This window comes from Ictidomys tridecemlineatus, chromosome 10 (genome assembly GCF_052094955.1).
Source record: "Ictidomys tridecemlineatus isolate mIctTri1 chromosome 10, mIctTri1.hap1, whole genome shotgun sequence".
Classification (NCBI taxonomy): domain Eukaryota; kingdom Metazoa; phylum Chordata; class Mammalia; order Rodentia; family Sciuridae; genus Ictidomys; species Ictidomys tridecemlineatus.
The window spans coordinates 129,101,376-129,172,905 of NC_135486.1; the positions used below are offsets into that span (position 1 = coordinate 129,101,376).

The window sequence follows — 71,530 nt, forward strand, 5'->3', positions numbered from 1 at the left end:
ACTCATTCACTGAACAAGATGAAAATCTTACTCAAGCTGGCTTAACCAGGGAAAGGGAATTTGTTGGAATTAATTGATATTGACATTCAAGCAGAGAATATTGATATCGATGCCTCTGGCTAGGTTGGCTGCTGTGGGGTTGAAGTCCTTCTGTTTAAAAACATTTTTATGGGTACACTGTGGCCACATTACAGTGGGATTTATGGTTCACGTAGCACAGTTTAGTCGGTTCCTTCCTTCCCTCCCCCCACTCCCCACCTTCTATTCTACCGTCTCCCTTCTATTTTATGGGATCCTCCTTTTCTTTTTCTCTGTAGTGTCCCCCACATATGAGAGAAAATATAGGGTCCTAGCCTTTTCTGGGTCTGGCTTCCTTCACTTAGCATGACGTCCCCTAGTTCCGTCCATTTTCCTGCAAGTGGCATGATGTCCTTCTCCTGCGTGTCTAGTAAAACTCCACTGTGGGCACACACCACACAGTCTTAAGCTCTTCACCTGTTGACGGACACCTAGGCTGGTCCCATAACTTGGCTATGGTGAACTGTGTTGCTGTAAACAATTCGAGAAGCCCTTGGTGTCCCCAACTGCTGGCTCTTTTCTCTGAGCCACCCCCAGGCCCCCCCCCCCAATCCCATCTTTCTGTAGCCAATCACCTGGGGGAGCCCAGACCTGCCTCTCCTGTGTCTGACCTGGCCACGGGTCTCTCCCTGAGCCAATCGTGTGTCTAGAGGAACAGATGCTCCCGTGAGGCCAAGGGTGCAGGGCGGACACAGTACCTGGCATCCAGCGCCCGGTTCACAGGTGACCTTCCTCCTCAAATATCTAATGGGAGACTCGCCTTGAAATGCTGCCGTCTCAGAGGCGCTTCCCGCCTCCTCCCGGCCTGACTTTACAACCCCCGTGTCCAGCTGACCTCTCGCCCACACCCTGTGTCCTGGCCCCGGCCAGCTACTCCCCGTGTCCAAACACACGTGAGCTTCTGTGTCTCTGCTTTTGTGCGTACGTCCTGCTCCTTTTCCTGGAGGGATCTCCTTCCCCTTTACTCCTGTTTTAAGGTCCTAAGTCACGCTCAGGAGACGCTTGGGCGGAGCCGCTCCATCTCTTCTTCTCTGAGGTTCCACCACCTCCCTGTTGTGTCAGGCTGGACAGAGCCGCGTGCCCCTGAGTCCTGGTGAGACATTAAGGCTGAGCCTCTGAAGGCAAGGGCTGTGTCGCGGCCAGCTCCAGGAGCGGGCGTCCTGCAGCAGGCAGTCAGTGTTTGGTGCAGGACTGGGTAGATGCCGTCACCCGCCGCCATTCCCTCGATTCTTTCACTCTGCTCACCACTGGGTCCCCCAGGTTTCCCATTCCGACAGTTAGGACCTGTTTTTCACGTATGTCCCAGGAAACCAAAACTGCCTAAGAGTGCCCACGTCCCAGGGATAGCCTGCAATCAGTGACCGACGCTGCAGGGATACGAAATTCCAGCTCCTGGGGCCTCATGGGACAGTACTAGGGTATGACCCGCCCTTGTCTCCCAAGGCTCCGGTGGAGGGTCGAGCAGTTACCCTCTGTGACCGACACCACTGATGACATTATCCGGGCTTGACCTCCTTCCCTTCCCCACCCCAGTTACCAACCTTTACCAGTCTTCCTCGGGGACCGTGCATCAAGTCCCCTTCGCAGGAATCCTCCGTCTCAGATCCCCAGGCCTGCCTCTGGGGCGCCTGGCCTGGAGGATGAGCAGAAAAAAAGGTCAGAAGTGGACAAACATTTATTGATTGACAACGTCTTCCCAAGGAGACAAGATATGCCTGTTTGGGAAAAAGAACCCGATTACCATAGGAAACGTGGTGGACCGGGGACAAGGTCCAGAGAAGGAGGGATCAGGGTGGGCACGGGGTGGGGGACGTCGGAGGAGGCCAGTCAGAGTTCACAGGTGGGAGTGAGGCTCGATCTGGGAACAACCTGGCGAACCCCATGACCCAGACAATCCAGCAGCATCACTGGAGTCGAATAATGAGGGTTTAGGTCAGGACAGGTGGACGTGGAATCCATCCAAAAAGAAGCTTGAACTTTGTCTCATCAGGCAACGTGGTGTTGGGGGGGAGGGAATCAACATTCACTTATTCACTCAACAAACATTTAACGAGTGCTCTTAACACGTGGCACACCCACGGCCAGGAACAGGGTGTTCTCTAAGAAAGGGAGTTCCTGACACGAACTGCTGCCTGTTCTGGCCGCCAGGATCTTGGCTGCCTTTGTTAGTCGGATCCACCTAACATTCCTGGATAGGTTTTTTTTTTTTTTTTCCCCTGAACAGTTTTATCATGTGTGCATGGTCATTTTCTGATCACAGGCAAAGAGTGGTCAGCCTCCAGATTTAAACATGAAACTGGACGCCAGAGGAGAAGCAATGTCTTCTCTTCAAGTCAGGGGACCGGATGTCTTCTGCCATGGGGACTCTGTTCCCTCCCTGAAAAACTGTTAGGATTTTATTTAGAGACAGGGTCTCGCCGAGTGAGAAAGGAGAAGGTCCCCAGGGTGGGGACTGGGCTTGTTCTCCCCAGGAACAATTATCTGGAGAAGCCTCATTCCGCTTCTGGGCTCTATTTGTTTTGACTCAAGTGTTCCATGAAGTTTGGTCCAAGGGAGGGTTGAGGTTGGATTTCAGCGGGTGTCTGTGGTTGGAAAAGTGAGGGCAACAGGACAGGTGAACCCAGAGGAGCTGCAAAGTCCTGAGCAAGGTGAGGTGGTGGCACTGATGAGCGACACCGTGGCACTGCTGAGCCTTCCCAGGAGAGCAGGGGGCTTCCGGAGACCGCTCTTTCTGCTACGCGGGAAAGCTCTGGATTACGGCCATGGTATTCTGAATGCTGTACAGATGTGTCCTGAGGTAGAGCCTGGGGACATCTGGAGAGCTCTTTGCTGCATGCATTCTATATTTTAATGGAGGGTGTGAGGCATCTTCCATAAAGGTTGTATTTATTTATAGAATCACCAACAAGCCGACCATCTTCTCAAACACTGGCTATTACAAAGGTTTTTATTCATTGCTAATTCAATAAATGAATGTCAACAAAAATCTGCATATTTTAAACTTTTACATTTGCATGTTTTTAATCAGTAGTAAGGTTGAGCGTCTTTTTGGTTCGGTGACAGTAGTGACTGACACCACTGATAACACACCGGGGCTTGACCTCCTTCCCTTCCCCACCCCAGTTACCAATTCTTACCAGTTTTCCTTGGGGACAGTTCCTTTGGAACTGATGGGTCATGACCTTGACAGTTTTATCCTCATCTGTCAGCAGCTGTCTCCTGGATTTAGAAGAGCTGCAGTCTGTGAGCTACGCCACCTGTTTTGCTTGACATATCCTGCAAGTGGCGTTCACCATGGAATGTACTAAAGCAATTATCATGAGGATGATTCTTTCGGTATTTGAAGCAATTACTGCATTTTATTTCTGCAGCCATGGTTATTAAGCGCTCCCTTGCATTCTCTGTAGACTTTGTTCTGTGTTTATTGGGGCACAGCATGCACGACTCTCCCCATCACATTAGCGAGGTGTTTGTTCTTCGCTGAGCTGCATCTTCCAGGTGACTGCATTATGCCCTCAAGTGGATTTTTTTTCCCCCAGCATGAAATATGAAAAATGCTGCAATAACTGATTCCTTCTGTATTCGAGAACATCTTTCTTTTTTCTTTACATATGAACTGGATATAGAATCGAGAAATTTTTGGGGGGGGAGGTACCAGGGTTTGAACTCAGGGGCACTCCACCACCGAACCACATCCCCAGCCCTATTTTGTATTTTATTTAGAGACAGGGTCTCCCTGAGTTTTGTAGCACATCGCCATGGCTGAGGCTGGCTTCCAACTTGCGATCCTCCTGCCTCAGCCTCCTGAGCTGCTGGGATGACAGGCGTGCACCAGCATGCTGGCTAATTGAGAAAAGGATGACGTTGTTCTCGGCATTTCAGGTGAAGGAAAACAAGGGGAATAAGGACTAGAGAGAGTGAATCGTGATTTCCAATGTTGTCACACCAAGAAATGATAAGTGTTTAAGGTGATAGATACACTCATTAACAGATGTGCTGGCTACACAGTGGATACATTTACAGATTGGATTCCATGCTTTCATGAGACACTACATTGTGCCCCATATATATATATATGTGCCATTGATACGTGTCAGTAACATTTTATTTAAATGAAGGGAAGACAGAGTAGGTGACAGCATGGTCAAATGTTGGAGGCCCTTGACAGCAGGATAGAGGGCACCGAAGGCAACTGATCAGAGAGGGGACATGCACACAGCCGGGTGGTAGTCAGATTAGCCTCGTGAAGGTGATGGGGAGAATGAAAGGTGGGAGAGGGACTTGGTTATCAGTTGGTCATGACTTGGCCACAAGTCACAGAAAGCTCTAATAGGAATTCATCTATATTATATAGCAAGAAGTCCAGAATTATCAGGTGCTGGTGTTGGTTTCGTTGCTCATTACTGTCGGAGCTGATGTCTCAGTGTTGCTCTGGGACTTTTCCTCACGATTGCAACATGGCTGCTGCAGCTCCGTATATCCTTGTGGCTTTGAAGCACAAGGCGGAGGGAAGGGGAGCAATAGCCACAACTTACTGATTTTATTAGGGAAGTAGCTACTTCCCAGAGCCCCCCTCCTTCCAGTAGGCTTCTGTTGATATCTCACTTGAATGGCCTCTCTACAAGGAGGCTGGGAAGGCGAGTTGTTTTGCTAGGCATGTTTCAAAGGGGGAAAAAAGATGGGGAATGGACATTTATAGGAAATTTGAAGTGTCTACTAGAACCCCCAAATACCACCACCAACAGAACAAAGCAAACACTACACGATAAATTGGGCTATGTTAAAACTAAGAACTTCTGTCGATTCATCAAGTATCACTGTAAGGAGAGTGAAAAGTGTAACCTGGGGAAAGAGAGGCTGACCAAGGAACTGCATCCAAATACACAAAGATCCACAGTCGATAAAAAAAGATGGACAAGTCAAGGGGAAGAGAACAGGCAAATAAACACACACACACACAATCACTTTACAAAAGAGCATATCCAAATGGTCTCTAAACATCTAAAACTGTCTTCCCTGTCATTAGCCTTCAGGGAAAGACTCATTCCAACCACAGGAGTCTCTGTTATGCACCTATTAGTAATGGCTGAAATGGAAGACAGACGTGACCTTGTGGTGATGGCAATGGGACACAACTGGAGCTCTCACACTCTGCTGATGGGAGGGAAAATCATCGCCGTCTCTTTGGAAAACAGGTCGTCTCTACTAAAGCAGTCTGCTGGATCCTCTGTGCCCTAGCAATCCCCACGTCAGCAGAAATGTTCAGCAAGGGAAAAAAAAATATGCGTGCAAGCACACCTGTGTTTGTGCATTCAGTGGAAGACGTGCACGGAGCAGCCGAACAGCACTGTGTGTAATAATCTAAACCAGAAGCTACCAAATGCCTGTCAGTGGGAGAATATTACCGGGACAATGGCCGGCATCTCATTGTGTGTGTGGGGGGGTTCTTCTTCCTGCCAAGGAGGGTGTAAGCCATCGGGAAACTGAAAGTCTAAATTAATGAGCGAAGAACCAAACAGAAATAGTCAGAAGTACCTTTACATAAAGCAGAGCCCCTGATAGATCGGGTCCCCATGGGCGCTGGACTAGACCAAGGAAGGATGGCTCTGGTGGTTTATTTAAGGCAGGGATCAAAGTTTATTTAAGGCAGGGATCAAAGGTACATCAAAGGCCGGGATAAGGTTTCAAGGGTGGAGTCTTGCTTTCCGATGTCTTGCAGTCAGCAGGTTGATTGGCATCTTGGCAGGTCACACCCATCTCAGGTGCTGTGTGGGATCTTTGGCTTGAGGGAGAGGTTCATCCCTGTAGGTGGGAGGTGTCACCAGAAGTTCCCATGGCCAGTCTTCTCCCCTCACGAGGCTACGATGGGCAGCCCAGTCCACAGCCCACGGAGGGCTCTCCAGAAGAACTGATAAATAAGGGGGATCTATTCATTCATACACGGACTGCTCTACGTCAATGACAATGCACATTCTGTAAGAATAGGCGACAATCTCCATGAATCTTGAACCGAATGTTGAGCAAAAGAAAGGTACAGCCTATCCCGTGTGGTTAACATAGGTGTAAAATACGTGCTGGTGCCTGGCGCTGTGGCCCACGCCTGTAATCCCAGTGGCTCAGGAGGCTGAGGCAGGAGGATTTGTGAATTCGAAATCAGCCTTCAGCAATTTAACAAGGTCCTAAGCAACTCAGTGAAACCCTGTCTCCAATAAAATATAAAAACGACTGGAGATGTGGGTTAGTGGTTAAGCACCCTTGGGTTCAATCCCTGGTACCAAAATAAATGAATAAATAAATAATAAAAATACACGCTGGAGTGCAGGAGAAACTCATACATGCTGTTAAAAAAAAAATGGGATAATCCCGATACTGGTGACCCTTGGTGGGGGATGGTTCTGGGAGGGGTGGAGGTAGTAGTGACTGACAGGAAGCATGAGGCGTCATTCACTGGCGATGTTCTCAGTCTAGGTGTTGGTAATACAGTCATCATCAGTCTGTGACAATTCATTATTCGGCACATTCATAATCAGCACTTTTCTGTTCCTATGTTGAATAAGGAAAATCAGATTCTTCTTTTTTTTTTTTTTCCCCAGTGCTGGGGATTGAACCCAGGGCCTGTGCCTCCTACACCCCCAGAACCCTAGATTTTTAGGAAGTAGCTGCCACAGCAGGTGTGAGATTAGGAAGAGGGGTCCTTGTCATCTTCTTGCCTCATTATGAGCTGCCACTGCGCCTGCCCTCTTCAGAGACCCCCTACTGGCGCAGGGAGGGACGCAGCAGTACCGCCCACCTCTGCCCCCTAGTTCAACTGGAAGAGCAGAAACACGTGGAGGCGACTCGATCCTAATTATTTATCACAAGGGTCCCGCAGTCCGACGTCCCACAGTCCCGCAGGGCTCCATGGTGAGGGGGAGACGCGCAAGGTCACCTCTTCCACCTTTTTAAGGAAGAAGATAACACAGGTGATTCCGCGAAGGACTTCAGACTTGGGCAGTTCTTTCAAATGGACCCGACCAGTCAAAACATGCCTTGGGGCCAGATGTGGCCAACAGGAGACCTGTTTGCAGCCACTGGCCCCCGGGTTGAATGAAGCACCTTCTGCTGCAGCCGGGATCATAAAACAGGAGCCGCTCACTCTACGGGGCCCTGGCTGGGACCCTGTCCCTGGAGGATTTCCTCAGTCCTCAGCTGTCAGCCACACTCTTGGGTAATGAGAGCTTTCCAGGAAAAGAAGAAGAAAAGGAAGAGCCCAGGCTGTCAGGCTGAATGGATCCCTCTATTAAAGGTGCACCTAGATTTCATAATCATAGAACGTCAACCAACAGAACAATGCAAACGTCTGTCTTAGAAATTACTCAGTATGGTACATAGTCTCATTTATTTGCTTTTTTGCTTCACCACTGAGCTACGTTCCCAGCAACACCCCCCACCACCACCACCTTTTTTTTTGAGACAGGGTCTCTAAGTTGCTTAGGACCTTGCTGATTTGCAGAGGCTAGCCTCCAACTCATGATCCTCCTGCCTCAGCCTCTCGAGATGCTGAGATTACAGGCGTGCACCGCTGCACCTGGCACTCAAGTTGTTTTTACAAAAACATTGTGTGGTGCGTTTGTTAGGCCCGATTTAGTGGAGGTTAATGAACCGTCCCAAGTTTACACACCAGCAAGCATATCTGTGACACCCCCCCACACCCATACTCCTAATTGCTGCCAGACAGTGCATCTCAAAGGGTGGCATGAATATCAGTGAGGGCAAATATTTGCAAATTTGAGCAAGTATTACAGCAAGCGAAGCATCTATAACAAATAGACCCAGACATATAATGGCAAAAATGAGATTTAAATGCATTTCCCGTTTATTTAGGAATAAACAGGAAGTTCAGGGACGCGGGCAGCTCTCTTCCATGCCGTTCTTCAGGGCCGTGGGTGACTCTCCCTTTGAACATGTGGCTTCCGACCTGTCACTGGCTCAGTGAGCTCAAAGGGGAAGGAGCGTGGAGGAGGCAGCTGCTGTCCTGAAGCCCTGGCTTATCAATGGCAACCCCTCACATGATATTCAGAATAACTCAGGCCACGCTAAACCACAAAGTGCTGGTGGTGGGGAGGCTAGAAAATGAGGTCCCATCCATGAAATAGCCACCCCCAGCATTACCACGGAAGGCGAGTGGATTTTTCGCGAAAAGCTACTGATCTCTTTCACAAAGTGGCTTTCGGACATGCACCGATGTCAAGTCACCGAGAAATTCTCCATTTGGGGCCAAAAGTTTCTTTAACCCTCCTCGCCTTTGGCTCGCTTATTTTTTGTGTGTGTGTTGTTTACAGGGAGAGCGGATGATGGTGTATCCCAGAGCTTTACTCACCATTTTTTTTTTTATCTTCTTCTAAAATCGGCTTCTCTGTGTTTGGGCAAAGGATGCTGGGCAGGGACCACAGCTTTCCTTTTGCAAATCCACGGGTCGCGGTGGAAAGCAGTCGACATTTCAGCATGCTAAATAATCGTGCAGGGGCACGTGAGCAGGACGAAAATCGGCGAATGGGCCCTGCAGACGGCCGAGCGCTGGTTAAACCGTGCACCGCAGTGGAGGCGCCAGGCAACGAATCTGAAGTTGAGTCAAGCAGCCCAGGCTTGTGGGTGGCAGAGCATGAGCCGGGACTTGCTTGAGGCCAAGACTGGTCCTGGGGTGGCCACGAGGGGAGCCCAAAGCCAGCCGTTCTCACTGGACACCAGCAAGGGCTCGTGGGCCTGCCCGGTGCCTGAAACTGGGGCTGGGAGCGTTTCTTCCCTCCTGATTCCCCTCTGTCCCACTGGGCCATCTTCCAGAGGGTAGAATTCTTGGGCTTTTTTTTTTTTTTTTTTTTTTTTCTCTTATGGAAGGCTCTATACCCTGGCGAAGCTCCCATCTGGCTGGCTGTCACACTTCCTGAGGGTAAGAGAACAATGGAGCCAGCCCCGGTCCTGGAACCGGTGAGTCCAGACCCCAGTCCTGCATCCTTCCAGGAAACGGCGGGCTGACCCAGGCATCTCGAGTTACTCCGTCCGGCCAGCGATGAAGGGCCGCGAATTTGGCCACGGAAGATCCTAGGAAATCCCTTGGGAGTTGAAAGACCCTGGAATGATCTGAAAAGCTTTGCATCCAGGCTTGCTGAGGGCTCTGGATGCCCCGATAATGTGGGGTGACTCACTGGTTCTCAGAGAAATGCAAACTAGATGTTTTCCACTCTTGAGAGTGGTGACAGCTTTGCAGATCTGACTATCTGCCATCAGGAATGTGGGGAAAATCGTCTCAGAGATGGCTAGCGGGATATCTCGGGAGATTTACTTTGGGGAACAAATGGGCACTATCCAGAATGATTTTAGCATGTTGCCTAAAAAAAAAAACTCTCACAATTAAAAATATATATTAATAATAATAATTACAAAAAGCTTTTTACAGCTGGGCAGGGTGGTTCGGGCCTGTGATCCCAGAGACTCGGGAGGCTGAGACAGGAGGATCTCAAGGTTGAGGCCATTCTGGGCAACTTAGTGAGGCCCTGTCTCAAAATGTGGTGTAGCTCAGTGGTTGTGTTTTAACACCTGGGGTTGATCCCCAGTGCCAGAATATAAATAAGCAAATAAAACTGAATAGAAAAAAACCCCAAAACTTCTTACATATGTGCACAAGAAGGGATGTACAAACGTGTTCATTGTAGCTTGGTTTATAATGGCAAACAAAACCAAAACAGAACTGGAGACAACCTAGAAATCTAGCAATGAAGAGATGGAAGGATAAAATGGGTCTGTGCCAATCAACGCTAACAGCCTGCTCTACACAGGTGCATGCAATGGAGCTGTGACCAGAGTTTTGAGGGGAAAAGCAGGATGCGGAATGAGAGGTGCATTCATAATCTATGGTCCTACAAGAAAGTATCCACATAACTTCATGGCTTCCAGCAGTATGGAGATTCCTTAGAAAAATTTAAATGGAACCCCCATTTGACCCAGCTATCCCACTCCTTGGTTTATACCCAAAGGACTTAAAATCAGCATGCTACAGGGACACAGCCACATCAATGTTTATAACAGCTCAATTCACAATGGCAAAGCTATGGAACCAATCTAAGCACCTTTCAACAGATGAATGGATAAATAAAATGTGGTATCTGGGGCTGGGGATGTGGCTCAAGCGGTAGTGCGCTCGCCTGGCATGCGTGCGGCCCGGGTTCGATCCTCAGCACCACATGCCAACAAAGATGTTGTGTCCGCCGAGAACTAAAAAAAAATAAATAAATATTAAAATTCTCTCTCTCTTTAAAAAAATTATTAAAAAATGTGGTATGTATACCCAAAAGAATATCACTTAGCCATAAAAAATGAAATTATGGCATTTGCTGGTAAATGGATGGAGCTGGAGACTCCCATGCTAAGTGAAATAAGCCACTCTGATGAGTGAATGCTGACACACAATAAGGGCAGAGGGGAGAATAGAAGTTCATTGGATTAGACAAAGGAGAGTGAAAGTAAGGGACCAGGGAAGGGAATAAGAAAGACAGTAGGATGAATGGGACATCACCTTCCTGTGTTCCTATATGAATACATGACCAGTGCGTCTCCACGTCATGTACAACCTCAAGAATGGAAGTTAGGCTCCATGGATGTATAATATGTTAAAATGCACTCTACTGTCATGGACAACTAAAAAGAGCAAATTAAAAAAACTTAGTGGCTTCCAGCCACAGCCAATACCTATTACTGTCATAGTTTCTGTGAGTCATGAAATCAGGAGAAGCTTTGCTGGGAAGTGCTGGTTCAGGGCTTCTCAGGAAGTTGCAGTGGAGATGTCAGCCAGAGCTGCAGGCGTTGATGACTTAGTTGGGGTTGGACGATCTGTTCGTCAGAAGTCCTGCTCATCTGACTGTCAAGTTGGTGCGGACTATTTGTGGGAGCCCCACGTGGGCTTCCTCCTGGGAGCTGCTTGAGTGTCCTCACAACATGGCAGCCAACTACCCCCCAGCACTAGCCGTCCAGGTGAGGGCAAAGAGGATGGGGCAGTATCTTAGAACCTGGCCTTGGGAGTCCTACACCGTCATTTGTGTCACATAGGATTCAATGAGTCACTAAGTTTGGTCCACATTTAAGGGAAGAGGAATGAGGTTCCATCTTTGAAAACTTGCATCTATATGGTTTTATGTAGTTAAAAGTGACATCAACACACACACACACACACACACACACACACACACACACGTACATGCACACACACACAGAGGCCTGAACAGTCAGAGACTCCTCCCATCCAGACTTTGGGTATTGCTTCAGAGATGGATTCAACACGTGGCTGCTAGAAATTATTCTTTTGGAGGTTGCTGAGCATCTAAGATATGAGATTTGGGCTGTTGGAGGCCATTTTTTCCTATCAGAGTTAAGAAAGCCTTTCCAAAGGACCGAAAGACTAAGTCTGCCCTACTGAAATCATTGAAGCCCCTGGATCAAGACATTCCTGAACCCAAATCATCTTTCTCTGTTCTTTTCAGTTATATAGTTATATAAAATAATGAATTCCTTTTTTTTTTTTTTTTTTTTAGCTTATGATGGCTTAAATTGGGTTTCTGCACCCTGCTGTCATAGCTCGCTGCATGGAAACATTGGTGTTGGTGTCAGAGTTTCGATCTGTGTTAAGGTCAAGGTTTGGTGTCAGATATTATAGAATTTTGTGATAAAATTGACACTCATTTTGGACTTTGGTAACAAAAGCTCACTCTCACTTGGAAATTTCTCTTGAATGTATCCATTTCTGCTGTCACCAATTTAGTTCAGGCCCTTGTGCGCTCTTGCGTGGATCATTGCAGTAGTCTCCTAACTGATCTCCTGAGACACTCTCTTCCGTCTGCTATCTTCCCTGATGCAAATAAACTATGGTTTGAAAACTAGTATGATCATGTTGCTTCCATGCTCAAAACCCCCCAATGACACCAATGTCTGAAGAATCAAGTCCAAATGCCTCCGTGTGACCTTCAAAGTTGCCCTCTCTCTCTCTCTCTCTCTCTCTCTCACACACACACACACACACACACACACACACACTTCTTTCTCACTTCCATTTAGGAGTAGGGGGATATGTCTAACATTGGTTTTAAAATTAAAGCCAACTTTGGGTCTGTGACAATTAGCCTCCACGATGGTCCCCAATGATTTTCACCTCCTAGCATTTATGTCACTTGAGTATTTCTGCTCTGTTCTCTCATAATGAATAGGGCCAATCTGTGTAACCAATAGGATACTGTGAAAACGACGGAGTATATGTGAGGGTTAATTTTACCTGTCATCTTGATTGGACCACAGGGTGCCCAGATATATGGCTTAACATTATTTCTTGATATATCATATAATTGGTTTCCTCAAAGAACAGAGAAATCAAATTCTCCCTTCCTCCACATTTTTTTTTTCTACTTAGGTCCTCAATGGAGAAGTTGATTTTTTTCTGCCTATTTGAGCTCATGGTCTTCTCTTGTCCTTAGACTGAAACTTGAGGATTGGTATCCCTGGTTCTTAAGCCTTCAGACTTGGGCTGGCACTTAAACTATTAATTCTCCTGAGACTTGGGAAAAAACTATACCCCAGCTTTCCTCCAACTTACAGCAGATCCTGGGCTTCTCAGCCTCTCATCACGTGAGCCAATTCCTAACACTAAATCCCAACACTCCTCTTCTGCTCTCAGGGAACCAATTATATGCACATTTATCCCTCCAATCTCTTCTCCAGTCTGCTTATCTTTTATTTTTCTCCCTCATTCCTTCTCTCTGGGCTTTACAAGAACTTCTTAATCCTTTCTTTGGATCCGCTGACTTGATTTTAATGCAACAATCTTCTAACTCTATCTGCTGCCCTTTTGGACTCAATAGATAACATTTTTATGCTCTGGGATAATTTTCTATTCGACATTGCGTTAGAGACGCAGTAGCTTCAGATCTTGTAATTACCATTAGAAATTCCTCTTACATTTTGTCCCCTGAGCCTTACGGGTGACTTATCCAGAGACTTTTGCTCTCGTTCCTCCTATCAGTATCCTTTGACCCGCTAGATCTTTGCGTAGATCCAGCCATTATTCTCTGTTTGCCCATTTTTTACAGGAGGAGGCCCATGTTTGCTCAATGTTGGGTGTTCAGATGGATTAAAGAGTCTGTTTAAATTTTTTTTTGACTCAGCCAAAGAAAGGAGGGAAAAGTTTATGTTTAATGTACCTTTACTTTGTACTATTAGAGAGTCAGCAACCCATGGAGATAGGGAGGCAGCCTCAACAAGGTGGGGTATTTCTTCTTTGTGCCAAATGTCCTCGGTCACCTTCATGGGGGTGTTGTAGGAATCAGATTTAAATGGGAGGAATTAAAAAATAAAACTTTTTTTTTTTGGTACCAGGGATTGAACCTAGGGGTGCCTTACCACTGAGCCACTTCCCCAGCACTTTTTTAATGTTTTATTTAGAGACAGGGTCTCACTGAGTTGCTTGGGGCCTCGCTAAGTTGCTGAGGCTGGCTTTGAACTCAGAATCCTCCTGCCTCAGCCTCCTGAGCTGCTGGGATGACAGGTGTGTGCCATCATGCTCAGCCCACAAATCACTTTTGACCTGACCCTGTTGTCATGAGGTCTTGCTCTTGGGGTTGTACGCTCTATGGGTTTGGGTAAATGGCCCTTCTTGCTCGGGTGTGACCCTGCTCGACCTCTCACAGCTCCTGGCTTTAAGGCATTGGTGGGTACTCTGGCAGGCCCGAGCTGTGCTTCTCCATAAACCACACACCCCTGGCCTCCTCGGTCCCCCTTGGAGCTGGCAGCGATCCCAGGGCCACTTGGATCCCCTCTGCTGCTTCCTGCCTGAAATGAATCATGGCCTGGTAGTCCCTGCCCTCACCTGGTTTGAGCTCAGTGCACGGTGCAGACATCTGCATTTCTGTTCCTGTCTGCTGGACGTGGCACCTCCTACCCTGCTTTCCGTCCGTCCGTCCGTGGGGTGGAGTGAGTTGTCCTCTGTTAATGAACCTTGCTCATCCTCTGGCCTCATCCTCGGCTTGGCTGATCAGCTCATGCCTTAGGCTCTCGCTCAGACCTGACTTCCTGGGGGGCGGGGGAGTGTTCCAGGAAGATCCCCAAACTAGAACCACTCTGAGGAGCTCTCAGAAATCCCTGCACTCTGCCTGCCCAGGGGCACGTCTCCTGGCACCCCAGCTCTGGCCGCTGAGCTGTCCTCCCCTGTAGTCCACAGAGCCTGGGCAGCACCCATTTCTCCACTCAGAAAGCATTTATGGAGCGCCCGGTGGATGCCAGGCACAGTGCTGGGCCGTTCTCGCCTCTGCACAGCGTCTGCCACAGCTTCAGGGAACCAGGCCTGAGACAGAGAAGGATGAGGAGGACAGGGCTGGAACAGCACAGGGCAGGACGTCACCATGGGCCTAGGGAGAGGCACGAGGGGAAACTGAGCTCTTGTAGCCTGGGCTGGTGCCCTGAGTGTGGCCAGCAGTGGGAAGCGCCTCACAGGGGCAGGGGGTGAGCCAGGGCCGGGCAGTGCCAGGGCCGGGCAGTGCCAGGCTAAGAAATCTCAGACCAAGGAGAGCAGCGTGTGTGTGTGTGTGTGTGTGTGTGTGTGTGTGTGTGTGTGTGTGTGTGTCTGACTTCTCCATGGGCTAGAATTGGCACGGATGAGCTACTAGGCTGGAGTGCAGAGAAGTGTTTGTGTATCCATTTAGCAGTTTATTTATCTATTCAGCCCTAGGACATCTTGGTTGCTTGCAGATTTGGGCAATGATGAATAAAGCTGTTATAAATATCTTTATGTAGGTTTTTTTTTTAAAAGAATTTAACCTTCATTTATTTATTTTAATGTGGGGCTGAGGATTGAACCCAGGTCCTCACCCACCCTAGGCAAGCACTCTCCCACTGAGCCATAACCCTAGCCCTGTATGTAGGGTTTCGTGTGAACCTAAGATCTTATTTCCTTTGGGCAATATATATATATATATATATATATATATATATATATATATATATATATATATATATATATATATATATATATATTTTTTTTTTTTTTTAAACTTACCAAACAGTCAGGGATGGAAACCCTTCATTGTGTGGTGGAGAGGATGTAGGGAAGAAAGGAACGCCAAAATAGGAGATACACGCCCTTGGGCCTATTCATTCCTTTTCTAGGAATCTGTTGGACCGGTGTGCTTGTACACACGCACACACGTTTGCACAGGATATTCATCTCCGCAGGATTTGTTATAGCAAAGGGTTGGAAACAACGGAAATGTCCATCAACAGGGGACCTGCAGAATAAGCTATGGAACATCCTTTTGGTGGATGTGGAACAGTATCTAAGATATCTGAAGTGAAGTAGGTCAGTTCTGGGATAGAATAGGGTAGACGATCATTTAGGTAAGTGAGAGCAGGGGTGTGGCTGTGGAGCCAGACGGCCTTGGCTTAGATCCCGGCTCCACCACTTTCTAGCTAGGTAATCGGGGGACCATTGCTGGTGCCTGGGTTTTCCCAGCTGTCACACTCAAAGGATTACCAAGGATAGGAAGGCGACATACTTTTCCCTTTTGTACCTTTTGAATGTTTTAAAACCATGCAACTGTGTTACCCTGTATATGATATAAACTTGTGATCCTCCTGGTCTCAGAATCTCCAAGTTGCTGGGATTACAAGAATGTGTCACCATGCCTGGCTCCATTTTTACAATGAAATATTTTAAACTAAAAGTTGCAAATTCGGACACGGAAAAGATGCTGAACATCATCGACATGAAGGATATTAAAACACTTTAAAACTCCAATGAGATCCCTGTTAGTCTAGCTAAAATGGTAAAGACTGGCAATACCAAGTGCCAGAACAATATCAAACAGCTGGAAATCTTGCACACCCCCATGGGAATGGAACGCGCTACCGCTGTTTTGGAAAACAAGAGAGCAGCTTCTTCAAAAGCTAGACATCTATCTGTGTGGTGACCCGCAGACCCAGTCTTGGGAATTTACCCAAGAGAAATAAAAACATATGCTTACCAAAAGACTTATACGTGCTGGGCACATCGGCACATGCCTGTCATCCCAGCATACTACGTACTCTGAGGCAGGAGGATCGTGAGTTCAAAGCCAGCCTCAGTCACTTAGTGAGGCCCTAAGCAACTCAGTGAGACCCTGTCTCTAAATAAAATATTTTAAAAGGCTGGGGATGTGGCTCATTGGTTAAGCACCCATTGGTCCAATCCCTGGATTTAAAAATATCTATACATATATACTTGAATGTTTTTAAAAGTTTGTTCAAAATATCCCCCATCTGGAAGCAACCTCCAAGTCTAATCATAACTTGGGAATGGAGAGCAAACTGGTAAATCCACACAATGGAACCAAAAGGAACCAACCACAGTTATCCCCACCTTGCTGAACCGTCAAAACATGAGCTAAGTGAAAGAACATAGAAATTAGAAAAATAAAACAAATACCATAGGATTCCGTTTATTAAAAAAATTCTTAGAAAAGGCAAAATTAAAAACATAAAAAGGAGGTGAGCGGTTGCCAGGGAACAGAGGCGGAGAGGGACTGTCAGCAAAGAGACACAGGGAAACTCTGGGGTCACGGAAAGAGTCTCTAATGTGATCTTGGAGGTAGTTGCGTGACTTGAGGTGTTTGCCAAAACTTCAACTGGACGCGTAAAATGGTAAGTTCTATAAACAAAGCTAGATTTAACAAAAACAGGCTCAGTCTAGCCACGGTAATTTTTTTTTTTTTTTTTTTAAGGATGAGCTGGTCTATAATGTTCAGTGACAGGAAAATTCAACAGGATGAGGACAGAAAGGGCCAGTTGGCCTGGTTAGCAGGTTTTGCTGGGGGTGTCTTGGCAGGGGAGGGACAGAGTGAATCCCAGATGAATTCAGGAGTTGAGAGTCAGTGGGGAGTGACGTAAAGACAACCAACGTCATCTTCCAAGAAATTTGACTGTAACAGACATGGGATACACAGGAACCGACCTTTCTGGTTCCAAACAGAATGCAGATTAAAATGATAATACTGTGGAGATTCATCTGCTAAGTATAGCCTAATAACCTGGGTGCGCCCACAGGTAGGAAATGGTGCCTAATCGTTGCAGAAAGCAACTTGAAAAGCCCCCCTCCCCCACCCCCACCCCCACCCCCACCCTGCCCCACAAAGCATAAACGCTTTGACCTGACCCATAGGAATGTATTCTAAGGAAATAATTAGCTGGGCAAAGGATGTGCCAAAAATAGGGATGTTAAATTAGTGCCATTTATTTTAAAAAAATGGGCACACCCTAAATAGTGAGTAATCAAGGTTTGGCTGAGGAAAATGATTTATTCATCCCAGAATTTGCTTTTTGGCCTCTAACATTTTTTTTTTCAGATCATCAAAGTACTGAAGGAAATAAAAGAATTGAGCATCTAGAAAATAGGGGTGAGAGAGAAATTTTGGCTACATACTCTTTCCTGACTTTTAAATATTGCACCTTGTGAATTTATCACCTGTCAAAAAGTTAAAATAGAGCTGAGCGTTGGTGGCTCAGGCCTGTAATACCGGCGACTAGAGAGGCTGAGACAGGAGGATTGAGAGTTTGAGGCCAGTCTTAGCAACTAAGCAAAGTCCTGAGCAAATGGTGAGATCTTGTCTCAAAAAATAATAGGGGGTTGGGAAATGTGACTCAGTGGTTAAGGTCCCCTGGGATCAATCCTTAGTACCAATAAAAAGTTAAGGTAAAAATTTAAATTACAAAAATATGAGCTATAACTGCTAACATGGAAGACATTATAGTACTTACTGGGAAAATTAGATTGAAAGGCAGAATGAGTGTAATATATGTTACATATATTTTATGTTATATGTATATTTACATATATTAAAAACATGGATATGTCATCATAAGAGAAACAATAAAATTCCAGCTGTAATTTCATCTAGATTATGGGTTTTGATGACTGAATTTTTTTTTCTCTTTTTATAACCATGCTTTTTAATTTTTAAAAGAACCATGAATAGGTATTGTATAACTAAGAACATATACTTTTTGGACATTTAGTGGTGCAACTGAATAAAATCTGGAGTTCGTTGCATGGCGTTTTACCAATGCTAATTTCTTCATTTTGACAGACACACCGTGGTTCTTTGAGACAGTTCAATCGAAGGAAACTGGGTGGGTGAAAGGTGTATGGGAACCCTCCAGATTATTTTTGCCGTTCATCTGTAAATGCTGAACTGAGAATGGAAACATAAGCTGATATATACACATAACAGGACAAAAAGGAAAAAAAAAAAAAAGATCTCTTGATACTCAGCATTGGTGGCTCTTCAAAACATTATGCTAAGTGGAAGAATCCAGAAATTTAAAAAAAAATCAAATTTGGTTTATAAATAATTCCATTTATTAAAAAAAAATTGAGGAGGCTGGGGTTGTGACTCAGCAGTAGAGCGCTCGCCTAGCACGTATGAGGCCCTGGGTTTAATCCTCAGCACCACATAAAAGTCAATAAATAAAATAAAGGTCTTGTGTGTCCAACTATAACTGAAAAAATTAATATTTAAAAAAAATTGAGGAAAGGCAGAATTACAGAGAGAAAAGGCAGATGAGTGGTTGCCTGTTTAATGATACTGAAATCTAAACTTATTTCAGGAGAGAAAAGGCTTTTTTTTTTTTTTACAAAATTTTAAAAAATGTGTCTATAACGTTGTAGGATATATAGAGAGATGCAAACCCCCCCCCCCCAAAAAAAATAAGGTTGGTGAAGGGATGAGAGAGATAAGGTATAAGAAGAGGGAGATTTTAGAACAAGAAGAGTTTGAACAGGCAGAGAAGGGTCCAGGAGGGCGGGAAAGGTGGGTGACAATATAGAAAGGGAGATGTCACTTAGGGGCTGAGAAAGGAGAGTGGGATGGGCCAAGATGGAGGAGGGTCCTCTTTCTCCATGACCAGAGGGAAATGGACACAGGCAGACGTAAGTGGGGCTTACAGGTAGAAGAGTTTGTGCCTGCTCATCCACTTGAGTTTTCTCTGCAAGGTAGAGACCAGTTCATTGCCTGAGAGTTAGGGGATGAGGAAAGGGTAGGACTTGTGGACCACAGAGAAGAACTGGAAGCCAAAGTGAGTCATGCAGACCAAACAGAAGAAGAGAAGAGTGTTTCTCAATCATCCTGAGCGATAAGGGCCATTTGGAACTTGTTAAAATTACGTATCCTCTTGGCATCCAACCTAGATCTTCTGAATCTGAAATTCCATGGAGGATTTCCAACCATCTTTAGGGTTAACAAGTGTCCCTCCCCGCTGGGTCTCGCCTTGAGGATCTCCTGAAGAACACGTGGGTAAAGGAACGGCAAACCCTACGGGTTCCAAGTGGGCAAGGACCCGCAGCTTCGGCCTCACCAGGGAGCTGGTTAGAATTGCGCATCTCCTTCCTGATCTCACAAATCAGAACCTGCATCCCAAATCTGAACCGTAGGTGATTCCCGTGCACGTCAAAGTTTGGAAAGCACGAGGCTAAGTCACCCTCGTTACCATAAGGATGTGACTAAGGTCAGTTGGCACCGTTACATGATTGTCCCCGAAGTGACTGGTGAGCCCACTAGCAGGAAGAGAAAGAAAAACTCCCATTTGGACTGATCCAAGGTGGTGGGGTGGAAAGGTAAGGTGTGAAGAGGAGGGGAGTTGGAGTGTTTGAACCCTGGGTGGAGGAGGGAGAGAAGATAAGGTAGAAAGCTGATAAGTTGGGAGTTTAGGGAAGACTGAGGGGCTCTGGAGATTGAGAATAGGTCAAGAACGAGGGTCAGGAAGCAGAGAGAGAGAGAGAGAGAGAGAGAGAGAGGAAGTGACTGCAGGAAGACGGATCCTTCCAGAACACAGCCCCAGGGACCCACCTCCGCCAGCCATAGAGTCACTTCCAACCCAGTTCATTCAAACTAGGATGGACTGATTAGGTCACAGCTCTCACAATCCAGTCGCTTCACCTCTGAACCTTCCTGCACTAACATGGGGCCCTCACATCCAAACAGTACCATCAAGGGACTGTGAGATCTCCCGATGGAGTGTGTTGTTCAAAGTTCAAGTCCGATTTGCTCCAGACGAGGACCTCTGCTTACTTGTTCAGTCACTAGGCTTTGGGGATCCACGTGACTTGGGTGGAACTCAAGCCACGTGACCTGGACACAACTGGTTAGAGTAGAGCATCTTCTGACTGCTGCGGTTGGTTCCGAGTTGGGCTAGTGACTCAGGCAGGACCCATCCGAATCCCCGGGGGAGTTTGATCCATGGATGCTGCTGAGAAGAAATCTCTCTCTCTCTCTCTCTCTCTCTCTCTCTCTCTCTGGTCATGAATGAGCTAAAAAAAAAAAAAAATAGAGACTGGAGGGAGGGGGATGTCTCCCTCCCCCGTGGAGAGGAGCAGTCTGAGAACAAAGGCAAGATCAGGAAATGGGGCAGGGGACAGGGATGGCACCCATGACTGAGGGACACCTGGGTCCATCAGGCTAGATGCACCTGCAAGTGACACCGAATCGAGTGACAACACCCCCTCCCCGCTCCTCTGCCAACGCCAGGGGGAGCTGGGGTGTCTGCCCCCCTGATAAAGCATGGATTCGTGAGGAGATCAGGGAGTAAGGGAGGAGTCCTCAGGGACCCAGGGTCCTGGATGAGGGTGGGCCTCGAGAGCAAGGCTGGGTGTCTGCTCTGGCAGGACCCTTGGAGGAGGAGGGCTGTACATAGTGGAATGGAGGTGGGGCGGAAGGTCCGGGAGACGGCCCAGCCCACCCCCAGGAGTGCTCATGGGCAAAGAAGCGTCCTGACAGTGAGGCCGGGCCACCGACTCGGCCCTGGACCCTGAGCACAGATGGTCCTGATGCTGCCTGGGCCGGGCCCTATTCTGGACAGACGCTGACACTCGACTCAGGCCCCTGCCAAACTCAGGTCCCGTCCCTGTCAGAGTCAGTATAGAGTCAGAGCTGGTGCTCCCGGGCGACCGCAGTCTCTCCTGATTTCTTAAGCTGCACGCATCGATCGCTCTTGGAAAAGCCTGGGACCAAGATCTCCAGCTACGGCCCAGGAAGGAGGCCAAGTCCGATTTTCCGTCTGGAGAATGAGTACGATTTCCCAAACACTGCTCTCTTTCCCTGGGGATGTCCCCTGATGGGGACACTCTCTTGGCCCCCACTCTCTTGGTCTGTAAGCCCGTGAAATTCCACAATTGTTTGTAGGGGTGGGCTGGCTTTGTTTCTGTGCCACCTCCTAGATCCACAGTGTCGCAGGAGCCCCCCTGACGTCTAGTTGGTGATTTACAAGGTGTCCAGCCTTAAGCTAGGAAGTTTTAGTAACGCCAGACCCCCAGACCACTGCCTTGCCCCAAAGGAGTTGCAAAGCATGAGCTGCCTTTATTATTATTTTTTTTAAAAATTGAATATAAGCTTTTTTAAAATCAGGAAGTCCCCGAGGACATATCTTGGTGGTCCTAAAAGCTCTTACAGTCAGAATCTGCGTCTAGGATAGCAGAGAGAAAAAAAAAAATTGTAGCTGGCAGTACTTGCCCCACATAGCCCACTCAGCTACCTGGACGTGGCCTTCATATGGTGAACATCTAAGGTTGGGAAAACAACGACCAACATTCAAGACTAGAATACTCTGTTGAGAATCTTACCTGAGCCCTGCTCTCCACAAAGCACTTGGGATCTGCCTTAATCTCATTTTTATCCTCCAAACAATCTTATGTAGTAACAACTGAGGCACAGATGGGTTGAGTAACTAGCTCAGAGTCACACAGATAATTAGAGTCAGGACTTGGATTTGAACCAGGTGGTCTAATTTCAGAGCTTGAAAGGTGATTATTGAATCGGTGAGTGGTTGGTTGAATAGATGAATGGATGGATGATGGATGAGCACATTGATGAGCGATAGATGAATGGCTGCAGGTGAAATTTCAAGAAGGCATAAATTAGCTCCGGGGTTGGCAGGGATCTGGGGATTGACTGGCTCGTGAGGTTGACAGGGAACCGTGGATTATCAGCCTTACTAACTCACTAAAGCACTGTTTGCTTTTCTTCTCTTTCTCATGTTTGCACTTGAATCATTTCTTGGGAAATCCCCTGCTGAATTGAATTCTCTAATTATGAAAGATGGCCCAGATGACGTCTTGTGGAATAATGGCAGGTCTTTGTTATTTATGTCTTGCTGAAATTTCCAATATTCTGGAGGACAGCGTATATATATATATTATTTGGGCTAAATACTGATGACATTTGGGCAATTGCTTTGTACCCCACTCTCTTTTTTAATATTTATTTATATTTGTAGTTGGACACAATACCTCTATTTCACTTATTTATTTTTACGTGGTGCTGAGGATCGAACCCAGGGTCTTGCACGTGTGAGGCGGGCGCTCTACCGCTGAGCCACAACCCCAGCCCCTCCACTCTCTTTTGACGTGGCTCTTGAGAAGTGGGCTGCTCCATCAATTCTAAAATAAACACACAACCCAGACCTGACCTATTACCATTTTGTCCCTTTGGTCACAGCAATCGGTTCAAGGAAAGAACCATGGCCTGTGTATGTCAAATGCAAGTTTATTCAATAATTTGGGGTTTGGGAATAATTTTAAGTGAAGCCCTCCCTTTCTTTTGGGATACTAAGGCATAGGATCTGGGACCTCTAGTATCTATTCGACACACTGTAGGGTGAGAGTGTCTGGGGCTGGAGATAACATAAAGGAAAGCACAGGAGAGTAGTGGGTATCAGAGTTCTTGTGAGTCCCTGGATCCCCAAGCTCCCTGCATACCTATAGCTAGAGACCCGTGGATTTCTCAGTCACATGAGCCTGAGTATTTATTTATTTCTTAATCCAAGATGCATTTTTTTTGCTACTTGTAGACAAGATTCCTAATACAATATTTATTATTTTGTGTGTAAATACAATAAAAATGCATTTAATCCTGTTATTAAAAAGAACAAAAGACAGTGGTCAGATTCCCGAAGGCACGCCGTCAGCTAGCAGAGTTGACGGACAACAGCGTGTGTCAAATCAACACCTTGCAGGTCTGGCTGGAGGCAGGAGCAAGGCTGGGAAGATTTCTCCCCGTCTGTTCCTGGAGGAGGCCAGGGAGCGTTTGAACAATTGGGTCTGTCTCACTCCACCTCCTGCTCCCTGCAGCTTCCAGCCGGGCACAATGGCACAATGAGGCTCCTTCAGCCCGCAGCCTGCAGTTAGAGCACGTGTCGCAGGAATCCTGATGATCCAGGTCCTTCTCCACCCTGGGCTGGTCCTGCCTTGGGACAGATGGAGCTGGAACGGCTCCTGAGTTTGCTAGGAGGTGGTGATGACTAAGGGAGGCAGAGCTGGGCCAGGCAGGAGGGGTTCCTGGGCACCCACCCTGGGGGTTGCAGAGCCTGCCCCTTCATGTGGCTGCTTCAGGGGAGGAGGCCGAGGACAGAGCCAGAGAGACAGAGAGATGCACCCCAAGGGTGCCTCCTTGAGGGTCAATTCACTGTGGTATGTCCGGTTGCTTTGAGGGTCCACGTGATGCTTACGTTGCCATCACTTTATTTTTTTTTTAATTCTAATTTGTTATGTGTGACAGCCGAATGCAATTCCATTCACAGTACACATCTAGAGCACAATTTTTCAAGTCTCTGGTTGTACACAAAGAAGAGTCACACCATTGGCCTCTCCATGCATGTACTGAGGGTAATGATGTCCATCTCGTTCCAACGTCTTTCCTACCCCCCCTTCCCCTCCCTCCCCTCTGCCCTGTCTAGAGTTCGTCCATTCCTCCCATGCTCCACCCCCATCCCCACTACAAGTCAGCCTCCTGATATCAGAGAAAACATTCGGCATTTGGTTTTCTGGGATGGGCTGACTTCACTTAGCATTATCTTCTCCAACGCCGTCCATTTACCTGCAAATGCCATGATTTTATTCTCTTTTAATGCTGAGTAATATTCCATTGTGTAGATATGCACCACATTTTCTTTATCCATTCAATCATTTTCTTTCTTTTCCGAGGATTTTTTAAAAATCATGCACAAAAGACATATTTGTGGTCTTAAAAAATAGGGACTCACACACACACCGCCGTCTGTGCCATCGCTCATGAGAAACAGCCCTTTGCCAGTCAGTCTTCCAAATGTCCCGGGTGCCCCTGACCACCACCTCTTTCCCCTGACCATGCCAGTGACCATCTCTTTCCCCTGACCATCCCGTAGCTCCCACGATCCTAACTTCTATGATCGGTGCATCTTGTTTTTCTTTATAGTTTCACCTATTGCTTTTCTTTAAATTGACTCACTCTTCCCATTTAAGTACTGTTTTGGAATGCTTTTCTTTTGGAAATGGAACCTCTCTGTGTGGCCCAGGCTGGTCTTGACATTCTGACTTAAGGAATCCTCCTGCCTCATCCTCCTGGTTGGCTGGGACTGCAGATATGCACCACCAGGCCCAGCTTGGAAACTTTTTTTAACAGAGATACAATTCATACAACGTAAAATTGACCATGTTAGAGTGTAATGTTGAATGGCATTTAGTACATTCACAGTACTATAGGAGCACTATCTGGACCTAGTTCCAAAACACAAACCACCCTCAAATGGAAACCATACCTATCAAGCAATCAACACCTATTTTCCCTGCTTCCAGCCCTAAAAATCTGCGTTCTGTCTCTATAGATTTGCCTATGTTGGGACTTTCAAATGGAATCACACAGTGCATGGCCTTTTTTGTCAGCTGGGTTCTTTCATTTAGCATAATAATGTTTTGGAGGTTCATCTATGTCAGTACTTTGTTCCTTTTGATGGCTGAGTAGTATTCTATCAGAAACTTATTCTGAAAGAAAACATTCTAGCTGGATGCAGCGGCCCTCGCCTGTAATCCTGGACTGGGCCTCTGGTTTTGCACGGTGGAAAACAGAAAGGTTTGCTTATTCTGTCAATGATTTGTAGTACTCCAACTTGCTGGGTAAGGGAAACCTAGAGTAAGACTTATTTTTTTAATTATTTTTAAAAAATATTTATTTTTTCATTGGACACATATCTTTATTTATTTTTATGTGGTGCTGAGGATGGAACCCAGGGCGTCGCACATGCTAGGCGAGTGCTCTACTGCTGAGCCACAACCCCAGCCCTGTAGTAGGGTTTTTATTTATTTATTTTCTCCCTCTAATGCTAAGGATCAAATCCAAGTCTTGGTGCATGCTAGGCAACAGCTTTAGTATGGAGATATCCCCCCAGCCAAGGGAACACTGTATACAGAGATGGCGATGTTTGTACCTGGTCTTGAAGGATAAGTGAGTGAGCGGAGAATGAGTGGAGGGGGAAGAGGCCAGAGTGTGGCATGGCAGTCAAGCTGGTGTGTGACCTAGGATGGCCGTCGTAGGGTGAGTCCATGCACTTAAGGAATACGGTGAGCGCTTTATAGGGAAGACATCAAGCAAGAAGTGTGGCGGTCCAGTCTGTCCTTTGGCAACGTGCTCCTGATGTGGCCTGAAGAGGGGGTGGGAGGAAGGAGGCTGAGAGGCTAAGAGGCTGGGAGATTCCTGAGCAGGGGGCAGCCTCATGTTGCTTGGTCTTTCACCCAGGTGCTTTCTCGTGCTTCAGCTGCTTCTTAAACACTGGGGTCCCGCGGTCTCCATTCTCAACTCTCCTCTTCCGACCTGACTATAATCCGCACCTTGACTTGCACTACCTTCATGCCCTGACCTCTCTCCCGTGTTTTCAACCCCAGGAGAGAGGTTGGCGTCTTTATCCAATATTCCCTGGGGGGGGGGGGGCAGTTCCCAGGGAGCAGGTTGAGTTGGAAATGCCTCTGACTCACCAGGGAGATGGTCTACAGGGGCCTGAAAGGGGGGAAAGTCTGAGGCCATTAGTTCGGATTGTTTGAGAAAACCAGGGCTGTGTAAAGAACCAAAAAAAAAAAAAAAAAAAAAAAAACCCAAACTGGTACCAAAAAAAAAACCCCAAACAAAACCAAACCAAAGCCCAAGCTGTCGAGTTACCTGAGCTGATGTGTGTGGAGTGATACAGTAGAATCCTCAGCAAACAATAAGAACCCAATAAATATGCCCTTTTATTGTTTTTATTAGCTCTACAAACTTTTCCTAGATGCCAACAGTCTGTACCAGTCTGGAGGCAAAGAGATACAACCCCACTCCTGTCCTCCCGGAGCACGTGGTCTCTGAGGAAGACCTCCAAGTGGATACAAATAGTGTATCGGGGGTGAAAATTCTAAATTCACCACCTTTGGAGGGTGAAGAGTGACTCTGCAGAGTGATAACATCTGCCTCTGGCCTGGACGGTCGAGGGGAGGAGAAAGGGCAGGAACGCAGCCGGCTGGAGCCAGGGGGGTGTCCCCACCCCTGTGCTAAGGGACAGCCGAACCAGATGCTGACAGCCCTACCTTGGACACGCCCAGCAGCAAACCCAGCCTTGCTGGAAGCGTTCCCATGGGTGACATCATGCCCAGGCTGGTCAATTCCACGAATCTGAGGGCACAGCTAACCCCTCTGCTGGCCCCGGGGGGTGGAGGAGGAAGCTCCTCTCTGGGTAGCACCCAGGTGAGCATCCACTGCAAGTTCCCTGTCGGCACCGGCTGCGGCCACTCCTGCCCAGCCTGGACAGGAGCCAGCCGGCCGGGAACCCTCTGTCATCTGGTGCTGACCTGCATCAGCCCCTGGCTTCTGAGCCCCCTCCTCTAGGGAGCGCTCTCCAGCCCAGGGTCACCATGACCTGCTCTCTGCTGACCGGCTTGACTCCTGACCACGGGATCTGGTGAACCCTGGCTGGTTGGGTTCCTGGCCAAGGTTACCTCCCTGAGGGCCAGGGGAACACCACATGGAGCAGAGGTTGCTACTGCAGTCACAGGCCTGGGGGTGGCTGGACCAGGAGTCCCCGGGGGCCTCACAGCTGCCCTTCCACAAAGACTCAGGATGCACTAGCAGCCATCCCTGTGTGCTGATCAGTCCTGAAACCAGTCCTCCATTCATGGATGAAGGACCCCCTTCTGTCTGAAGAAATGCTGTAGACTCGGCTGGCTTTGCGGGTTCGCGACGTAACCCCTGAGCTCTGCTGTGGGAACCCACACGCTGGCCATAAGCAACGTGTAAGCGAACAGGTGTGGCTGTGTGCCAATAAAACTTTATTTATGGACACTGAGATTCGAATCTCACATCACTGTCACGAGAAACCCAATCTTCTTCTTTTGATATATATATATATTTTTTTTTTTTCCAGCTCTTTGAAAAGTAAAAACAAGAGCCACGCATTCTCGGTTCATGAGCCAAACCAGGATTTGGCCTTCGGGGTGGAGTTCTGCTGTCCTCTTGGATAATTTATGGAAAGGCTGAGAACAGTGCCCGGCCTCCTGTTCCCGGGCCGACTCTGCAGCTGGAGGGTGGGAATACAAGCCATCCAGTGGCTGGCAAGACATGGGAGGTGGCATTGGTCATTCTGGCCCAGGGTGGTGCTGAGTCAGTCCAAAGCAAGAGCAGCTGAAGAAGGTTCAGGACACCACAGGACAGCAGTGGCCAGCTCTGCCCTTTAACTAGCCCTTCTCTGTCTGGGAAGGGCCCTGGGACCTGCCTTAGCTGCCCAGAGCAAGGCCCCAGCCCGAACCCCAGAGCAGATCATCCTACCACACCCTCCACTGCACCCCTCCCTACACACACTCCCAGGGCGGGGGCCAGCTCTCTGTCCTGGGGCCCAGAGGACACCCTGCCCCAGTGTTGGTGACCGAGGATCATGTATTTGCCAACAGCCCGACTCCAGGACTGGTGCGTCCTCCTGTGTTGGATCATTGGTCGGGAGCCGTCCAGCCTTGCTACCTAAGGTTAGATCCTCAGGCCCCAGCGCAGGACAGGGGAGCAGATGAACCCTGGGCTTGGGGCTTAAAGGTGTCCTTCTCTCTCAAGATCCGGTGAAGAGCTCCCTTCTGGCCTTCCCCTGGGCCAGCACGGTATCCCCTGCCCTGTCTCTTGGTCCGGGCGTGGGATCTAGCCCATCCTGGCTGGTAGTGTTACCGGGCAGAGTCCAGCAGGTCCTCCGGCACCTGCCCCAGCCCTCTCTTATTCTCAGAAGGCTTCCAGTCAGCGTCTCAAAAGCCCAGAGCGGGGGAGCAGGAGGGCCCCCTCTGTGTCTGGGGGACAGGGACTACGTCCTCACACCACCACTAGCTCTTTCTTCCCATCCCCGCCTCAGGGCTCCTCAGGCACCTCGGTGTCTGACAGCTGGTTGGAGAAGGCCCTCTCCCAGCGCAGGGTATTGTATCTGGGGGGTGGTGTGCCAGGCACCTGGGCCCCGGGGGCTGGAGGCAGGCGTAAGGCAGAGGTGAAAGTGGGCAGGTCGTCGTCTACATCCAGGGCCGGGTTGTCCTGGCCCTGCTGCCTAGCCGGAGGAGCCTCGAGACCCGAGGGGGCCTGCTTCTGGGCCCACCATTCCTTGACTTTCTGCCACTGGCGCCGGGCAATGATGGAGAAGGAGTCAATGAAGAACACCTCGATGATCTCGATGACGCAGACGACGGAGCAGCTCATCCACAGGCCCAGCTGGCCACCAAAGTTGGACAGCAGCATCTCGATCTGCAAGGGAGGGCATGCCCCACCATCGAGACGGACCCTCCCCTTAGTTGGCCTCCCGCAGGGATTCTGCTCCGGGACTGGAGCTCCCGCCTGGTCTTTGGCTTCAGGAGGTAGCTGTACGGCCTTGCTTCTCAAGGTCATGTCCCAAGGGCTCTGAACAAGCTTGGGGGGGAGCAGCAGAGAGGCCCCCTGTCCCTTCTCCCTCTGCTGGTTCGGTCCTGCCTTGGGGCCCCTGGCTGGCTTCTCCGGGCCTCAGTCGTTCAGGTGGGATCCCCATAAACTGACTCTACTCCCCAAGGCCAGGAAGACGGGCACCTCTGTAGACCCAGGACAGGTCCCGGAAGGACCCCACTCACACTGTTGGCCGGGCTCTCCATGATGGATCTCTGGTTCAGGTCTTTGTAGAATATCAGGAGTTTGGCCAAATCCGTCCTGCAGAAATTCCAACAGGTAGGGCACACGCAGGTGGGTTGGCCGCCTTGGCATTCTCCCAGATGCCCAGCCCCTCCGGCCCTGGCCCTCAGCTTGGCCCAGGCTCTGAGCCCCCTGGGGATGTCAGAACCTGGTCCGTGGGGCCTTCTGGTATACCCCAGCATGTATCTGCAGCATGGATCTGCTCCCAGACCATTCATTCGCTCAAAAGCTATTTCCCAGTCTCCAGATTAAGTGGGTTCCTCCAGCCACACTCCCGTGGCACCCTGTTCTCCAGTCAGCTTTGACATTGGTAATTGTTTAATTACAATCTCAAATGCATAGAGGAGACGAGCAAGTAATGTAAATGAACGAGGTACTGTGTTGCCAGGCCCTATCGTTAAGAACTTCATGTGAATTAACTCAAATCTCTATGAGGCAGGGAGGTATGTTTTAACCATCCCCCATTTTACAGATGTGGAAACTCAGACACAGATTCACTGACTGGCCCAAGACTGCACAGCTAATCCTGGTCTAAGCCAGTATTCAAACCCACACAGATCTGGCTTCAAGTTCGTTTTTTTGTTTTTGTTTTGTACCAGGGATTGAACCCAGAGGTGCTTATCCACTGAGCCACATCTCCAGCCCTTTTAAAAATATTTTATTTAGAGACAGGATCTCACTGAGTTGCTTAGCACCTCACTAAGTTGCTGAGGCTGGCTTTGAACTCAAAATCCTCCGGCCTCAGCCTCCGGAGTTGCTGGGATGATAGGCATGCACCACGACACCTGTTGGCTTGAATTCATGCCCTTAGCCACTGATCGAAGTTGTCTCTTGATAAGGCTGCTGAACTGGAAGATCCCTGCTCTTTTAAAAGAAGCCGCTATTACTTAGCCACAAGGTGCTATGCAAGAGTGGAGATTCACTGTTGCCAGAATTTTTTTTTTATCTTTCAGGAAAAGCTAGAAATAATGGGGTACTTGTATAGGGCTAGACTTGGCCTAGGGGGCACTGGTGTACGATGCTTTGTTAATGGTTTGGAAATGCTTGTTTAAAAGCCTATCACTAGACTTAGTGGCAGAAACCATGGCTTCGTGGTCTCCAGATTGTTGGGGGCCAAGGGAGCAGACCAGAGCTGGGCACTGGGAGGCAGTGACAACAAGTGTCACAGGGCCTGAGTGACAGAAGTGAGCTGCCTCTCTCCCTTCTTTATCTCCATCTGCTGAGATTTTTCCTAAAGCTCCCTCAGAAATGATGTGTGTGTGTGTGTGTGTGTATGTGTGTGTAAGATTCAAAAAGAATTAGAAGCTACAAGCTTCCAAGGAAATGGTTTTCCAAGTGGGTCGGAATACATTGGTAAGCCACGAAATAAATGCACGGGGCTGTGACCAATACCTTTCACAAACTAAAGACAATGGGAAACATCAGAATGCATTCAAAGGAATATTCAAAATATTTGCCAACTGAGATACATAAGACTTACAGAATCAGATTAGCACACTGTGACCAATTGGGATGGAAATACTCTTGGCCCTCCCTCTGAATCTGTGGGTTCTGAATCTGAGTAGTCCATCAACCACGGGTGGAAATTTTCAGAAAAAAAAAAATTGCATTTGGATTGAAACGTACAGACAATTTTCTGTGGTCATTATTTTTCCAAACAATACGATCGAACAACTATTTACGTAGCATTGACAGTGGATTAGGCACCAGGAGTAGTCCAGAGATGACTTCAGTGTACGGGAGAATGCGGTGGGTCATATGCAACTCCCATGCCATTTTACATAAAGCACTTGAGCATCCCAGGATCTGGGGATCTACGGAGGCAGTGGGGGTCCTGGAGCCAATCCCCGGAGGGTACAGAAAGAGGACTGTACTAATCGGTTCGGCCACACACCACCGTGTATCATCTGAAAACCAGCCCCAAGGCTTCTAGAGCATAAGGAAGCTGTCTTTATTTCAGCGATATGTTCAATGAGCCACAATGCAAAAAAAAAAAAAAAAAAAAAAAGTCTTTCATACCCGGGATCACGGTCCAACAACAGTTTGAGCAGGGCCTGGTTCATGATATGAGCTTAACAAATATTTGTTGAACAAGTGATTGAGTGAATGAAAGGCAGAGGGCTTGGCCAGGAGGAAGGCAGCCAAGAAGCTTGTGCCCTCGGCCGACGGAGGCAGAGGAAACCGGGTGGAGGTCAACTTACTTGTTGAACTTTTTGTTTATTTGTTGGCTTTGGTCCCAGTTGAGGACAGGCAGCAACCATTTCTGTGTTGGAGAAAGAAAGAGAGTGGCTCTTGGGGATGCTTCGCTTGCCCCTTCCCTTCTCAGAAATCCCCCTTTCCCTGGACTCATCGAGACAGCTCCTCCCCCAAGTCACCCCCCAATCCCCCCCTCCCCCGTCCCAGACCACAGCAGTGGACAGCAGGGAGGCTTGGCTGGGAGCTCCCAGGAAAGAGCAGGCAGTGGGATTTACCTCTGAAACTTCTGATGGCCACTGTGCCAGACTGGTGGTCAGGGTCCATTCCTTAAAGCTTAGGGGAGGAAGGGACAGAGTGGGCGTGGGTGACCCGGTCCACTTGCCCATCCCATCCCTCCCGGTAGGTCCACTCACCTGCAGGTTTCTCGACACACCGACTGGCAGCCCAGCTCTTCTTGGACAAAGGCCTGGTACAGCTGGTAGTAACAGTACACTAAGGGACAGGGTAGAAAACGGCATATGAACGTTGGGGGCCACAGGGCCCTTCCCGGGGTCTTTGAGTTGCCCGTGGAGTTCCCACAGTCTCACGTTGATCGTTTGATTATTTCATTTGGTCCTTAATTGGGAAGCATAGTGTAAGTCAAGCTCGACAACAAGAGCTAAAACTTCAGTTCAGACGTGGGCGACTTCCCCCGAGCCCAAGGCAGCGGGGCGGGGAGCGTCTCGGGGCAGGTGGGTGCAGGGCTGGGGTGTGCCAGACTGGGGTGGGTCACACTCACTCCAGTTAGGGTGCTGCTGGTAGTTGCAGTAGCTGGCGGCCGGAGGCAGGGGCTTGCTGTACTGGGCACACCCACATTTCTCCACCATCTTTGTCTGGAAGCAGGAGTAAAGGCAGATCTGGAAGAGGAGACCCAAAGACCCCTGAAACTCCCTGCGTGTTGGACGCCAGGGAGCCCCCTCCTCACCTCATCGCTCATCCTGGAGGACCAGCCTCCCGCACCCGTGACTGACTGTGCCAATGTACCCTCTTGGGCCAACTGGGCCAGGGGTGGATCCCTGAGTCCACAGGGACAGAGCCTGGGACATTGACTGGGAATTTGGAATGAGACCCGGAAACCAGGTTGAGCTAGGGCTCATCCAGGTACCGACCCAGGTAAATGTGGGAACTGGAGCCGTTGCCAAGGAACAGAGAGAAAACAAACACAGACCCAGCAAGTCCCATCCCAGGTCCAACCCCTCTCCACGCTGGATCTTTGGGGATCATAAGTCACCACAACATCCAGGAAGTGTGTGATATAAAGGCTTGACGGCAGGGGCTCGAAACCCAGGCTTTTATTTGAGTTTGGATCCTAGTTTTGCTACCTACCTGCTGTGTGGCCCTAGGCAAGTCACTTGACCTCTCTCTGATACTTTGCTTTCAGGTATACAATAATACCTACCCCATGAGATTAAAATGAAATGAAACAATCAGATAAAGTGCTGGTACACAGTTGCTTATCATTAAATCTTATCCAGGAACATCTTTCCAATGAGCTCACCATTTTTTTGTTGTTGTTGCTGCTATTTGGCCTTAAAGTCCATTGGATTGCGTTTCTGTTTCTTTAGCAGGTGCCAGGGATTGAGCCCAGGGGTGCTTAAACACTTGAGCTACGTCCCCAGCCCAGTTTTAATATTTTAAGACAGAGTCTCACTAAGTTGCTTGGGGGTCTCCCTTAAGTTGCCGAGGCTGGCTTTGAACTTGCAATCCTCCTGCCTCAGCCTCCCGAGCCACTGGGATGACAGGTGTGTGTGTGTGTGCCACCGTGCCCGGCTGACCGGTCCCTCTTTGACCCAGTGTCTCCACCACCTCTCATCTCCGTCCTGACGGGAGCTGTGTGGAGGGGGACCGGTCCTCTAATTCTCCCAGGATGATTTCCAACGGACCTTCTAAGTATCCCAGTAAGAGGCCGGTTGCAGACTCCCTGGATGGGAGATGAGGCCACACACGTCACTGCTGTCACACTCAAGAGTTGGCAACCCTAATGCCTGCAGAGGTCAGTGATGTTCCTCATACCCTAGACGGGGTGAGAGCTGCGGAGCCCGGAGAATGCCTGGCTCCTTTAACAAGGCTCCCCCACTTTCTATGCTGCAGGAATATGGGCTCGATGCTGCCAGATGGCCTCATTTCCAAGGTCAAGGGCACAGCTTGGAGGGCTTGGGAGCTGCCCATCAGGCCCCTCAGTAGGACCCCACCTCCTGCTGTGAGTGAGAGACACAAGTGGGCCTGGAAGCCCAGCTGTTGACTCCTCAGCCCTCGTGACCCCCAAACGCTTCTCCTCCTGTCCCTCACTTGCCACGGCCCCTCTGGGAAGCGGGCCCGACTGGCCCGAACACCGTGTTCCTCCCAAACCTCAGTGAATCAATTAAGCTCCAGTTACGGACGCACCGAAGAGGACTGGAACCAGCCGGCATCATTTGTTCTTGAGGTCTCTGGACCAACCCCAGGTGTCCTCGTCGTACATAGTTCCTGGTCCCAGACACACCCCAACCTCGATTTAACTTTGTCCCTTGGGTCCGGGCCACAATCCAGGGCTGGGCGCCCCCCCCCCCCACCGCCAAGCCCTACCTGGAGGGAGTAGGCTGCGTTGTAGATGTTTCTGACCGGCACGTCACCCCCGTCCTCTGTGCACTGGCTGTAGGGCTCGCTCAGCTTGAAGGACTCGGTCTGCAATCACAGAGACCCAGACGGGGATTGGCCGGCTGCTTCCTGGGGTCCGAATAGCCATCGGGTCGTTCCCAAGATGGAAACGTCCTGAGAGCACCCAGTAGGTGCGTGGGGCCAATGTAGACACCGGGGGACACACAGCCATCGAGAAGACAATTCCCTACCCCACCCAGCTGACGCTCTAGAAGGGTAGACAAGTGGTTAGTAAGCAAATAAATCATGAGCGGGTTTTGCATGTTGATCAACAAAACTGGACAGGGAGACGGCAGAGCGGGAGCAGGGGTAGGGGACACAGTCTTTCCCACAAAGCGATTAGAGAAAGTGTCTCAGAAAGGGACCTTTATGATGTTGTCAGCTCAATGCGGAAATGATGACAAGAAGGAACTGGCCTTGTCAAGAAATGGGGGAAGAAGCCGGGCGTGGTGGCGCACGCCTGTCATCCCAGTGACTTGGGAGGCTGAGGCAGGAGGATCCCGAGTTCAAAGCCAGCCTCGGCAACTTAGTGAGGCACTAAGCAACTCAGTGAGACCCTGTCTCTCAATAAAATACAAAATAGGGCTGGGGATGGGTCTCCGTGGTTAAGTGCCCCCTGGGGGAAGAGGCCTGGGCGGAGAAAGCAGCAAAGATTCGAGACAGGAGGGGACAGTGTGGCTGGAACGTGGGAAAAGAGAGACGTGGCTGGAGATGGAGTCAGAGAGGGAGGGAGGCCGGGCCGAATTACTCCCTACTAGAAACCGGGATTTGGGCCTTCTGAGTGGTGGCTAGCCACGGGCGAATGTGCTGGGAGAGGATGCGGAGGGTGGGGGATTGAAGGCATGAGCAGGGTCTGAGAGCTGCCTGGGACTCCTGTCCCTCTAGCTCTGGGTTGGTGACCAGAAAAGAGTTGACGTAGAAAGGGCCAAGAAAGCCCAGCCGTGTAGAACGACGCCCTGGTCATCAGAAGAGGCAAAGGCTCTTCGATGCGAGGTTCAAAACCCTTATTCAGCAGGGCACAGCGGCACACGCCTGTAATCCCAGTGACTTGGGAGGCTGAGGCAGGAGGATCGTGAGTTCAAAGCCAGCCTCAGCAATTTAGCAAGGCCCCCAAGCAACTCATATATAAATATTATAAAAATATATATTTATATTTTGTAAAATATAAATCAGGGCTGGAGATGTGGCTCAGTGGTTGAGCACCCCTGGGTTCAATCCCTGGAACCAAAAAAAAAAAAAAAAGTCAACAACCCAAACCTATCCATTCTAATTTATTGTGGTTCACTGAGTTTGACTCTAGCTTCATATTTGGCACTGCAAATAAACAACCCAGGCAAGCCGAAAAGGGAGAGCAAATAAGACAACAGGGGAGGGGATGGCTTCTCTTGGGGGGGGGGGGAGAAAACACAAATAGAGATGGTGCCCGGGCCGTGGCGAGGGTCTAGGCTGTGCGTTTGCAGACAGAGGGAGGAGGGTTAAAGGAAGGAGGATGGCGGATTCGTAGGTGGGAAGAAAATGCTTTTCTCTATGAAGAAAGAATGATAATTAGGCAAAACCAGGAGAGGAGGCGTCTGACCCAGGTGGAAACAGACATCTGAAGAGGCCGGGATCTGGTTCTGTGTTTGCCTTGTAATTCACCTGCTGACCCATTAGTCTCCCTCAATTAACTGTAAGGGCCTCAGGGGCAATTGAGAGTGCTCATTTTGAAATGTTTAAATAACAAACAGAAGCCCGGAGGAAAGGCGCTGGCTGGCCTCTCGGCCTTCCCAGGGTCCCCGAGGTTGGAGAGAAACAGGCAAACGTCCACCCGTTCACTCTCCCTTGCAACCTGTCCTTTTTGCTACCGATAAGGAGCTTCTTTCCAGGCCAGTAAGGAATACACAGACCGAATCGCTGGGTAGCAAACCCATTGAGAGCTTCTCGTGGGCCAGGGCTGGGCTGGGAACAAAGATGCTGAGATGCAGAGATGCGGAGCAGGGGCTTCCCCCCAGGGCACCTCGGTTCCCCACTTGACCCCGAGAACCAGCTCAGGGATCCCTGTCCAGAAACCGTCTGAAAAAAAAATCATTTTAATTTCTGTTTTCCAAGGACTCATTGGCCTTTTTGACTCTACAGTGATGCTTTTGGAACTTGGAGGTCATGGTTGGTTCAGGTTGAGGTTACCAAGGGTGGATCGAAAGGGGACAGAGGGGGCTGGGGATGTAGCTCAGCTGGCAGAGTGCTTGCCTTGTATGCACAAGGCCCTGGGTTCAATCCCCAGCACCACCACCAAAATAATAATGATAATAATAATAAATAAATAAAGAGGGGGTGAGGACAGAGCTTTTCTGGGTGGAAGAGAGGTCTTTAACTCCTCCAAGACTCCACTGAATGAACTCTCCAGAGCCTGGACACTCCCACCTCCAACTCTGTTTTCCACAAATGCTAGTTTGTGGAGGGCGGGGCCATGTTTTGGCTTCTGCCCTGACCCCTAGGGGCATTAAGTCAAGAGCAGGTGCATATGAATATGCACAAGTTAAGTGTGTATACATGTGTATTTATGTGCATCTGCACATGTCTATGTGGGAGTGTGTATTTGCACACGTGTGTGGTGGATGAGAAGGTATGTGTGCATTTATACATGTGAGAATATGCGGGGCGTAGGATCCATTTTTATCAAATCGAGTCCTAAGGAGAGAGAGACAGTTGCCCGGGAATCCTTAGCTCTCCTCTTTGAAGACAGAGGATAGGGCTGGGTCTGGGGGACAGCACAAAGCCGGAGGGGTGGAGCAGCGGAGGGTGAGGAGGGTGGGAGAGCCTGGTCCTGCCTTCCCGCAACATTGAGGGGCCACTGAACAGCGTGCCGCTCCCTCTTCTGGGAGGTGGGCAGCTCAGCCAGGCTCCTCTCAGGGATATTGTTTTTATCTCTTGGTGGTAACCACCATCCCGACCGTCTCCGACTGTGCCTCACCACAGCCCAGCGGTCCTCAAGCTGCCCCTTCTGCGTCCTGCTTTAGGGCTCACAGAGGTCTGAGCTGTGAGCAGGCTGCTCTCCCAGGCTCAGACCAGAGCACACCCGCATTTCTGTTCCCACCAAGTACATTTCCAAGCAAGGCTTCCTGTGAGTGCAAGACCCTCCTAACAGCATAAGGGACACCTTTGCTCCTTCCAGCCCCCGAGGGCATGACAGAGATGCCTACCGACCCCAGTCAAAAGGCCAAAATGGTGCCCTGAGCTGCCCCTAGAGCAGGAGCCCTGGCCTTGCTCTGAATGCAGATGAGGATGAAGGTCCCTTCTTGGCCTGGCTGCTTCTGACAGCAGCGATAGTGGGGCTGGGGAGGGAGCAGGTGGGTGGTCTCCACCTGTACAGGCCTGGGACGGACGCATTACTGAGAAGGCTCCGGCTGCTTTAAGTCTCCAGTTGTCTCAGAGGCATCTCCTGGTTCCATCCTGTCTCCTCTGACCATAGGGAGTTGGATTCTGAGCTCTCCTAAGGAGAGCTCTGGAAGAGCCACGTCATGGTCAGTGTTATAGTCAATGGTCAATGGCAACAGTACCAGGCAAGTAGCTAAGGAGTCAGAAATACAGGAGGAGGCTGAGCGCCGAGGTGCACACCTGTAATCCCCCGGGAGGCCGAGGCAGAAGGAATGCAAATTGGAGGCCAACGTCAGCGAGTTAGTGAGGCCGTAAGCAACTTAGTGAGGCCGTGTCTCAAAATTAAAAAAAAAAAAAAATGAAAAGAACTGAGGATGTAGCTCAGTGGTAGGGCGCCGCTGAGCTCAATTCTCAGTATAAAAAATAATGATCATCAATAATAATACACGGGGCTGGGGCTGTGGCTCAGTGGTAGAGTCCCCACCTTGCATGTGAGAGACCCTGGGTTCGATCCTCAGCATCACATAAAAATAAATAAGTGAAATAGAGGTATTGTGTCCAATTACAACTAGAAACTAACTAAATAAATATTTTTAAAAATTTAATAATACAGGTCGTGCCTTCAAATAATTCAGTCGCACGGAGCTGCCTTTGATCAGATTACTTGGCCGGCCTGAGCTTCCGATTCTCCAGATCCACCATGAATCCTGATTGAACACTTACAATGTTCTTATGATAAGTATCTTACATCTATCGACTCATTTAACCTCAGCGGCAGGTCTACTTTACGGGAGAGGGACATGAGACACAGAGAGATAAGGTAACTTGCTCAAGGCAATAATGGCTGGTGAGAGAGAGAGAGCTGGGATTCAAACCCAAGAAGAGGTCCCCCTCTCAACTCCTGCACCCTAAGCACGACTGTGAGGACCCTTTGAGCCTCATGCCTGCAAAGTGCTCAGCACGGGGTCTAGCCCAAAGCAAGAGCCCTACGGAGGTTCACTTTAATGATTAAAATAGGTGTATCTTCCACTCCTGCCCTCATGCACTCCCAATAGAGCAACAGGAATGACGGATGTCCCCAAGTCTGTCCTCCAGCCAGAGTCTTCCTGTTGAGACCCAACTGACCACCGGTCATTTGTTTACTTCGGTGGTTCATGCATGCCTTAAACACACCAAACTCCGTGGGCATTTGCAAAAGTAACCAGATTCTGTGATTCCATAAAAGTCTAGTTTCTACCACTTGACTCTGGACTCTCGTCCTATGACTTTGGCTGCTGGACTATTAAGAAATAAACCCTTGAAAAGTGTTTGCTCATTGGAACTTGCCTTCCCGTACAGGATCTGGACCAGCATGAACAGGCCTGAGCCAGCAGGTTGGGGTGAGAGACCTGGTAGGGGAGATGCAAGGTGGCCCCCAGACACAGAGATGGACCTCACACGCCACCCTGAGCGAGCACTGGTCCAGATGGGCTGAGCCTGGTCCAGATCAGAAAACCTGGCCAGACGAACCAGCCCCACCCACGTGGCTGACCTACAGATTGGGAGTTAATAAATGGTTGTTGTTTGAAGCCATTTAGTTTTGGGGGGTGGCTTGTACCCAGCAAAAGCTAACCGAGTACGGGATGTCTAAAACCGGACTCACCTAAAACCTCCTCCGCCCACCACCAACCTGCTCCAGCTCCTGTGTTTCTCACACGAGCCGATGACACCCCGATCGAACCAGTTGTCCAAGCCACACACCTGAGCACCGTTCTAGAGATTTCTCTCCTTCCTTCTATATAGTCATCAAGAGATGCTCAGGAGGTGTAACCCGTCCTCTCTCTCTCTCTCTCGCCTGGACCTTGGAAGGCTCCCAGTTGCTTCGGGGCCTCTCACTTTCCCTTCCTCAGCATCTCCTCCACCCCCACCACTCACCCGTCTGAATCACAGGTCAGCTCCTATCACTGCTCCTCACTTCCTGGTGATTCAAGTCCAAAAGCACCAGCCCAGCCCTTCCATCCCAGCTCCCCAGCTGGCCTCTGACTGTTTCAAGTTCCACCTCCCACTTGATTCCATTCAGTCCAACAGATACTGTCCTGGCTCAACGGCGGGAGGCCCTGTGTTACAGAGAAAGTATACAGTCGGCTCTCCGCATCCACAGACTCAACCAGTCGTGGATCAAACTATTTCTTAAAAATTTGCATCCCCTGTTTGTACAGATTTCTCTCTGACCATTATCCCCTAAACAATCAGTTCAACAACTATTTATTTACAGAGCATTCGTATGGCATAGTTATTATACGTAATTAAAACATGATTTCAAATAGACAGAATATATGCAAATGTCACAGTGGTCACTTTATGCTTTGAATACGCCCTTGCTACTCTGCCGCTGCCACTTATTTTTTAAATGGACGTGTTTCTTTTTCTTCCTCTCTCCTTAATCCTCCCTGATCTCTCCCACCCCCTGATCTCAGTGGAAACAGGATTTCCTTTCTTCCCCATCCTACCAGGAGAGTTATCTGTCCCTGAGTACACACCCACCATAGGACTGAGGTAATCCAGACTTTGGGGATGGCATGAGAGATCTCAGAAATGACTGTCTCCCAAATTAACAAGTGAATTACAGCTCCAACAGAGAACAGGTGGAATGTAACCTTTGAATCACCTCTTTAAAAGCCCCCTGTTCCTGCTGATGGGCAGAATCACAGCCTTTGGGACAGGAGCCCTCTGTGTTTCTCCTTGGCTAGCAAAGCAATAAGCCTTCTTTTTTCCTTTTTCTCAAAACTGTGTCCTTGCCGGGGCGCACACAGCTATAATCCCAGCGGCTCAGGAGGCGAGACTGGAGGATCACTTCAAAGCCAGCCTCCTCAATCTAGTGAGGTCCAAAGCAACTCAGTGAGACCCTGTCTCTAAATAAAATAGGGATGAGGATGTGGCTGAGTGCTCCTGAGTTCAATCCCTGGTACTCAAAACAAACAACAAACAAAAACAACGGTGTCCTTGTTATTGGATTGGCATCGAGAACAAGGACTGAGCTTTTAGCAACACAAAATACTATGCTACTTTATTTAAGGAACTTGAGCATCCGTGGATTTTGGTATGCACAGGGTGGTGGGGTGGGGTTCCTAGAAGCAATTCTGCCTCCAATATCAAGGAAAACCTGTAAACTGTAAGAACTTGGTATATGGCGATGAACTATGCATTGCCATTAAAATTGGGACTGTGAAAGATGACTTAATGCCTTGGAAATATGTCAATGATATATATTTTGAAGGAGGAAACTGGCAGGTTACAGATGGGTATGCTCAGCAGACTTCCATTTACATAACAAAACAAAAACGAATACATTTAAAAATTAGAAGAGACTGGAAAGACTTGGCCCTACATGGGGTTATGGTAGGATAGTGTTTTTTTGTTTTTGTTTTGTAATGCATTATAGATGTTATTTGTGTTTGATAAAGTTTGTACTCCTAATCTATGGTGAGAAAAAAAGGAATTACAAATAAGTTAGGACAATTTCTTAGCTATTAGGAGAAAGAATTAAATTCAATCTCTACGTCACACCTTGCAGAAAAGAAATCTAATGGGTTAAAGTATTAAATGAAGTAATAAAATAACTAGAAGAAAACTTATTTTAGTATCTGACCTCTAAAAGGGAAAAAAAAATCCTCAATAAACATAATAACACAAGAAAAAAAAACCAAAGACTTTGACTATGTAAACACTTGAATTTTGCATATGATTAAAAAAACTCTAGGGGGGCTTGGGATATAGCTCAGTTGGTAGAGTGCTTGCCTAGCATGCATAAGGCCCTGGGTTCAATCCCTAGTATCACACACAAAAAAAAAATCTTTAAAGAAAACTAAAAAAGGAAACACAAATTGGGAAATATTTTTAATGCATATGGCAAATATATATTATTTATACATTTTATTTCTATATATCTCCAACTCATGAAAGACAGGTCCATGAGGGTTGGACACAGCAGCTCTGCCTGTAATCACAGCAACCTGGGAAGTTAAGGCAGGGGGATCACAGGTTCAAAGCCAGCCTCAGCAACTTGGCAAGACCTTGTCTCAAAATAATAATTTTTAAAAAAATGCTGGGGATGTAGCTTGCTGATACAGTGTCCTTGGGTTCAATATCCAGTATAGGGGGGAAAAAAAAGGTTCCAGAAAAGACAGGGGCTGGGAATGTAACTCAGTGACATACTGCAAAGAAAAAAAGGGAAAAAAAGAAAAATCTTCCCTAATTCCTCTTTATTTTCCCTTCAAACATTTCCTCCTTCCCTTCACATTGCTTTCCTCCAAAAAAAATATATATGTGTATATATATATATATATATATATATATATATATATATATATATATATAGAGAGAGAGAGAGAGAGAGAGAGAGAGAGAGCGCATGCACCAGTAATCTCTGAGCACTTACTACATGCCAACCACTTTCCTAAGTGCTTCACATGCATCAGCTGAATTCTCACCAGGCATGAAGAGTCCCCATTTTACAGATGAGGTAACCAAGGCACAGAGATTACATAACCAGAGCACACAGCTGAGGTGTAAGGTAAAAATGCACTGTTGGATTTGCAAGGACAGAGGAACCCGCCCTCTTCTCTGAGCCTCGGCCCCACCCCCTGGAGTGACCGGCCCATCCCTGCTCACTTCCTCATCTCCCATTTACCATTCAACCCATTGTCCTTTGGTTTCTGTTCCACTCCTTCCACTGAAAACCTCTCTGACAAAGAATACCAGCGACCTCTGGGTTGCCAAACCTGGAGAACACCTTTTGCCCTTGATCTTGCCTGACCTGTCAACCACAGCAGTTGGCTCTGTGGTCAGACCTTCCTTGAATTCCCCTTCCTTGATTTATCTGACCCCAACTCTTTTAGGGCTTCTGATGCTAATTCTCTGCCTCGATTTCTCTCTTCTTTCTGCTCAGCTCTTCTACATTTGCATGTTGAGGGCTGTCTGGGGTCTTGGGTGATGGTCTATATTTAAAAGTCTAGAATCACCTCCCAGATTTTCTCCTGAGTTCCAGGTTCACAGCATGGAATTACTGGACATTTTATTTTCATCTTGTTTTCCCAAAGGCACGACACATTGGGTGTGACCTGAACTGAAGGGGGTCCCCATCTCTCCCTTCTTGGACTCCCTAACTCTGAGCCTGACGTCCACTCCACTGCCCACAGCAGGACTTAAAAGTCCATCTGACTTCCCCTGACTCTGTTTGATAACAGCTTTTCAAACCCTGATACTCATACCCACAGCCACTACCCCAGCACTTCATCATTTCTTGATAGAATTCCTATAAATGTGCTGCCTCCAGTGTATTGATTACATTCCAACCAAAGCGGTTTTTCCAAAAATTTCAGTACATGGCTTTGCATCCTTTCTCTAGCCCTTTTCTACTTGCTGTGCCCTTTGTCTAGGTTGGCTCTTCCTGGCTTTATTTGTCTGATACTTGTCCCTCAAGAACTCATCATTTAGGAAGCTTTCTCTGATAGTTTCTGTCTAATCATCCATCCACCCATCCATCCACCCATCCATCCATCCATCCATCCATCCACCCATCCACCCATCCATCCATCCACCCATCCACCCATCCATCCATCCACCCATCCACCCATCCACCCATCCACCCATCCACCCATCCACCCACCCATTCACCCATCCACCCATCCACCCATCCATCCATCCATCCATCCACCCATCCACCCATCCACCCATCCACCCACCCATCCACCCACCCATCCACCCATCCACCCATCCACCCACCCATCCACCCATCCACCCATCCACCCACCCACCCACCCATCCACCCATCCACCCATCCACCCATCCACCCACCCATCCACCCATCCACCCATCCACCCATCCATCCACCCATCCACCCATCCACCCATCCACCCATCCATCCATCCATCCACCCATCCACCCATCCACCCATCCACCCATCCACCCATCCACCCACCCATCCACCCATCCATCCATCCATCCACCCATCCACCCACTCATCCACCCATCCACCCACCCACCCATCCACCCATCCACCCATCCACCCATCCATCCACCCATCCACCCATCCACCCATCCATCCACCCATCCATCCATCCATCCATCCATCCATCCATCCATCCATCCATCCACCCATCCATCCATCCATCCATTCACCCATCCATCCACCCATCCATCCATCCATCCACCCATCCATCCATCCATCCATCCACCCATCCATCCACCCACCCATCCATCCATCCATCCAATATTAATGAGGATATACTATGTTGTAAAAACTGAGTACAAAGTCTTTGTTTCCACAGAGACAAGAACTATATTGCAAACGTGTGTTTTTTTATCTTCTCCTCCGAAAGGCAAGCTGCTGGAAGGAAGGAGCTTGCTGTGTTCATCTTGGAAGATGCAGTGCTTTGAACACATGGCCCCATGAAATAAGGAAGGTTAACCGACTTATGACCCTGTCTGGCTGACTATGCCTAACAGCTTAACATGCCTATCAAAAATAAATAAATAAATAAAAGTTAAAGCAATACCAAAAAATCGGAAGGAAGTCTGGTTTGTTTGGACTTGTTCTTAGTGACCCCCTGCTGACCCCTTAGTAATCCCTGCTTTTGTTGTTGTCCTCCTCGTCGTTCTACATTCTCATGAATCACATCGAGAGCGGACTGACCCTGCTCTGTGGCTTTGATTCTCTACATCCCAAATTGGTGTGGCAGAAATCTCGCCCGGGTCTGTGTACTCGACATTCGTGAGGGCGATATTTGCTCAACAATGTGGGTAGGGATGTCCCAAGTTCAGAGCAAAAAGTCAGAGGGCAGAATTCGCTCCTTCTTCTTGAACTTTTGCAAGCTCTCCTCTCAGATGCTGCGAGAGGTAGAAGGCAGGGAGAGGGCAGAAGGGTAAGGGGTGGATGGGCTGCAGAACCCAGGTCCTGCCTCAGCTACTGAGGCAGGGGGATCATGAATTCAAAGGCAGCCTCAGCAAAAGCAAGGCTCTAAGCAACTCAGTGAGACCCTGTCTCTAATATAAAATATAAAATAAGGCTGAGGATAGGATGTGGCTCAGTGGTTGAGTACCCCTGAGTTCAACCCCTGGTACCTACTCCCTCCTTAAAAACAAACAAACAAACAAACAAAAAAACCACCCAGGTCCTTCTTCCCAGTGCAGATGAGACACTATGGGAAACCAGGCATCAAAACATCACTGCTGTCTTCTGGGAATTTCGTGACTCCCCAGTGAACAGAGGTATCCGTGGTCTGTCTTTAGAAGTCTTTTGGAGTCCCAGTCTGAGCAGGTTGGGGCGCTCAGGACATTTTTCCCTTTAGGAAATCAGCATCCACACAGCCCAAGCTGGTACATAACTTCTCTCCCGCATTAAAACAAAGTTCCTCAGTGACATGCCTCTGGGAGCATCTGCCCTACCAGACAGCCATCCTGAGGGTCTCCCAGTATCTAGCACATAGGAGGCACTCAGAAATAATAACTGTTGAATGGGTAGTGATGGATGGCTATCGGAGCCCCCAATGCCCGCCATATTGCTTCAGAACCCAAACCAAAGCCATCCGCAGCTGAGCAAAGGTGCATTGCTTTGGCTTCACTTTTACTGGAGTTTGAAGCCAATATAGATCCTTGTGCTTGTCTCCCAGAGATTCCGGTTTAGGAGAGGTGAGCCTCATGAGCAACTGAGTTTGGAAACCACTGCTCTGGGGGAATGTTTGTGAGGGATGAAGGCTAGGAAGTTTAATACGGCGCATTAAGTTCAGATACAAATCAAGGCATGAATGGAGAGTCCACAGAGAAAAAATGCTTGAGGAATTTTTTTCTCTCCCACAAATGTTAAAATACCACCAAGAAGAAATGAAAAGTAAAATTAAAATGGATGCTGGTTTTTTTTTTTTTTCTGGACAGATTAGAAAAGATTAAAAGTTGAATAATAGGCTGGGTGTGTGGTGGTGCGTGCCTGTAATCCCAGTGGCTCGGGAGGCTGAGGCAGGAGGACCACAAGTTCAAGGGCAACTTCAGCAACTTACAGAGGCGCTAAGCAACTTTGCAAGTCCTTGTTTCAAAATAAAAAATATAAAGGGCTGGGGACGTGGCTCAGTGGTTAAGTGCCCCTGCATTGAGTATTCTCAGCACTCAGTGAGGTCAGAGGTCACAGACTTGGAGAAAGAAGGGATTCTAGGTAAAGGTTAAATCGATGGGAGTCTGAGGGGCTGAAGCAGAATTTGAGTAGCCCAGTGGCTTTTAAATGGTCTTTAAATAGTTGTTTCCATGCCCTCACAGTTCTCTAGAATCCTAGAAGGGAGGATGTTAATCTGCTCTATGTGTATAATTGACAAGTATATAACTAGTGTCTGACCCTTTGCTTCCATCACAGTTCCATAAATGCTAGGGCTTTTTGGGGAGGGGGGTTGGAGGGAACAACGGAGGTTCCTTAAATTCTTAAAATGGCATCCTGCCTTGTTCATCCCTAGAGAAGATGCAAAGAGAACCTCTGTGTATCTACCAGAATGACCGTCGGGGTGACCACTAGAAAATACAGAACCGTGCTCCCTTTGAAGTAAGCACCCTTTTCCCATAAGCCGTGCCTCGCGTTGGTTATCCTTGAGAAAAAAGATGTCCTCTTCCCCAAGTACAGGGAACTCGGAGTCGTCTCTTACCAGATGCATTCCAATGGAGGTTGACATGGCGGTCTCGATCTCGGTTCCCACGTCTTCAATGAAGGGATACTCATCCTGCCGATGGATGAGCACCTTAGCGCCCGTGGAGGACACAAGGAAGGGGTTGTACTCTTCTTCGTTGATGTACAGGATGACCTGCAGCCCTGAAAAGATAAGGTTCTGTGGTCAAAACTCCATAAAGCATTCCCTGGGGCGGGGATCGGACCCCCTCGGTGGTTTGGTAGGGCTCAAATCCAAGGCCCAGCAACTGATGGGCAGAGGAAGGCTAGATGGGAGGCAGGCTAGACCAGAAGCTAGACCGGAAGCTGTGTGAGAGCAGGAGCTGTGCCTGGCTTGCTCACCGCTGTGTCCTCAGGGCTCAGCCCCACGTAGGGGCTCAAACGCAGGGTCACTGTCACAAGTCTGGCTCAGCACAAGTTCTTGCCGAGCATGAAGGAATGGCTGTCCTTTGAGATGAGAAGTTTGGCTGGACATCTAAAGGGACATGCAGAGCCATGGCTACTGACTGACACTCTCAGGCCATCACCCAAGCACACCGGTTTTGATTTCTGTTTCTAGAAACACATCCCATTCATTTGATTCTCAGAGCCTTTGTGTTTGCTAGACCCTGGAATTCTCTCTCGTGTGGACCTTCTCATCCTTAAATAGGATGACCTCTCCGGGAGGGCTTTCCTGAATCTCCTTTTCCACCTCAAACCCCATCCTCACCCCAGCTCCTCTGTCTTGCCCTTTCTGCTTTCTTCTCCACATTCCACTCGTTAGTACTGGTGACTAGTTAATGTCTATGTATGTGCTTGTCCTTTGCTTCAGAAGGCAGAGGGGACATCTGTCTTGTTCACCGCTGCATCTCTGCTACCTAGAGGAGCCCCGTGCGCAGAGCGGATATCAAACCAGTCAATGAACGAGTGTATGATCAGAGTCCGTCAGAGTGTACACGAACTGAAAGAAGACAACTTTAAGAGTTATTCTGACATCTTCTGTTATGTACAAAGGAACGAAAACCCAGAGAGAGAGAGAGAGAGAGACAGTGATTAGCTAGAGGTCACAAAGCCCTGTGCAGTAGAACCAGAACTCTGCACGTCTCCACGGTCAGTACCCAGATAGCTTCTTCCACTGAAGACGGTGGAAGAATCCACAGAATCCCACTGTGCTCTGAACCAGAGTTTCCTGCAGTCTGGGTGAGAACACAGACTATAAATGACAAAGGTCTGGATTCCAAACGTGGACTTCCAGTGTGACAGGGTCTTGCCTTTCCTGGTGGGCGCATTATTTATGAAATCATGTTGCACAGGACCCTTCAATAACTCCTTTTGTGGGTAAGCCAGGCCAACGAGTCGGGGTCCCTAACTTTTCTACAAAAGGAGTAGAGATTGTAGTATTGGCAGGAGCAATGGCAGCATAGGTGACAGTAGTCTTGTAGTCTTGGTACTAGGAAGTAATGTCAGCCGCTAGCATTTGTTGTGCATATGATGTGTGTATGGCTGAATGGTCTCCTGCCTCCCCAAGAGGTCTTCAGCCCTAACCCCCAACGTGAGGGTCTTTGGAGACAGGACTTCATTAAGGTCCAATGACATCCTAAAGGGTGTGGCTCTAATCTGAGAGGGTTGGGGTTCTTTTAAGACAAGGGAGAGACACCGTAGCACTCCTCCACTTGCAACAGAGGCTACTGGGGATCCAGACAGAAGACAGCCATCTGCAACCCGAGGAGCAAAGTCTTGCCAGAAACCAGATTTGCATCATCTTGGATTCCCCAGCCTCCAGAATTGTGAGAAATAAATGTCTGTGGTGCACACCACCCGGTCTACAGCACCTTGTGAGGGTAGCCTGAGCACCTCATAGGGCGTGCAGCAGATTTCTCCGTGGGAGATCACTATTATCAGTCTCACTTTACAGATGAAGGGCCGTCACGTGCCCAAGGTCACACAAGGAGAGGCAGAGCTGGGTTCTGGCTCCAGAATCTGTCATCTTCGCTAAGATAAAGGCGTGTCTACCTCCTTAATCTCCTACTCAGCACTTCCAGGTTTAACTCCATCCAGAAGCCACCTGCCCGGCATTACTCACCCCAGCCACAAGCTTAAACCAGAAAGGCGTCTCCGCAGCAGGAAGCCTGCGGTGTGTCCCTTGTGCCTCTCTCAAGGGTAAAGAAGAGAAGTCAAAAAAAAAAAAAAAAAAAAAAAGAAGAAGAAGACAACAGACCCCCAGATTGAAGAGAGTAGGCAACATGGGCACCGATGGAGATGCTGGACGGACGGGGAAATGAGCGTCTGGTTTGGGGCCAGGTGGAGAGATCTGTATTTCTGGAAGCCCCAGCACACCCCCGGGTTATCCTGCTGCCACCACACTCGCTGTCAGAGGGCCTGGGGGTCTCCTTACCGTACTCACTGCCCCCCATGGAGGTGCTGAGGATGCTCTCGTTTTCTCTGTTGTTGAACGTGTAGCAATTCCCATACATGGGATGGTGGAAGAGCGTGAAGTTCCTATAGACGGAGCAAATGGGTCAGAAAGGGCTGGGCTGGGGACTCCCCCGTGTGCCTCGCAGCTGAAGTCTGGAAGGGCAATGTTCATGGGGCCACCTGTCTCTGACGACAATGGATGATTGCCCCCGACCCCCTTCCCCCGAGTTTCCTCCGCTAAAGAGAACCCCTCAAGTCAGGTTCATTAGACCCTGGTTTCCATGCCCCCCCCCTTAGCCCTTTTGCAGCTTCTCTGATCTGATGTGGCAGTCCCTGTGCCCCACGTTTGCTGCCAATTCTCCACTCTTGAATTTCTCAGCCAACATGTGCACTTTTTTTTTTCCATTCCAATTCCCAATCCTCAGAAATGCTCCCCAGAGATGAAATCCCATCGTAGGACTTATGGGATATTAAGAACCCATCCTCAGAGAACTCTCATTCCAATCACTCTGTTTTTTTGCAGGGACCAATATGTCCCCTAACATAGACAGGTGGCAGAGGTTTAGTGTTAAAAAAAAAAAATGAGACAAATCCACAGGACAAGCAGGACCCCTCAGAATGTCCTACCTACTCCCGGTCACCACCAGGAATCTGAGTGTAATCGTTCAAGGGGAAAGGTTGGAAGGCTCACAAATGTGAACGTAGGCTTTTCTTTATTCCCTCCCTCCCTCCTTGTCTCCCTTCCTTCCTCCGAAGGAGAGCGTGTTGGCTCTCAAACACTGGTCCGAATCCTGGTAACATGCAAAGTTAGACACGCACACTCTCAACCACTCCAGGTCATGATGAGTAATTTCATGAGTTTAAAGCTAGTGTGAGCCCAAGCTGTGCACTCTCAACTCCCTGATTCTAGAACCAGCTCCTGTGTGCGTGCAAGGAGCTTGGCTGAGAGCTGCCTGCATTCAGAGGCTGGGAGAACTGCCTCCCACCCTGACCTGGCATTGCAGGACATCCCGTCAAAGAAGCAGGTGACCAGCAGCTCCTCTGCAGAGTAGCTCATGTTGATCTTCTTCTCCAGAGGCACCTGGGCCATGATGTTCATGTAATGCAGCTTGTACCACTCCTGGATGGCGTTGATGCCCGAGCTGAAGGTGTAGGTGGCACAGTCCGAGGTGTCGTTGGAACACTGTAAATTAGAGGAGAAGCCGGGCTGTTACCAGGAGATCTGCTACCTTTTGGAAGGACTATAAGGATAAGTAATTGAAACTTCAGGTCAGATAATCAGAGGAACAGGAGAGAAGCCTGGAATAAGAATGGTTTTCCTGCCAGGCAGGGTGGCGCATGCCTGTAATCCCAACAGCTCAGGAGGCTGAGGCAGGAGGATCGCAGGTTCAAAGCCAGCCTCAGCAACAGCAAGGCGCTAAGCAACTCAGTGAGACCCTGTCTCTAAATAAAATACAAAATAGGGCTGGGGAGGTGGCTCAGTGGTGGAGTGTCCCTGAGTTCAATCCCCAGTATCCCCTTCCCCCCCTTTACTTCTGGGGTCTGGGAGAAGTCAGCCTCAAGCCTTCAGGGTAGGAAAGAGGTTAGTGAAGAAGGACACTGAGTCCCACTCTTATGACTCCCTACTTCTGTCTGCCACAGGTAAGAAGCCAAACTACCTTTTTTGGGGTTCCCTGGATATTTGGGGTTTGGCTCCAATGCTTCTGAGTTCCTACACAACCCATCCTGCTTCCTGCTACATAAACAGTTTAGAAACCTGGATTCTAGCCCAGAATCTGATATTACTTCTCTGCAGGATCTTAGGCGAGGCCTTATGCATCCATTCTGTCACTTGCAAAATATTGACTGGACTATCATCCTCACCAAGTGCATAGAGTGGCGGAGAGGACCCACGTCTGAATGATACGATAATGAGGACTTTATAAGGAAGTCATGATACATTCCAGGTGTTTTCTTCAGGGCTTGGAAAGTCTTTGGAAAGGACAGATATCAAGGAATTGACTGGAATGTGCAAGAGAATCTTGTGACTGTCCTATGAATGATCTTAGGAATGCTTAGAAGTCTCAGTGATTTTGAGGAGGGAGGGGCCATTTTTTTTTTCAGGATTTGACCCTCTTGATTAGGAAGTATCAAACAATTCAGGCTATAAAATATAGAAGCATCTCTGTCCTCAAGCGGTGGATGGAGCACGGGGTGAGATGGAGATGGAATTTATTTTCAGTGACTTAATGCTTCCTAAAAGTCTCTCAAATGGGACCAGAAGGGGAGGTGACCAATCCGGCCGCAGCACCTCATGAAGACCAGCAGCATGGGGACACTGGTGTTTTGTAGTGATCTTATCTATTTTTTTTTCCCCCCTTTGGGTGTTTGCACTCTGATTTTGCTTTGTAGGAATTTTCTTTTCCCCCTTCGATACAATCTGGTGAGATCATCCTTCAAGATGTCCTGCCTTCCCATTATTAGCCAAGAGGACATCAGGGTGACCCAAGCATGGCCAACCAGGTGGTCCCGGGATGGAATCTGTGTGTTAAGCAATAATAAAAAGCCTGGAAATAACTTCTTTCATTCAGCAGCAGTTTCTGAAATGACCTCATCCTTCCTTCCCACCTAGATTCCCAAATCATCTCTCATTTCTCTCTATCTGGGAGGCCTCCATGAGCTACGGGTCACCTCCTAGGACATTCCCCCCCATGTTCTAGGATTGCCTGAGTCAGATTCACTCGCTGGCAGCCCACTCACCCTCACGGGGTATATTTCTTCCAGGGGGCCCTCCAGGAGCAAACGGCCTAGGAGAAGAGACCCTGGGCCCACCAGCCCCAGCGCCTTCCATGCCCCCAAACTGCGAGCCAGCGAGTCTTACCAGTTGGAACCCCACCATCTCCTTGGAGTCGTGGACATGCACCACGTTGGAAGCCTTGTGAATGATTTTCCCGCTCACTTTCCGCTTGCGGCCCGTGATGAAGTCCCTGGCCTTGCCCCTCTCCTCCTCGTTGAAGACCAGCAGCGGGACCACGTTGAGGAATCTGGGCTGGATGCCCTCCCACGGTTCTGCCTCCCGACGTTTCCGAGAGTTCACCTCTGAAAAGCCAAATAGGGACTTCAAGGCCTCTCTGGTCTCCTTGTCCAGGTCAGCCAGAAGGTCACGCACGGCACTGTACCTGCCAGGGACGGGAAGGGAGTGTCCGTCAGAGAAGGCAAACCCCTCCGGCAGAAAGCCATCCCGGCTCCGTGCTGTGGTCCATCAAGACGCACCAGCCTCCGCCCCCCTGCCCATTCCTGTGGCCTTCCCCATTAGCCCCATCCTGAGTCACTGTTGCCTCCCACAAAAGGGAAAGGCTCATGGGTGACCCTTGCATGACATCTTGTGGCTTCACCCCTGCCACCACTGTCTGCTTGCTCTCAGGGGTGTGTTGATGAATTTGTCCCCAACCGGCATTTCTGGAGTGGTCACCATCAGGTACCTCCCCTAATCCAGCCACAGTGAGCGCAAACAAATAACTGCCCACCAGGGGGTCAGGCTCCATCTCCACCCCACTCACCCTGCCTCTGCCAGCCCGTGACCTCCAACCACAGCTGGGAGGGAGGAGGGCATGCCTGTTACCCTGACAACCCTTGAGAACACAGGGGAATAGTGACAAGTGTCTTCAGCCAGCCTGATGACGCCATTTAAAACTTTTTTTCCCATTGACAAATATTCCCAGCCTCTCCCTTAACTCTCCCCTCTCTTTCCTCTCCTCCTTGCTCTGTGCATAGGCAACACAGCACAGGGATTCAGAGTACCAGTCCCACAGCTTAACTACCTGAGTTCAAATTTCCCATCCTGGTCCTTAGTGGCTGTGTGATCTTGGACAAGTCACCTGGCCTTTCTGTGTCTCCGTGTCCTCGGGGCATTGGAAAGGTTCCAGTGATTTATTACGTACATAGGAAACACACATATGCATAAAAGTAATGTAATGGTTGTGATTATGAGTGAGCATAGGGTAGCAAGAGCGTGAGCCAAGGGTCAAAGACTGTGCGTGGGTTGCTCAGTTCTATGCCTCAGAACCTAGGCTAGACGATTTTTAGATGCTGAGTAATTATGGAACTAATAATGGCTGCAAGGAGGGAGAGAGGGAAGGAGAAGGGAGAAATGGAAGAGATAAGGGAGGGAGGAAGTAAAGAAAGAGACTTAAGAGGTAGAGAATGAGTCTTAGACCCCATCTGGATCTTGAGCTTTTTTGATGGTTGATGACTGGCCAAGTCCGCTTGCTTTGGTAAGCGTGATCATCCCCCCCCACCCCACAGCCCTTCTGTTCTCTTCACCCCCGACCCCTACCCTGACAAAATTCTGCTGGATTCTGACCCGGCTGGCAGATGAGTGTTGCAGGATCCCAAGGACTCTGATGACCCATTTAGAACAGGTCCTGCAGCTGCCAATGGGGTAGCACCAATGGCTCATCCAGCCCAAAGCCCTGGGGGGGCAGGGCTCACTCAAATGAGGCTTAGCAGAGCCAGGATGCTTCTGGAAGTCTCTGAGTCAGCCCTGAGCTTACATTTTGTGGAGATGGAGGGTGTGGACTTGGAAAGTTGGGAAGAGTGGCTAAGCTAAGGGTTTGGTGTGAGCCTTTATGAGGGGGAGGGCAGAAGGTGCTAGTTCATTCCAGGCCCAGCCTCCAAGCTAAGCTGATCCTTGCAACCTCCGCTGTCTGCCTCCCCTGCGATAGCCCATCCCCAGAAGTCGCGGATAGACTGAAACCTTGGTACACCTTTGGAGCGCCTGGAGAGGGCTGTTCACCAATGTTGGCGATGACTTCAAATTCCTAACCGCACATCTACAGGCTGCAGGGGCTTGGGCACCCGCGGGGGTCATGAGCTCCAGCGCCTGGACCCCTGCTCGCGCCTCTTACTTGTAGGGGTTCATGTTGCAGATGGTGACGGCGGGGAAATCCAGCTTCTGGAAGTGGACCTTGATGGAGACGGAGACAGTGTAGAAAGAGCACACGAGGAGCGCGCACTGCCAGATAATGAGGGCCACGGCCATCAGCGTGATCCCGATCCAGATGAGGCGGCGGAGGCGGCCGCGGGACACCACGATGCGGCGGCAGCCGTGGGTGTTGGTGTTGAGGCAGTACCACCGCATCAGGTCCTTGATGGTGGGTGCCTGAGGGCCTCTCACGGGCAGGTTCTTCTTGATTTTGGCTTTGATCTTCTCTCCGGGAGCCATGGCGAGGATGGGACTTGGCGGGCGCGCCACTTACTGGGGGGGACAGAGAAGAGCAGGTGAGCTCGTGCAAGCCAGCTGGCCTGCTGCAGGTCCCTGGAGGCGAGGCACCTCAGTGACCTCCTTCCTCTTTTCCTCCGTGGGCTGGACAGTCTCCATCCTGAGGCCTTGGCCCCCTCTCCAGGATATTTGTTCTTGGCCACCACAGCTGCCGAGAGGCTGCCGCCTCCTCTTAGGGCCCCCAGGCCTAGCCCTGTGGGGGCAGGGCCAGGTGGAACCCGCGGAGACTGGCCCGACTAGCCCCAGGACCTTTCGCCTGGGTTTCTGGGGCAGCAGCCCTCAGTGCAACCCAATCAGCTCCTGTCTTATCAGGTCGGGGTACTGCAACGTGCCTTATCGCTCCCACTCACCTGCCCACCTGGAGGGCAGCCTTCCTACCCCAATAGGCCCCCTGGTGCTCAGGACCGTGTCTGGCACAGAGCAGGCGCTCAGCAAGGTGTTTCTGACAGATGGAATCAGCCAAGGGAGTTTGCTGGCAGCCCCTTGGATCACGTTCCTGGCCCCATTTCTTCCAGCTCATTTCCCTACTGCTTTCTTGAAAGAGGAATGATTTCTGATTCATTTCTTCTCTTTACAGACAAGCTCTTAGCGCTTCAGAGTACCTGATATAGATGTTAGAAAACAATAGTCTACAACTGACAGCCACCTAGTATTTGCAGAGCACTGTGCCACATTTTTTTTTTATTTATTTAAAGCTACCATTCATTTGGGGAATGCACCTTGATTTAATAACAGCTTCTGGGGAGAGTGTTGGAAAGCAAATTATTAGATTCATCAACAGACGCGATCATCTCAGTCACAGAAACGTTATGGTATGAAATGATATTCATTTTATAAATATACTAATGTACTATGCAGTGTATATAATATATACATATACTATGTGTGTGTATAATCATCTCATATTTATAATATATACATATGAGATGATTATATACATTTATAATATATTCATATTGTCTCTTAAGTCCATAAATTTATAGTCTGTATACTAACACACATAGTCTCTCTCTCTCTCTCTCTCTCTCTCTCTCTCCATATATATATATATATATATATATATATATATATTTCACCTCATGTTTCAACAATTCCACAAAGTAAGTGTACTATTATCATCTCCATGCTACAGGGGAGGAGGATGAGCTCAGAGAGGTGAATCAACTTATATAAGATTGTACAGGAATCTTGCAGCCTTAACCACCATAGTCTATATCTTTGAGGGGCTTGGTGTTGTATCAGGGACTGTTATGCCCTCTCATTAAAGCAAGAAGCTGGTTAATAGTACTCGAGACTAAAGGTAGAAACAAAGAGAAAGAATCTTGAGTTATTTAGTTTCTAAATACTCTGGATAGTAAAGGTGACTATTTCTCAAGACTCATGAATTACCAGTATTGGGGGAGGGGTATATGCAAACTCTGTCCCCTGTGTGTTCTACAACACCAAAGCCAAATGAGGACATGCTCTGATTTGGAGGTATACAGAGTGGGCCCCATGTCCTCAGAGGTCCCTTGTCTAACACAAGGACTTAGGTGTGCCCCCATTAAGTTCTTTAGGCAGGATTCTGAACTTGTGGAATTACTTTTTTTTTCCATTATGAATCCATGGAATATAGTCCAAAATTGGGAGCTGGACCAAAGCTGGGGTCTTTCAAAATTAACAACACTAGTGGGTTTTAAGGTTTACAATGCAAAAGAAATAGAGTGTTGGGGGTAGAGGTAAGATATCCAGAGTCAGCCAAGCTGTTTCAAACCCCCCAGAGACTTCTGTGATTTTTCTAGGATGGAGAAAACCATCTATAATACCCCAAATTATGCTATTAGCCTCTTGGTAAGAGAAATAAAATTTATTTTAGTTTATTAATTATTTATTTATTGCAGAACTGGGAATTGAACACAAGAGTGTTTCTACTTCTGAGCTAAAGTTTTAGCCTTTTATAAAATTTAAAAATTTTTTTTAAAATAGTTTTTTAGTTGTCAATGGACCTTCATTTTATTTACTTAAATGTGGTACTGAGAATCGAACCCAGCGCCTCACATATGCTAGGCAAGCACTCTACCACTGAGCCCCAACCCCAGCCTCCTTTTTTGTTTTATTTTATTTTGAGACAGGGTTCCATGAAGTTGGGGAGGCTGGCCTTGAACCTATGATCCTTCTGCCTCAGCCTCCGGACTTGTTGCATCACTTATTTTATAATTTTCAATATTACTCATCCTCACCTTTTCCTGTACAGCAATCCCAAACCAAAAAAGAAAGAAGGTAACAATTGTTTTTTAAATCGAGGTCCAGGTTCAATGTCCTGCCAAATAACGCTGCAGCCCAGGAGAAATTTCCTCCTCTGCAAATGTTTGCCAGAAGCTGTGATTCTGGAAACTTCTGTCCCCAACTCTTATTATTCCCACTGAAGACAATACCAGGGGTCCTTCTGTTCATCAGTCCCTTCCCTGGGCCTGACCCTGACCCCAGCAGAGCAGAGGAGCCCCACCAATGCTCCCACAAATATTTCAAGGCAAAACAACTTTGGAGCTACTACTGAATTGTGTCACCTTTGAGGAAGAATTAGCTGCAGACGCCCTTCAAAGTGCTTTACAGGTATTACCTCATTCAATTTTCACAATAATCTTCTCCGGTAGGTATCAGAATTTCCCCCATGATACAAATGAAACGGAGACACCAAGGTTAAGTAGCTTGCCCAATGTCACATTAGAAAGTGGCTGAGCTGGGATTTGAATCCAGGAGTCCCTACTTTTATCTACCTGCTCTACTGCTCCTGAGATGACAGTGACAGTGGCAGTAGAAAATAATGACTGTCATTTATCAATCCCTAAATGTGTCCCCGGCACCCTACTTAGTTCTTTTTACATATTACCTAATTAAATTCTCACTACAAATTATATGAGGTATGATAGATCCCCATTTCACAGAGGAGGAAACGGAGGCGTAGAGAGGTAAGATAATCTGCCTTAGGTCACAAAGGTAGGAAGGATTGCAAGGACCCCCCCCCAAAAAAAAATTCCAGGGTCCTGATTCATGAGAGCAAGTCCCGAATGCACACCCCGGACTACCACTAAGCTCGCCTATTCCCCATGTCACGGCGAAGGAACCTGGGGAGGGGTGAGAAATTTGCTCCATGTCTTGGGCAGGGTTGGTCGCAGAACTTGGAAGTCACCAGGGACCTAAGCTGATGCGCGCCCCTGCTGTCGAGCTGCAAGGAGATCCCCTGAGCCTCGGACCCGTCCCGAGCCGCTGCAAGTCCTGCCCGCCCTTGCGCGGAGCGACTGGGCGCTGTCCTGTGGCCAAAGCCCCCTCTGTCCCCGGGCTGCTCCAGGACAGCTCAGGCCGAGTCCGCCCGCTCAAGAGAGCAGCCAGCCGGCTTCAAGTGTTTGCTTCTTTCTGCAACAAGAGTCCACCTCGGAAGAAAGCATTCCAGAGCGTAAAAGGAGCAGCCACGGTCCAGTCCACGCGCTTCACCGAGGCGGGGAAGGGGGATCGGGGGAGGGTAGCCCAGGAATGACCATCGCCCCGCGCTGTGACCCGAGCCACGGCGCGAATAGACTACAGAGCCGCATCGATCGCCCCGGGAAAGTGTCCCTGCATCCTGGTCACCGGCTAGCAGCCGCCGTGATGCCGGCCGGGCCACCCACCCACCGGGCGATCCGCGCGTCCGGGAGGCCACCGCGTACCGCGGCACTTTGGTGTCTGAAACCCTGGCCGGTCCGACCCAGCCCGGCTAGCTCACCTCTCGGCTCCGAAGGATGGGGGTTCGCGTGTGCACCATCCGGGTACGCTCCTTTTCTGCTCTCCTCACCAGGCAAGCATCCCCAGTTGGCGCGCCCCAGGGCTCTTGTGGGAGGGCCTGGGCCCCGCCTCTAGAGCCCAGCCCCCTCAGGTTCTGCCCCCTCCTACCTGCCCAGGTGTGTTCCCCAGCCCGCCGAGGACTGGCGACCAGCCCAGAGCGGGCCACGACTCCGCAGCGCCACCTGCCGTCCCGAGGCAAGCTCTGCGCCCCAGCTGGGCTGGTCCTGAGCCGTTCTATGTGGCAAAGCGAGTGCCTGCTGCCGCCCTGAGGCCACCCTGCACCTTGCATTTCCCTGGGTCTCGGTAGCACCTCCCACAAGGCACCTCGCAATTCCTCCTGCTGCTCTGTTACTGACCCGGGGCCTTTCCTTCTGCTCCAGATCACAGGTGCCTTCCTGCCCCAGGCCACACCCATCGTTTGGTCTGTTCAAGTGCCTTTTTGCAAGGGACTCAGGCAGATCACCAGCAGAAATGAGTTTGAAAATTGCAACTGGGAGGAACCACATTGAGACCCTTCCGCCACTGACCCTTTTGAGTCGGGAAGAATTGGAGACCCCAGGAGGGAAAGGGGTCTATTCTCACTCAGAGCTTCTCAGATGCACAGTCACCTACTGATGTCTTGTTAAAATGCAGGGGTAGGGTGGTTCTTGAGAGTCTGGGTGTCTGACTTCCCAGGAGATGCCTCTGTTGATGGCCCAAGGTGACACTTGGAGCCGCAAGGGTTACTTACTGGCCCCGGTGGTGGAAACAAGACCAGCAATCCTAGACGGCAGCTTAAAGAAAATCTTAAAAAAAAAAAAAAACTCCACCGTTTTTTCTTACAATATATGCTCATTGTGAAGAATTTAAGTGGTAATCACATCCCCCACTAAATAAGCACTGTTAACAGTAAGGTTATTATTTTGTATATATACCTACACACATGTCTACTGTATACATATATGAATGCGTGTGTGTGAATGATAGGATTCTGAAATATATGCTGTTCCTAAATTTCCGAAGTTTGTTTTGATGATTATACATCGTATTTTTCCTCATTGTAAAATGAAGTCTGTTTTTTCACCTCATGATACATTATAGGCAACTTTTCCTTACTTAAAATGTACATTTGCTTAAGTATTCCATTCACATAATTGAATCGATTTATTAATACATGTATTGCCTCCAGTTTTCACTAATATATTCTCTGTATAAAATCTTCATTTATATCTCTAATTGTTTTCTTGGGATACATTCTCACGGGTGGGATTTTTTTCCCCCCTGTCAGTATACTTACTCAGTTTGATCGGCAAAACAAAAAAGTACAGTTGAGAAAAAGGCCAAACAGTATATAGACTAGAAAATAATAGATTATGTACGTGGTGTCTTTCTCTATATGCTTACATACAGTTTTTAAAAGAGGTCAACTCTTGGGGTGGGTTTACATGGGATTTTTACTGATCTCTGTTGTTTTTGTTGAACGTGTATGTTCTGTACCATAAAAATGATGTTTTTGAAAGGTAACAAGCTAGCTGATACATTATAGAATACAGTGAACTTAGGCTTGACCAATCTCTTTTTAAAAATCCACTTAAAATTGACATAGTGAAATGTTTGAAGGGTACAATCCAATGAGTTCTGGAAATTGTATATTCTTATATGACCATCCTCATAACAGACACAGAGAATATGGGCAACATCCCAGCACGTTTCCTTAGCCCCTTTCTGCTCCATTCTGGTTCTTGGGTACAGAGTGGTGTCATGTCTACATCACCTCTGCCATCATAAACCTCTTGTCAGCTCCACATCTTACCAGGGATCACCTGAAACACTCCACTTTTTGCCGCAGTTCAGCTGCAGCAAAATAACCAGGGGGTGACGAATAACTTCTTGTACTTTGATACAGCAGGAGTAGGAGCCCTTTATTGTAGGACAACAGAGGTATTTATACATTTTGCACAGCTTATCTTAATTAGCATAAACTAGATACATCAGTCAACCAATAAGGAATCTCCACACTTAATAGCTCGCTTTTGTTACTTCACAAGCCACTCCCTCTGGCATTTTGCCAGGCACCATCCAGACTTGTTTAGGAACTCTAACATTTCTCTGGCAAAATACCAGGTGTTATTTTGACTTGTTTACAGACTCTAACATTTCCCCCTTTTGTTTAATTTAAATAAAGACCATAGTGGTTTTTACAGAAACACCATAAATAACCTGCTACAAACAGAAAGGGAGGATACAAAATGCCAATACCAAGCCAATTGATGGCTCCATGCAAGAAGCTCTTGGAAAAATTATACCAGCAATGACACTGTTAGCAAAGATACCCGATTTACAATTTGTTGTAGATTACAGTTTGTTGTCTCAGTCCAGGTAAAGCAGTGTCTTAATAGATTAACTCACAGTCCAGGTAAGTTTTGCAGGCAGCTAGCTTAAATCACAGTCCAGGTAAGTTCTGCAGGCAGCTAGCTTGAATCACAGTCCAGGTAAATTCTGCAGGCAGCTAGCTTGATCAGAAGTTTCGTCTGGTTCTCAGCCGAAGTCTCGACTGGTTTTCAGCAACACTGGAAATTCTTCCACCCTTGTTTTCACCGGCACTAGGACGAAGGCAGGAACTCTGCAAAGCTGGCTAAAGAAAATCCTGTAGCATTCCACTAAGAAAAACAACCTTCTGAACAATTTAGCACATTATCTCAAGGTTTTTTACATTTGAAATAAGCCTTAATAGTGCTCATTACTCATTAGCTTCCAGGTGTGGGAGAACCATTGTAGCTTAGTTATTGGCATTGAAAATGACCAAACATCAGGGACACTGGTAGCGTCTTCTGCCAGCTGTAGTGTCCCAGGCATCCCTGGATGGCCCTGGGGAGTGTCCCGCACTCAAACAGCTACTGGGCACAGGGAGCAAGAGCCTGGGAGACTGTGCCTCCGGGTCAGGTCTGGATTTGGGCTCTCACAGTGGTGTCCCGCTCCCCTGGTGGGGGATGGGGAAGAGCCCACTGCCGCCTCTTGGAAAAATCTTGCTTCGCCATGACCAGCTCGCACACCAATTCTGATTCACGCACCCTCCGGTAACGAAAAGTATTCAGTAGTAGCCTTTTGTTGCAACTTTTTTTTTGATAATCCTTCTTCTTCTGAACTTTTTTCTTCTTTCTGACTAGAACTTTTTTCTTCTTTCTGACTAGGACTCTTATCAACACATGCCCTAACTATTCTTGGTTCCACTGGGGTGCCTTCTTCCCTTAGTAATTTACTTCTCACCCCTTCCACATTTTCATCATAAAGACAATACAACATTTCAAGACAAAACAAGACACAAACATACTGTATCAATCTTCTCCATTTTCTCTAAATGGCCATTTTTCCTCTCGCCCTATCTGCCTAGGGACGAGCAGATTGCTCCCGTCCTATCTATGGACGGGCAGCTTTTTTTCTTCACTTACCCCTGAGTGTCCCGGGGCTCCCCGTAACGGGCCACCATCTGCCACAGTCCTGCTGCAGCAGAATAACCAGGGGGTGACGAATAACTTGTGTAGATTGATACAGCAGGAGTGGGAGCCCTTTATTGTAGGACAGGAGGGGTATTTATACATTCCACACAGCTTATCTAATTAACATAAACTAGATACAGCAGTCAACCAATAAAGAATCTCCACACTTAATGGCTCGCTTTTGTTACTTCTCAAACCACTCCCTCTGGCATTTTGCCAGGCACCATCCAGCCTTGTTTACAAACTCTAACATTCCCCTGGCAAAATACCAGGTGTTATTTTGACTTGTTTACAGACTCTAACAACTTTTGGTACCTAGTTCTAATTCAGGCAGGACCATGTTTATTTCAAGAATTGGAAATAACCTTGAACTAGCTTAGCTAAATTGAAGAATGAAACAGTTTAGCTTACGCATTGGGAAGTTTGACATCAGGCTCTGCTTTGAGCTGGAGTTCCAAAGGTAACCAGGATCTAATTTCTCTATGCTTGAGTCTCTTCTTTGCTTTCTTGGTGTTTATGTCATTCTCTGACCCATAAAGTCATAAGATGGTTCTGCTGATTCCAGCCTGTGCATGTACTGAGCTCAGAGTCTAGTAGGACTGATGGATCAAGTGTAGCCTGTAGGATTCAGTCTGAGCAACACTTATTGAGTTTTACTGTGTTGCTCGAGGCTTGTTCTAACCCCTAATTGAATAACACCATGAGAGAGGGGGGATGTGTTGACCTGTATCTTAGCCCATATTTTACTGCTATAAGAAAATACCATATCTGGGTAATTAATACAGAGAATAAATTTACTTCTCACAGTTCTGGAGGTTGGAAAGTCTGATAACCAGGAGGTCAAGATCTGCTTTTGTACTCCATCATCCCATGGCAGAAAGGCAAAGCATGCCTGAACAGAGTTTGTCTAACACACATATTTTCATAGGAAGACACATAGTAAGGCAGAGGGGGGAAAAGAGATAAAACTCACAGCTTCAAGCCCTTTTATTTAGCATTCTCCATGCATGAGAGCAGAAGCCTCAGGTTCTAATCACCTCTTGCCAGTGTGTTTTGGAGATTTACTTTTTAACATATGCTTTGTGTGTGGCGGGGGGCACATTCTAGTCCTAGCAATTGGCTTAGGTTTGGATTACATGCTTCACCTCTGGGTAGAATCAGCTTCATTTAACACACGTGGGATAAAAATGGGGATGGGGTGGTTCTCCAAAGTCAGAGTCAGAGTAAATTCTGGGTTTCAAGGGCATCCAGTTTACACAATTCCTTTCCTCTCACCTTCTTTGGCACTCAGAACCGGTGATTGTCTTGGTGAAACACCTTCTTCTCTTGGCTTCTCTGACGCATTGCTTTCTCTACAATTTATTTAATACTCTTTGGAACTTTTTGCAGCATCTCTCGGTTAAGGGTTAGTATTGGGGTTCAGGGTCTCAGGAGGCTAGTCATAAGAAATAATAGGAAATCTTGAAACTTCTAGAGAGTAGGAGGAGATCAAAGGGTGTCTAAAGTGGATCTGAAGACTTGGTTAAATTGAAATAAGGGCTGAGATCTGAGTTTAGGGGCCAGTGGGAATAAATAGCTTTGCTGTAAGGTTTGATTCTTTCCAGGATTCCTGAAGCTCTAGAATGATGTCCTTCCGTTCATGTGATCCTTCTACCAGGATGGGATCAAGGCTGTTATTTCACATTGCTCATTGAGTTAGAAACTTTCCATCCTTGGTCATTGGGTAGTAGGAACCGGGGTGTTTAGATTCACTTGTGTAAATTTTATAATCGTTTTTCCGATGCTGCTTCTCTTGCAGGAAGTTGGCTTCAGACGATCAGCACCGTGGACAGCAGCCAAAGATGGTCATGGTTTCTTTCTGCTTCCATGTAGGTCTCTGGTGGAATGCACATTCCCTCAAAATGCCACTTGCAATTTGGGGATGGATACATTGGAAAGGATGAAGGAGTGGAGGTGTTACCTTCACCCAGCCTATTCAGCCCGTACCTAGAGAGAGATCACAGTCAGAATGCTGTTACAACTAGAAATGTAAGGTCAGGTCTTGCTATTCATGATAGCTATGTTCTATAGAGTTGCCTTGGACACTGAATCAGCCAGTATTGACTGGCTGTGTCTAGGCAAAATGCAGGATTAAGTTCTCAAGAGCCTCTGGTCTCATTTTCACTAACCAATCCATACATATCTCTGTCCTTTGTGTGTTTCTGTTTAAAGCCACTTCATTTAAAATACAGTTGATTTGTTGACATTGAACTCATGGCCAACAGCATTATAAGGCATGCCTGAATAGAGTTTATCTAACACGCATATTTTCATAGTGAGGCACACAACTGTGTTTGAGAAGCACTTCAGTATTATACCTGCGGGGTGCTGTTATCAACAGCAGACTCACCAACAAAAGTACAGACATGGGTAAACTATGAAAAAGGGCAATTGTTTGTAGTGAGAGCTGAAACAAGAAGGCAGTTAGGAATTGAATGTCGAACCGCACATTTTTGTTGTTCTGTGCACGCCCATAAAAACACCTCGAGGAATGATTTTAGAGTTACACATGAATTTTAGTGAGTAGATGAATTTGCAAATAGGCAGTTTATGAATAGTGAGTGTTGACTATTATTTATTTTTCTTTATGCCAATTTGGGCTGGTTCATATCTCTTAGATTTTTCCTTGGGTCTCAAATTATAGAAGCCAAAGTCCTTACAATGGCCCACGAGGCCCTACATGATTTAATTTTCTCTTCCTTTTTTTAATATTTATTTTTTAGTTCTCGGCGGACACAACATCTTTGTTTGTATGTGGTGCTGAGGATCGAACCCGGGCCGCACGCATGCCAGGCGAGCGCACTACCGCTTGAGCCACATCCCCAGCCCTCTCTTCCTTTTCTTGTGTCTGAATTAGGTTATTCATTTGAGATCAATCTTTCTTTCTTGATTTTCTTACTTTCTTTCTCATTGGACATTGGACTCTTATCACCATCTCCTTTCTTGGTTTTATTTTTCTTCCAAGCAGTTAGCAGGAGCGGAAATCATGTTGAATATTTATGTATTTCTTTATTTTCTGTTGCCGGCCACTAAAATGGAAAACACTTTGTATTTTCCCAGCTGAATCCCCAGAGTCCTGAACAGGTGCCTGTCACACATTGAGCACTGCAATGCTCATGCTGGATTGGACCTCACAAGTTTCCTATTTGGGCAGAAAAACGTTAGCGGTTTGACGGTTTCTTTCCACTGAGTTCTGGCGTCACTCTGTGTTAGTCAGCTTTTCGTTGCTGTGATCAAAAGACCTAAGAAGAACAACTTAAAGGAGGAAAAGTTTATGGTGGCTATTGGTCTCAGAGGTCTCAGTTTGTGATGGGCAGACTCCCTATCTCTGAGCCTGAGGGGAGGCAGACTATCATGGTGGAAGGACATCGTGGAGGGAAGCTGCTTAGTTCTTGGCAGCCAAAGGAATTGGGGTGGGGCATGCCCCCCATGACCCACTGCCTCCAGCCACACCCTAGTTGCCTACAGTTACCACCCAGAAATCCACTTAAATTATTAATCCATGAAATGCATTGACCCAATGAGTAGGTTAGGACTCAAAATCTGATCATTTCACCTCTTGAATTAACACAGGAGCTTATGGGGGGAATAGATCATATTGAAACCCTAACACACTCCGACCTCTGGAATCCCCTCAGATCTTTGGAAGCCATCTTGGGTGGTACCGACGTCTCTTTTCCATCATTCCTGGCTCCTTCTAAGATGGTCTTGGGTTTCCCCCAAAAAACCATGTCCTTGTTGTGGGTTAGATATGAAGTGCTCCACAGTAGCTCACCTGTGAGACAAGGGCAAGAATGTTCAGAGGTGAAATGACCAGATTATGAGAAATATAACCCAGTCAGAGGATTCATCCACTGGAATGTATTAACTGGGTAACTGCAGGAAGGTAGGGTATGGCTGTAGGAAGCAGGTGACCAGGGACATACCTTTGGGGTTTATCTTTTGTCCTTGGTGAGCAGGTTCTCCGCTCTCCTTTCTGGTTGTCATGTTCTGAGCTGCTTTCCTTGGCCACCTCATTCCGCCATGATGTTCTGCCTCATCTTGGGCCCAGAGCTGTGGAGTTGGCCCATCATGGACTGGACCTCTGAGACCGTGAGCCAAAATAAACCTTTCTTTCTCTAAGTTGTTCTTGCCAGATCTTTTGGTCACGGTACAGAAAGTTGACCAAAAGGGTCTTTGTGACATGAGTGAGGGTCATGGGATTCCCCTCCTCAGAGTCCTGAAAACAGAGACCTGACTTGTACCAAATAAGGGGTCAGTTGATTCTCAAGGTGCCCGAATGTTTCCTTACAGACGCCTGACAAGAACAACGTAGAGGAGGCAAGATACGTCTAGGCTCATGGTTTCAGAGGATTCCGAGTCTGGTCAGCTGGTTCCGTGGCAGAACATCACGGTAGAAGGGCCTGGTGGAGGAAAGCTGCTCGGCTGCTGCCAGCCAGGGTGATGGAGAGGTAGAGGAAGGGGACGAGCCAGATCCTTCTAGGAAACACCACCAGGAACCTACTCCCTCCAAGTTGGTGCCACCTCTCGGTAGTTCATTCAGCTGCCAAGCGGTGAATCCTTTAATCCACCAGGATTAAAGGACGGAACAGCTCTCCTGAACCATATCCTTCTGCCATGATGTTCTGCCTCACCTTGGGCCCAGAGCGATGGACTCAGCCTACCATGGTCAGAGACCTCTGCTGAGATCAGAACCGTCCTGATCCAGTCATTCCCCCAAAGACCCACCTCTGAACCTTGCTCCACTGGGGACCAGGCTTTCAACACACGAGCTTTTGGGGGACATTCAAGATCCAAACCATAATACTACCTTTCCTTTAAAAAAAATCTTAAATGTATTTTTAATAAACTTTTTTTTATGTTGGAATGACTTTAGATGTGCAAAGGAGTTGCAAAAAATAATAAAGAGGGTCCGTGTCTATGCCTATACTTCCTCCAGCTTCCCCTAATGTTAATATCTCACACAACCACGGTACCGTGGCACATTTGTTAAACTAAGAAATCAATGTTCATATAACGCTTGTCTTAAGAAAAGAGATTTATTTGGTTCATAATTCGGGTGTCTGGGCAGTCCAAACAGCACGGTAGCTGGTGTTTGTCGGAAGCCCCTGGTCACAGCAAAGCGGAGAAGAAGAAAGGGAAACAGCAGCAGGGTCAGGAGGGACCAAGTACATGGTGTGGCCTCACTTTATAACAACCTGCTTTTGTGAGACCTGACCCACTCCCTCCAGACAGATATTAACCCATTCATTAGGGTGGAGCCCCCACAGCTGTTAATTACCTTCCACTAGGCCCCACGGGGTGAGGTGGAAGACACCTGTATTCCCAGTGGCTCAGGAGGCTGAGATAGGAGGATGTCGAGTTCAAAACCAGCTTCAGCAACTTAGGGAGACCCTAAGCAACTCAGTAAGACCGTGTCTCTAAAAAATATATATATATATGAAAAGGGCTGGGGGATGTGGCTCAGTGGTTAAGCATTGCTGAGTTCAATCCCTAGTACCCCCCCCCAAATAAAGTTCTACTAACTCAACACCTTTACACTGAGACCAAGCTTCCAGCATATGAACTTGTGGGGGACAAATCATATTCAAAGCATAGCAACATGAAGAGCAGAAAGTCCAGACTTTGTTTTTTTTTTTAATCAGGTTTTCACTAATAGTCTTCTTCTGTTGCAGTCCTGGATAATATCTCAATTTAGTCCTTACATATTTCTGGTTTTCTCTGGTGTGTGACACAGTTTTTTTTTTCAGTCTATGTTTTTTCCTGACCTCAAGAGATTATGAAAAATGTCCCCAAACTTCGGTTTATCTGATGTCTTTCCTCTGGATTAGACCAGGTTTATGGGTTTGGGTGAAGAATACCACCAAGGTTGAAGCACCATCGTCATTCAATCCTATCAGGGAATGTTTGATATCAATGTGATGTAGAGCTACCAATGTTAAGCTTGATCTCTTGGTTTAGGTACTGAGAGGTCTCTCTCTACTGTGTAATTGTTATTTTCCCTTAGTTCTAAGTCTAGCCCACATACCAGAAGTAAATGTGTTTTAAAAGAAAACTTCATATGGTTGCAGCAAGTGGAAAATCAGTAAGGCTATAAATAGAGGACAAATGTAATATTGAATAGAGGGGGAAAAAACAATGCAATTAAAATCTGTGTAGATACTTGTTCTGGTTATCCAATCCCAAGTAACAAATTATCTTAAAACTCAATGGGTTAAAAATTACACGAAAGTCAATTCTGTCCAAGAATCTGCAATCTGGGCAGGCTCTTGGCAAGGGAGGGCTTGTCTCTGCTGCCTGTGGCACCACTAGGGCAAATCCATTCAGAGTGGAAAGATTTACTCCCAGGATCCCTCACTCACGTGGCTGGCCAGTTGGTGCCGGTTGTCAGCCAGTGCTCAGCCAAGACCTATGGCTTGGTTTCTTTCCATAGGGGCCTCTCAGTGTGGCCTGAGCTTCCTCACAACATGGCGGCCAGGTTCCAAGGGTGAACATCCTGGAACAGAGAGAGCCAATTGGCCTTTAAGATCTGTTCTCGGAAGTTACATTGTGTCTCTTCTGCAGAATTCTCTTTGTGGAGACAGACACAAAAGTACACCAAGTTTCAAAAAAGAGAGTCCACCTATTCATTGAGGAGCAGCAAGATTCTTCAAGGGCATCCGTGATGGGAAATACAATGTACCACAGTACTTTTGCCTGTTCTATCTGTGGTTTGAAAAGGAGAGGGGAAAAAAAGGGTTGGAAAGTTTTGCAATCCTACTAGCATTGCATGGAGAGTTTTCCTCTTATGAAGAGATGAATGGAAAGGGCATTCTTCCATGTTATTCTGAGTCTATACAGCCATTTTGAACTCCTCAAGCTTTCTGGACCTAGGGAGCCTTTTCCTATGCCTGGGTTATGGCACATGTTTCTTCTCTCTGCTCGAAGTTCCCGCACTCCTTTCTCTGCCTACAAAGTTCATTTCACTTGTCCACCCTCAGCTCCACTCTCCAAGTTAATGACAACATCATCTTGTTTTTCTAGCCCTTGTTTATGCTTTGGGTTTTAATTTCCTGGGGCCCTGTTTGGCTTCCTGGGTGTACTCACTACACGTCGAATTCCTAAAGCCTAGGAACTACATGTTGTTCATGGTGTTTGTTTTTATTTTAGTGATACTGGAGATTGAACCCTGGGCCTTGTGCATGCTAGGCAAGTGCTCTACATCCCTGGGCCTGGTAAGTTATTTTGTTTTGTTTTGAGATAGGATTTCACTCAATTGTGTAGGCTGGCTTCAAACTTACAATGCTTTCTGCCTCATCCTCTTGAGTAGCTGGGATTAAGATGTACACCACCATTCCTAGTTTACATATTATTTTTAATTGTAGGCATTTATTGGTTTATTTATTTACTTGGTACCAGGAATTGAACCCAGGGATGCTCAATCACTGAGCCATATCCTTAGTCCTTTTTATATTTTATTTAGAGACAGGTTCTTACTGAATTGCCTAAGGCCTTGATACGTTCTGCTGAGGCTGCCTTTAAACTCGAGATCCTCCTGCCTCAGCCTCCTGAGCCACTGGGATGACAGGTATGCGCCACCACACCCAGCTCTTTGATCTCCATTTGTAACACCCACCTGCACACTACATATCCTACCTGGCCAACTCCTGTTCATTCTTCAAAACCCAGATTGAGGAATCCTTTCTAAATGAAATAGTTGCCATCTCTTCCTATTTTTTAGTCCATTTCGATACTATAAAAATAATATAAATTAGTTATAAATAACATAAATCTATTTTTCATAGTTCTAGAGGCTGGGAAGCTCAAGATCAAGGCATTCAGAGATTCAGTGTCTGGTGAGTGCACCAGCTTCCTGGTTCGGAGAGGGTGTCTTCTTGCTTGTACTTGCATGGTAGAAGGAGTGAGGGGTCTCTTTTGGGCCTTTTTTATTATAAGAGCATGGTCCCCATGACCTAGTCATCTCCCAAAAGACCTACCTCCCAATATCACCACCCAGGGGCTTAGAATTTCAACATGTGTATTTCGGGGAAATATAAACATTCAGGCCACAGCACCTTCCAACTGAGTTAGGACCCTCATCTTTGCTTCTCTCATGGGATTTCGTTGGTATCTCTATTACAAGGTCCAGATGTTGTGGTGTGATGTATTAGCTGGTCTGTCCATCTTCAGAAACACGGGCTAAGTTAAATCCTCTTATGGTGCAGACTCGTTTCCCAGAGCCAGATCCTGAGATAAAAATTCTTGTGTAAGAAGAGTTCTCAGAAGAAATTCCTAAGGGGTGTGTGTCAGTCCGTTTTCCATTACTATAAAAACAAAACAAAATGTCTGAGATTATGGGCTGCAAACCAGGCACGCTTTCGTGGGGCTCACAGTGCTGGAGGTTTCTGTCCTTGGTGAGTTGGCCCCGTGGTGAGGCAGCACATCAGCTGCTTACGGTGCAAAGTCCTAGGGTGGCGGGGCTGGGGGGTGGGGTAGAGATGGAATGGCATCCCACGACCCTCTTCCAGGGCCTGCTTCCAGTGACCTAGATCCCCCATTAGCCCCCACCATTTAAAATTCCCACCATCTCCCAACAGAAGGAAAGACCATGCTAAGGACCAAGCCTTTGATAGATGGGCCTTTGGTGGGACATTTAAATCCAAACTCTAGAAGGACCAGGTGAAGGAAAAGGAAGAATTCAAGCAAGGATGGAGTTTGGAGGAAAGACTCAGAAAGAGTTCAGCTTCATACTGTGGGAATGTACGTCACATCTCAGAATCGGTCAGGCCTGGAGGGAAGGAGCTGGCTACCAAACTCCTGCTCCCAGAGTCACTGTCTAAGAGTCATGTAGGAGACACCCCCCCAGGCACTTCCCAGGTGTCTAGGTCCATGGTGGGGGCAGTTCCAAAAGTACGCAGGCAGGCAGTCTGCAGAGGAGAGCTGTGGCTATCGTCCTTAGAAGCCAACACACAGGCGCTGGAGGCTGGGCACATAAAAAGACAAGGGGTTCTCACTAGGTCTTGGTGGAGCCCCAGTGGTGCTGGCTCCGATGGGGGACAGGGAACGCCAACTCCACACACCTGTGACCATCAAAAGTTGAGGAATTTGCTTAAGTCGCTTTGTGGCCCTGAGTTTAAGTAGAGATCATAGAACCTTAAGATTTTTTGTAAGATTTCACTACTGAGTTGGAAAATGTGACTTTCAAGAGAAATAAAAGAACTAAAATTAACCTCAGAGAAGAAAGACCATCTAGAAAGACCCATACTGATAATACAGATAAAAATTTAGAAACCATTTCAAAGAGCTGATTCCCACCCTGACACCAGATCCAGAGAATAAATGAGATGCATTCTTATAACCTTTGAAAACAGGTCGTTTAGATTATTTCAGCCTCCAAAGAAAATTGGGATGTTTCACAGTTGTTTTTTTTTTTTAAAAAAGGGGGCATGAATGAAACCTCATAAGGATAGTACACACACACACACACACACACACACACACACACACACACACGAAGATGGTTTCCTCATAAATCCAGATAGAAACTTTTGTATGAAATATCAGCAAAAACTTGGTGCCCGTGGTGGTGCATGCCTGTAATCCCAGGGGCTCAGGAGGCTGAGGCAGGGGGATTCCGAGTTCAAAGCCAGCCTCAGCATTGGAGAGGAGCTATAAGCAGCTCAGTGAGACCCTGTCTCTAAATAAAATACAAAATAGGGCTGGGGACGTGGCTCGGTGGCCCAGTGCTCCTGAGTTCAATCCCTGGTACCCTCCCCCCAAACCAAAAACCACGAAAAAATAAATATTAGCAAAGACATAAAGCGATACTTTGAATGCCATCAACACGACACCCCCCCATGAACAAGTTGGAATGGACATTTGTCCTTTTTCACTATCCAGTACTGAATAGTCTTCCTTTAGGGAAAATCTCAAGGAAGATGGGAGGCAGCTGTGTCTCTCACCGTGGAAGCTGAACGGAGAAGATGGCCCCCACTTCCCAGGTGCTAGTAACCACACATGGAACTTATGCCTACAAATGTATGCTCTCGCTTCAGTCTTTGAACGTTGATAGGAAATGTTCAGAGACAATCAGAAGTTATCCAAGAATATGAATAGTGGCTACCATAGAACCAGGAGCCAAAGAGAGTGTGGCTGCTCTGTCCAATGTGGTGCCAACCTGGTGGCAGCAGTGAGTGACCAAGTTCACTGGAGGCACCACCGAGGACATCTTAAGCAGCATTTTCTGGAACGGGGTCCTGGCTGTGTATTGTCTTCCTTGGTTTTCTCAAGTCTGATTCTGAAGCTTTCCCGACAGTTCTGGGAGCCACCCAGTATTACAATGAAATCTTTTGCTGTCCAAATTTGTAACCAAGAACCTCTGATGGGTATACAGCCCAAAGCAGAAGAAAAAAGCAGATGATCATCTTTCTTGATGCCCAGAAGACATCTGATAAAATTCAAGATCCATTTCTGATGATAACGCTTTCCGAAGTAGGAATAAATGGAATCCACTTTCATGCAATAAATAATATATATCTCAAAGCAAAATCAAATATCAAGCTTAATGGTGCAGTCTTGGAAGCTCTGCTATTAACGTCAGAAACTTTCC

At 47.9% G+C, this 71,530-nt stretch overlaps 1 protein-coding gene and 1 non-coding gene across 2 annotated transcripts; one reads left to right on the forward strand and one right to left on the reverse strand.

Annotated features, from left to right (window-relative positions):
• Positions 1–27,193: 27,193 nt before the first annotated feature.
• On the reverse strand, positions 27,194–57,525 carry Scnn1g (sodium channel epithelial 1 subunit gamma). Its single transcript, XM_040277906.2, has 13 exons — positions 57,369–57,525; positions 53,256–53,605; positions 51,230–51,527; positions 49,362–49,552; positions 48,350–48,453; positions 45,956–46,119; positions 33,867–33,965; positions 32,041–32,158; positions 31,676–31,754; positions 31,538–31,595; positions 31,268–31,329; positions 29,009–29,084; positions 27,194–28,652 (listed from the first exon to the last, which is right to left on the reverse strand). The coding sequence occupies exons 2-13, from the start codon at positions 53,570–53,572 to the stop codon at positions 28,269–28,271; spliced, it is 1,950 nt and encodes a 649-aa protein (XP_040133840.2). The 5' UTR covers positions 53,573–53,605; positions 57,369–57,525; the 3' UTR covers positions 27,194–28,268.
• On the forward strand, positions 36,134–36,206 carry Trnat-ugu (transfer RNA threonine (anticodon UGU)). Its single transcript has one exon. It is a non-coding gene; the product is annotated as a tRNA-Thr (tRNA).
• Positions 57,526–71,530: the final 14,005 nt, after the last annotated feature.

What these genes read in the sequence shown, in the direction of transcription:
- Scnn1g (XM_040277906.2), bottom strand. Translation starts at nt 53,572, where the DNA reads ATGGCTCCCGGAGAGAAGATCAAAGCCAAAATCAAGAAGAACCTGCCC. An exon ending in GGGATGTCCTGCAATGCCAG is followed by an intron (nt 48,454 to 49,361) that starts GTCAGGGTGGGA and finishes CTCCGTCTATAG; the next exon opens with GAACTTCACGCTCTTCCACC. An exon ending in GGCCATCAGAAGTTTCAGAG is followed by an intron (nt 31,330 to 31,537) that starts GTAAATCCCACT and finishes TCTCCAACACAG; the next exon opens with AAATGGTTGCTGCCTGTCCT.